This window comes from Berghia stephanieae, chromosome 1, assembly GCF_034508935.2.
Source record: "Berghia stephanieae isolate SIO BIC M18660-M18661 chromosome 1, UCSD_Bste_1.3, whole genome shotgun sequence".
Lineage (NCBI taxonomy): Eukaryota > Metazoa > Mollusca > Gastropoda > Nudibranchia > Aeolidiidae > Berghia > Berghia stephanieae.
The window spans coordinates 39642288-39714376 of NC_088360.1; the positions used below are offsets into that span (position 1 = coordinate 39642288).

A 72089-nucleotide genomic window follows, 5' to 3' on the forward strand; every position below is an offset into this window, starting at 1 on the left:
GAACAACACCTGGTTGACGGACTCCTTATTTAAAAAAAAAAACAAACCTCCAAACAACTCATGGTGTTTGTAAGGTCCATTGATTTGAAATATACCCTGAATATACCAACAAAATAGTAGCCATATTGGTTGGCACAGAGTAGGAATACATTTTCAAACTGAATAGGAAGTCACGAAATTTTACGTCCTTCAGCAACATTGACTGCTGGGTAGGATGTGTTGATTAACCAAACATTACTTTTATCGACACGTCCAATCTATAGATAGTATGAAGTTGACGCCACTCAGGTCTTTGTTATTGCTTTTTGCCATCCGCGTGTATGAGTAATTCTCACTAAACTGTATTAACCAGACTATAAACGTTCAATGTTACAAATAGTTTTGTATGTTGGTCCGTTATACTTCCAGATGACAAAGTTATGAGCTTCTTAGCCAAGCGCATACTATCTATACCGCAGTGTTAAGAAAGTATTATTATTATTACTATGTATCTGAATTGTAACGGTATTGACACTCCTTTAAGGGGCGTCGCGTCAATCCTCTCCTGGCCTGCTGGCACTTGAGGCGATGCAAGGGATCTCCACCTAGTTTGGGTCTAATTCTAATTATGTATTAAGAAAATCCTTTAAAAAAAAATAATTTTGAGATTTTGGTGGAAAAAGATATTTTACTATCTTAGAAATAATATCATTGCAGTTCAACTTCTCAAAATAGACTATAAAGGTACGAAAAACACAGTAGAAAAGGGTACAGGTAGTAAGAAAAGTGTGAGAAACGGAAAGCTATTTTGCTATTTTCTCAGTTTGTCATTTCTCTGGGAGTATGGGATACTGTGTCACATTTCTCAGAATCTATTTAATGAAATTGTCTGAAAATTCCAGTTATCACAGAGATAATGTATTATGTCACCATAAAGATATTTTTGACACGGTTTGTGTATTTTGACTTATAATCCAAATTAAAAATTTTTGACATTGATTTTGCCATAACATTTTGATTCGCAACCGTGTAATGTTCTAAAAAAAATCCCATAAGCTAAAGCTGTAAAATTTCTCTATGAGGAGGGGGGGGGGGGGGCAGGGTTACAGCATTAAATTATGTATGTAACCTCACTAAGCTAAATTTTCCGCCCTCTACGAGGGTTGAGATAGCTGATTGAATAAGACCCGGGTTTAGCTCCGCTTTCGGCATATTGTTTTTTGTTTTTTTTAAATGTTTTATTTGAGCTAGAATCTTGCTCTTACGACTCAAGATGTAACGCTGCACTGCGGCTAAGGTGCGGGTTTTTTGTATTGGTCTTTTCCTAAGATGTTAATTTTCATTTTAAATCATCCCTCCAAACACCGTAACATCTTGAGCTGGAGCTTTGAGATTTTAATATAGAGCAATATCCAATAAATGTGCTCACAGTGCTTTACAAAGGGTCTCTGACCAACAGCAACACGTAACACGTAGAACGAGACATGACGCCTGTTAGGCGATACTACTTTTTTTTCGACAGAAACAACGCTGTTAAAGGCTAGTTACTCATTTTACACTTAAGTACGGTGAGAGAATGTGAGTAAAGAGCCTTTTCCAAGGACTCGACAATGCGCCGAGCGAGGCTCGAACCCAGGACCTTCCGATCCGAAAGCGAGTGTCATACCACAAGACCACATTGCCGCACATCTCGAGTAGAATTCAATCTGGTATAAAATCATGAAATAAATAAGAGAAAACAAAGTCTCCTGGTATATCAATCACATTTATTTTGTATTACAATAATAGTTTGTAGTGGACTAGCGGAAATACATACCTTAATATAAATGAATACATCGTTCTTTTCATAACATACAATAATGAATATTTCGATTATTAACTCAATTCATGACAGTTTATTTTTCTTTCTGGAATCAGTTACACAATGCGTATTGTCTGTGATGAAATCACTTGATCATAATATGTTTTCTTGTTTGTCTTAAATGGCGCTTACGACACTTTAAAGTCATACTAATACCCGAGCCAGTTTCGCTTCTTGACGCAATAGCATTTTTGTATCAGACTTTTTAGTTGTGCTTTTCATTCATTTATCTATTTATAAATTTCTCTCTTCTTCGTGGCATCCAATGTTGACTTAAACAAAACATTCTATAAAAAGTATGGACGATCCATTATTTTAATTTCATTTTTCTCACCAGCTAAATCAAGGAGGCACAATAATACGCTTTAAATCGACAAAAAGATTAGCAATAATGTTATATCAAGCCAATATGTAAATGTTGCTACTCGAAGCTCGAAGAAATAAATAACAATGTGAAATTGAATGTAAGCTTCAATTTAATATACGAAAACATTCATCCTGTTTTGTTGATAAAGGGGAAACCTAAAAAGTCCATTTTATCTGTTTTCGTATATTAAATTGAAGCTTACTTTCAATTTCACATTATTATTTATGTCAAGCCCATATCAAATTATATCAAATAATATGATCAAAGCGATTTTTGTCTTGACGGATATCCCGAAAAGAAAACGATAATTAAATTGTATCAACGACTTGATTTTTATTCAATCGATTTCTCCTTGCCCTCAATGATGTGTTATGCCACGACCATCCCCGAATTCTCTTTAAGGCGAACTGATTCAGAAGTCTATTGATCGGATGATTTGTTAATTCCAGCGCCTTTTCCGATTTTGACTTTGGCTATTATGAAGAAACCACAATTTATTTGGAGACACTTCAAAATGGACCATCTGATTCGTTTTAAAATCGACGAAGGGAAAAATAAGTGTCTGTCTTGTTTTGAAAACGTTATATATTTATACTATTATGTTGTTTTCCTCCCTCATTTAAATATTAGAAAGTAAACTTTATTACCAAGAACTGATCTATTTTGATCAAGAAGTAGACTTGAAAGATACAAGAGATACACCATTGTAAAACATTTTCTAATACGACATGTTTATACAATTTATAATAATATATCACAATCAAAACATAACAAAAATTGGAATTGAGTGAGTTGAAAGTAGAGAAATATCAGTGGAAAGGTGGCCCGGGGGGTTGGGGGGGGGGGTAAAGTCAATAAGTAAATCTCAATACATTTACAATGAAACTTTCAATGATTCCTTACAAAGTATCATTCATTTTATCAAGTTGCGGCATGCAGTTATTATGATTTTTAAAAAAAAGTATTTGATCTTATAAAAGTAACAATGATAATATTATAGAGAAGTAATGATACAGAATAGTTTCGGAGAGATGTGTTGTAAATCAACATTAAAATTATTACTCTAACATCAATAGTAGAACGATAAAGTGTATCTTAATAAAAGAATTCACATGCCTATAGAAATGAGATAGACAAGAACAATAAAGTAAAATGCAATAGAACCTTAAATTTACTTTACAAAGGCAAATGATGACGTTTCTCTCCCATCCCCCCCCCCCCCCCCCTTGTATTAACAAAACATGATTTTAAAAAAGACACTAGACACAAATGGGAGATGAAAGGATGGCGTGACGTTGTTGGACAAAGTGGAAAGGGTAAACCTTCTATAACGTCCACGACATCATTTGTCTTTGTAAATTGACGCTTTATCCAATTGTTCTTAATAATTGTTAATTCCTTTTCCAGCTGTTAAAGCAGCAACATTTATGTTACGGTGACATGAGATAAAAATCTGTAAGATATTGTATTATATTATAGTGTAAAATTTTATATTAATTAATGTTTATCTAATGATTCGATTGAGAGGAAAATGGGAAGAAAAATAAAAAGGGGGGGGGGGGGAGGGAGAGAAATACGAAAAGGCAGAAAACACATACATACAAACAACCTAACACACACACACACACACACACACACAAACACACAAATATACACGTCGACAGGTTAAGTGAAAGAAAGAAAGAACGATGATTATGGTAATAATAATACTAATAATAATAATACTAATAATACTAATGATAATAATAATAATAATAATAATAATAATAATAATAATAGTAGTAGTAGTAGTAGTAGTAGTAGTAGTAGTAGTAGTAGTAGTAGTAGTAGTAGTAATGATAAGAATAATAATGATAATGATGATGATGTTGATAATGATGATGATAATAACAATGATAATAATGATAAAAATAGTAATACATAGCAATAATAATAATAATAATAATAATAATAATAATAATAATAATAATAATAATAATAATAATAATAATGATAATCACTATACGTTGTAACTCGCTTGCTTGCGGTGTAGAGTGGATGGATCTCAGTTATTATTCAATTCTCCCTTTGTCAATTTCACTGGAAAAGATCAGAATCCACTTCCCGAATTAACTTCTTTGATAAATTGCCGTGAAAAATCGAAGGGTAAATCCTCAATAGCTCTGAGTACCATTCTATTGTTTACATCATGATAAATCGACGACAGAAAATGCTTGCTGCATGCTTGAATGGAGAAACGAGAGAACAAGTCAATTGTCCTATTGATAACAATCAAGATGCTCTTTTGTTTTGGAAGTTTTATTTTATTTAATGATTATTTTTCTGATGGTTTTTGCTTATTTTTTAAATATGTTTTTTTAATGCTTTCGTGATCATTAGGATCAAACGATTAATGGGACGACTTGGATTCAGCATGAATCGATTGCAAGAACGAGAACTCGGAATCAAGGGACTTAAACGAATGATTTCCTTCAGACAATATCTCCACACCGGAAGTGGTGATGTGAAAATGCCGTAAATCATAGTTTTTATGCCAATTCAAACTCTTTCGAGTCTGAACAAAGCACTATATTACTCAATATGATTGTTAGAAATTTCTGTAGATCTTCTACGACGCGGAACGATTAATTGTATTGTTAGATCTTGTTGACACGAAGGTGGTAGAGTGACACATAACTTTAGTCATGGGCAATCTAGTATTGTTTTACTCTGTAAATATGCAGTGCAAAGACATGCGTCTGTTTGTGGCCTCCTTTGTGTCTTTTATATAAATGATTTTTCAACAATGTTACATCGGTGAATAACACTTACGAACAATACCTTTAAAAAAAATATTCAGTTATATTAATCGTCGAGATAGTGATATAATAATAATAATAATAATAATAATAATAATATAATAATAATAATAATAATAATAATAATATAAATAATATAATATAATAATAATAATAATAAATAATAATAATAATAATAATAATAATATAATAATAATAATAATAATAATAATAATAATAATAATAATAATAATAATAATATAATAATAATAATAATAATATAATAATAATAATAATAATAATAATAATAATAATAATAATAATAATAATAATAATAAGAAGAAAAGAAGAAGAAGAAGAAGAAGAAGAAGAAGAAGAAGAAGAAGAAGAAGAAGAAGAAGAAGAAGAAAAAGAAGAAAAAGAAGATGAAGACGAAGGTGAATAATAATAATAATAATAATAATAATAATAATAATAATAATAATAATAATAATAATAATATGATGATGATGATGATGATGATGATGATGATGATGATGATGATGATGATGATGATGATGATGATGACGACAACGACGACGATGATGATGATGATGATGATGATGATGATGATGATGATGATGATGATGATGATGATGATGATGATGATGCTCATCATCATCATCATCATCATCATCATAATAATAATAATAATAATAATAATAATAATAATATATAATAATAATAATAATATAATAATAATGATAATAATAATATATAATAATAATAAAAATAATAATAATAATAATAATAATAATAATAATAATAATAATAATAATAACAATAATAACGAACCCCCCGTCCTTCCAGCAATGATTAAATAGCTAGATTGTTTGATATGAAGGAAACTACTCGCAATTGTTAGATTCTGATCCAACGAGAAACAAGCAATGACATCCTGGGTATTGTGGGTCTGAGGGATCATTTTTTCTTTTAAACTTTTCCAAGTCAAAATAAAATGATTTGCTTTTTACACTGTATTGTAAATATTAATCATAATACAATATTATCTATCTTTCAGGGTTTATTCATCCAATTCTATCAGCACAATAATTGTCCAACCTAAAATGTATGAATTCATGGGATAAAATGAAAACAACTTTATGCAATATGATCCATCCAACATACAATAATATAATATTGAAGCCAAGAAATGAATTAGAACTAATAGGATGCACAAATTTCACCTCACAAAAAAACAGTGTGTTTCGTGAAACAATGTTAAAAATTATGACTTCAGGGGAATCTGCATGTAGCATTGCACTAAATTGAAAATGAAATTATACAGTAGTCGCTGGATTCTAGCACGCTCTCCGGAGAAGACACAAAGCGTGCTAGAGTCCGAGCGTTGCCCGTGCGGGAAAACCAATATAATATATAATATTCTCCAGCGTGTCGTATTGCAGAGCGTGCAGGAATTCAACGTGCTAGCGAGTACTGTACAGGAATTGTTTTTCTATGAATGATGACAAGGTGATTCGAAGTGTGAGATATGAATTGATTCAATGTAATCGATTGATTAAGAAGTCAGTACAGAATGAAACATCGATTTAAAAACAAACAAACAAACAAACAAAACAAAAAAGAAGAAATATCCATCTGGTATTTTAGGTAATATTAAGGGAATGCGTTTCTTACAGATTATGTCCCTTAGTTTTATACTAACATAATGAACACGTGGAAATAATATTTCAAAGAGCTCAAGGATTTCTTCGAGTGAACAAAAGACAGAAATCAAACAATACAGAGGAAAATTAGCCCCATAAATGCGATACTTATCCCATGTGAATGAAATCTCGTATTTTATGTTAGTCCCACAGATCAAGGGACTGAATTATAAAATAAGAAACGCGTTCACTCAATAGATGGATAATCACAGCTTTATATTACCAAATATTCAGTTCTCTTCCAACACTAATATTTCTGTTCTAATATCATATACGATAACTAAGGTGAAAAATTGTCGCAAATAATAGTTATAAGATCGGTAATATGAAGACTAAAAGCGTTTGAGTTTTTTTCTTTTTCATTCCCAAGTTTTAGTGTACGAATGCCACTGCGTGTTTTAGTTAATGATATGGCCGTTTGTGGTATGTATATATATATATATATATATATATATATATATATATATATATATATATATATATATATATATATGTACCTTTGACATACTTCACAGTAAAGCAGCCGCAACGCAGTTTTTCGAATAGTTTCTTTTTTCTCTACTCCTCCAAACAATGTTAGAACCTGTTACTGTTTCACGAATCACTCACAAGTATAGAGATTACTTAAAGATATCACGCATAAAAATTACATGTTATGTAAACTGAATCAATACTTTTGTTAAAAGTCGCTGTAAACTACATCAAACAGGATCAAACGATTCGTTGCCATTGACGACATCAAGTCATTAATAAGTAGATGAAAGGGTTTAAGTTTAGAAAAGAGTTATGATTTTTAAAATTAAAGAATATTATGTATTTGTCTCATAGTTGATTGAGTGTCTGGAGTATTCTTGAGTGAGTGGAAAAATCACAAATGATGCACAATGAAGTTTAATGGTTAAAAACGCCAAGACACTTATCGTTTAGATGATGCGTTTCCTCTACCAATCGCGGTAAATGCGCTGGGTCGTTGGTTAATCTTTAAAATGAGATCACCGTTTGCATTCTTTGTAAACTTATTGTCTACTCATTGTTAACCTTTGAGATTATGACAACATGTTTAACCCTGGAGCAAAATGTTGTCGGATGCGTAATATCGTATTGATATGAGTAATTTTGCAAGATTCCGCATTGAGGCTTTCTTTCAATTTCATTGAATTGTTCATTGACGTTCACGGGGAAAGTTCGGCATCAGAAAGGTCATTTTCGTTACTGTGTCGTGAGTCCACCTCTTCTCTCCTGGGGGTAATAATGTGGTTATCATGTAGAGGTGGGCGTGATGACAACATGTTGCTGATAGAGTGACGAGGTGGGATGTGTTTTACATTTGAACTGGACGAGTTTATCAAACCGACTGGGTAAAATGAGGATGAAGCTGATGATGGTTTTAATGGTGATGTCGATGTAATTGGCATGTTGAGTTTGTTGTTGATAACGTTGACTGGGATATTATCATTGTTGTCTATTGAAACTCGACTATTGTTGGGAGAAAGAGGTTCATCTTCGTCGCCCGAAGACCTGTCTTCTCCATCTACGCAAATGGAATCGTCTTCTTTATCGGATTCGTCTCCATCCTCACTGTATTTCCGGCCTCCTTCAGGGGTTGATTTTGGGGTCGAGTTAGCTGAAGAACCTCCGACACCATCCTGCCCAAGAGAACGTTTGTCAGCTGCCTCTAAATCACGCTTTTGCTTTCTCCATTTGGCTCGTCTGTTCTTGAACCACACCTGAAAGGAGGAGAAGAAAATTATTACTTTATTGATTAGATTGTATCAATATGCTGGGTTTTTTTTTTAGCATTATGAATATTTATAGCCATCAATAATGTGCAATGCCTCAATATTCCCCGTACCTCTATTTACGGCAAACGGAATCACAAGTCTATAAAAGATTATACCATTGAATACAACTGAAAGAAAAACTTAAGAGTTTAAAGAAAAACATTCAGGGGTATACAAAATAAAGTCGTTTGTCCAAAAAAAAAAAAAAATAAACCCAGAAAACTAATAATTGAAACAAAAACAAAACGGAAAAAAACAAACAAATAAAACAAATAACCAAAAGCATAACTTAAACAAGAGAACAAAGTACTGTATATGCAAAATTAAGCCAACAAACAAATACACACATACACACAGTTCTTCAGACTCTCAGAGCTCTTCAATGTTTACGATATAGATAGTATGAAGATGACGTCACTCAGGTCTTTGTTATTGTTTTTTGCCATCCGCGTTTATGAGTTATGCTCACTGAACTGTTTTAACCCGACTATAAACGTTCATGGATACACACAGTTTTGTGTGTTGGTCCGTTATACTTCCGGATGGCAATGTTATGAGCTTCTTAGCCAAGCGCATACTATCTATACAGCTCGCTTTGCTGAGTGTGCCATAACGAGGGGCATCCTTATACAATCAAAAACAAACAAACAAACAAACAAAAAATTAAAAGTACAAACAATCAAGCAAATAAATAAAGGGAAAAAAAAAACAACCCAATTAAATGGTGTTGATAAGCGGTGTGCACAATAATTCGAATTGCAATTCAGCGGAGTGAACAATATTATTACATTGTTCTTAAAAAAGGATTTGATGCCATTTAGTTCATAATGTGATCTATCTGGCCAAGTTAATTATTCATCATGACAGATTGCCTCCCTTTTAGTACAAAATCCCACACATATTCCAGGCTTTTTATAAATCGTATAAGCCTTCTCAACATAAAGGTACAAGTTTTCACTGTAAGGGTCGTTGTGTTCTAAATAATAATATGCTCTTTTCGTTGTTTAATTTGAGAAGGAGGGGGATGGGGGTGGCGGTAGTATTGTGGGAAGAAAAAAAAAGGGAAGGGGGGGGGGGGGGTCGGTTGCTTGCTTTGTTGGGGTTGTTTTTTTTTTCTGGGGTTTTTTTGTTGTTGTTGTTGTTGTTGACTTTTTAAACGTTTGTTGGTTGTTTTTGTTTGTTGTTTGTTTGGGTTTTTTTTTGGTGTGGGGAGGGCAGGAGGGGTGGTTGTTTTGTTTGTTTTTTTTTTTCCAAATGGTAGCATCAAAGAAGTGAATAAAATACCAGACACATCTCCTCTACTGGAAACCCATAACCGACTCTTTGATGTCTGTACCCACAAAACCGCAATCAGAGCATGGACTATGATTGGATAGTAATCACTGCATGTCTGTATAATTATGCTGTACGTGTATTTACTCCACATATTATACTCGACCCTGTCATATTATGACCCAACCTAGCCTATTTCATTTCAAAAGCGATAGCATAAATGACAATAAAAATAGGGGTGAAGCCACTGCTGTAATATAAAACTATGAAAGGATTATTTTTTTGGTGTGATTTACTGTTTAACAAAGAGAGAACAAATGTATTTAAAAACCCCGTGGACATAAATAATCATCGAAGTTGACCTTTATTTAAGTTTATGCTTTTTAAAAAAAAAGTTTTATTTCACTTCTTTTAGATAAAGATCAAGTGAATTTTTTCATTTTCTTTATTTTTTTTTTCTTCATGGTCTGGTACTCTGCTGTATTCTCGTTTTCTAATCTTAATGCCACACTTGTACTTGCTTCCCAATGTTTTCACTTTCATATCTGAAACTTCGACATAATAAAGTTTTTAGATTTTTTTTTTGTGTTTTTTTTTTTTTTGTAATGACTGACGCAAAAAGACATTAATATTAAAATATCATATTTCAAAAAGATTTGAGGTCTCATGTATGAGAATTTTTGACAAGATGAGGGTCATATCAATCGATCCATGTTTCAATAACTGTTCTTGACAACAACAAAAAAAAAAAAAGAAAGAAAAATGTATTTCTGTTGTTAATTAGTTTGCTTTTTGGGGAGGGGGGGGGAGGATTGTTTGTTTGTTGCTTTTTTGTGTGTTTTTTTTTAGTGCGACAGAATTGCGGAAATATTTATTTATTCTCTAATCTGAATAAGGAAAAATAATAATAAAAACAAAAACAAAACAACAACAATCTAATATCTCCATACCAAAAAATATACATGAAATAGCTTCTCAACATTGAATTATTTGATATCGATATCTTTCGTGTGGAAAATAACATCATTCCACGGTCTCATGTCCAATCTAATAACTAATGACAATCCTACTGACATAACCACTTCCTTCTTTTAAACAATCCAATGTTAAATAAGTAACAATACTCGTGAATATATGCTATTTCAAGACTAATGATCACATCTGTTAACATTGCCAGCATTGTGGCGGAGAGGGGAAGGTGAACGGGGGTGGAGGATAAAAAAAGCCAAATAAAGACCACCTATATAGAATAATAAGTGATGTAAAATAACCCAGCCACGGCATCGCAAGTCAATATAAAAAAATCAAATGTTAATAGTATAATAAAATGTGCATTTTCACCACACAAAAGATACACAAACACCGTCAAATTTATCGACTGAGCGGCTCCATAACCCAGAGACAGGCCTGCTAATAGCACCAGACACATTGTTCGACTCTCAATATTTACGACTATCTGTCTATTTTCTGATGCTCTATTTTTTTTAGTATTATCAAAAAAAGAACAATATGACTGTTCCGGAATTATTACCGAAATTCGTTTTATGCCATTGATGCTTGATCGGGTGAATAATATTAATTTGGTGGCTTAGAGCGCGATTCCACTAAGCTAAACGAATCCCGCTGCGTGCTTCGTGTCGTCTGGCGTCGCCGACGGAGGGGTAGGAGGTCCATTATACTTTTCCTGGAAGATCCAACGTCGCGTATCAAATCCGCCTTACTATTCATACGGACTTGACGGCGTACTTCATAAACCAATAATGATAATGTTTGATGTTGCATAATTTCAAGGCAATGATTTATGGTTAAGCAGTTCTTTCGGCGATAAAAGGAGCGTTCGTCGTCTCATCTTTGACAAACATTAGCAAGTTAACGATTACGTTTTTAACCTACAGCGATCGACGAACGACGTGGAAGAAACGAAGATCTGTCCCTTATAAGACTAAGGACAGATCCTCGTTTTCTTCCACGTCGTTCGTCGATCGATGTAGTTTGGGAACGCAATCGTTAACTTGCTAATAACAAGTTAACGATTACATTCCCCTACCCTAAACGATCGACCAGCGACGAGGAAGAAAACCAGGATTTGTCCTCAGACGTTGCGACACGACGCCCGGTGCGCGGGTTTAACTCCGGGTTTTCCCCTCGTCATCACGATAGTTTAGGTTCGGGGAATGTAATCGGTAACTTGCTAGTATCATTATCATCACCATCATCATCATCATCATCATCATCATCATCATCATATTATAACCAAAAAGTTATAAACATTTCGTAGCCGCATTGACAATGGTAATCGCATGCTCCCCAATCAACTACAACCACATATCACCACCACCACCACTACCACATAACCAACCAGCAGCAGCATCAGCACCACCACCATCATTATCACCACTTCAGTCATTAATCTTATCAGGAGCATCAGCAGACTCACTCCGAAGCCTGCATGCTACACTCAACAAACCACACATCATATGCATCTCTCTCATTTTCATTACTCTATACCACTCCACCATCAGACCATCACTTAACATTATATCTCTAAATCGTTCCTCATCAAACCAACCACTAATTCTCCAAGCACAGCGATTTCCTAATGCATGTCACCCTAGCAGCCCCGGGGTTAATCACAACAGACTTTCATTAATCCAAACCAGGACGGTATCAATGATAGTGGTCCCATTACAACTGAAGCCATGTCCAATTTCATTCATAACTCTATTGAAACGGACATGACCTCATACAATGAAACGAAGAGGAACAATGTTTGTGTATTGTTTAGACTCTAAATGCTTTGTTCTGATTATGATTATAAAGTGATGCCTGTTACCCCCCCCCCCCCCACCCTACTCCCTTCCAACTTCAAGAGTCAAAATTATTAGGTAAGGATTACTTCTATAATGGTTTTGTAACTCTGATACTTTGACATAAAATCACAACTTCTACAGTACCGTACTCCTCCTGCGTCAACTGCCGCTGATAGTATTACCTCTACTACTACTACTACTACTACTACTACTACTACTACTACTACTACTACTATTACTACTACTACTACTACTACTACTACTACTACTACTACTACTACTACTACTACTACTACTACTACTACTACACTGTTACTTATTTTGCTACAGCAACCACCTCCACAAAACCACACACTATTTACTTTTAACAGAATCCTCTCTTAACAGTATATGGATATCAAATAACAAAACAAAATGATAAAATAAGATATTAAAAAAACAACAACACTTGATCAACGTAACGTCAGTTTCAGCCCTACGATTACACTTATTTTGATCTTAAATTCCGAGCTTTCTTTTTATTTTCTTTCTTTCCATTATTCGTTGTAATTGTTGTGGAACTGCAACTGACTCTTCATTGGTGGAGGATGAAAGAACCAACCGACAATCTTTTTGGTGCGGAGATCAATATCGATAAGTAATTCTTTAATTCTGTTGTTGACTCCTCGCGTCGCTGGCTTCGTCAATTATGAATGGCTGCACATCATTATGGGCCATACCAGTATTCTCTCTACTCCCATCAGACCACACAAGACACAGCAAGACACACTCCAAAAACATGGGAACACACACACACACACACACACAAACACACACACACACACAGAGGACATTACCGTTGTAGTGTTGTTAAGGCTTATCAGATCAAACTTTGAGTACACTCACCTTTTGTGTACATTTTTATAAAGCATCTAACAGCTTATTTTAGAAAATCATTGGAAATCACATTATAAATTATTAAAGCCGAGTGCACCTAGTCACTCGTTTGTAATTGGCAATAACCAGGGAAATGTAGAATAAACAGATGTTGAATTCAATCCAAAGGAATGTTATTATAACGGATAGCTAAAGTTAATGTTTGAACAATGTGTTTGTGTGTGTGTGGGGGGGGGGGGGAGGAGGAAGGGGGGGGGGGAGGCTGGTATATATATGTGTATATTTGTGTGTGGCTGTATTGTGGAGATGCGGACTTAGACTCACTAATTGACCTCTATGGTAAGGCGTTTTGCAGTTTCCTTCCACCCAGCAGGTAACTGGGTCTGTTCGATCTAGCAGAAAGTACATTGGGGTAGACTCGTGACATAGCCGTAGCCAAAGGAAAGTGAGCTAGAACAATGACAAACTCCGGTATTTTGAGCCTTATGACTCTGATGGACAAGGTTGGTTTTTTATTATTTTTTTTGGGGGGGGGGGGGTTGTTGTCTTTTTCAATACAGAAAAGCAACGATAGTTACGCCCTACATATTAAATTTTGCTTATCTAATAAGACCACTTCTAAAACACTTTGATCGCATTGTAGTGTACACTACTCTTTATAAAATTCTCCATATTTAAAAGCTAGATATTTACAATACTGAAAAAAAAGTAAAGAGATGTCCATCTCTATTGAATTCATAAATGGCATTCATATTTTATTCTTCTAAGTTCAATTTTTATTGGCTCACCAGTCCAATCAGCAGTTATATAGCCGGGACTCAATTAAAACTGGCGGATAGTACGAATACACCAGCGTCCTATCCAAGAGATTGTAAGTAATTGTCACTGTCTGATTGACACAAGAGCAACTGGAATAAAATCTGACAAAATGAGACTTGCAATTATATAAGACTGGACTCTCATCTAGATATTTATTTATTTATATATTTATGTATTGATTGATTGATTGATTGATTGATTGATTGATTTAGGTTAGCTAAGGTGGAACGTTGCAAAATGCACGTACTTTTATAAAAACTGTTATTTTTTCAAAAGGCCTATTATTTGTCCCTACTTTATCATCTACGCTACATTAGTGAATTGACAATCAGGCCTTTATAAAAGCCAGACTGACAAATGAACAATGGTTTTTGCTGAAAGTCAAAAAACGTACAGACACTCATTCCAGTTTCCCCATTCACACCGACAACCTGCACGTTCACCGTGATCGATAAGCTGTTGATACGAGATCCCTTGTGTATAATTTTGTTTCAAACGGCTACAGTTTCAACATTGATGTTATTTAGGTAAAAAACCGTTAAGCAGTCGGTGATGCGTCAAAAATCGTGCAGTGATTTGGGCTTTAGATCTGTCAAGCCTACCACCCTGTACAAAAGAATGTTTTACGCATGCGCTGGAACCAATCTAGCAATAGAACATAACCGGAAGAACACGTGACTAAAAGTGGTAAGGACATCAGGTGAGTGAGTAACCGGAAGTGAATAATGATGTCATCACACACCTAGCGTGTTCAGTTGATGGGCAAATTAACACATTTTTGGAGCAAAAACAAATGTGAGGACATAAATCATTCACAGCAAAATTACTCGTACCGTATGTTGGGTAATCAGATATAATTGGAAGAAAATGTGAAGGAATTAATATAGACAAATCAAAATTTGAACGTCTCCCAATTTGCTACATCATCGATCACATATCCATATCAACAACGGTTTTAACTTTTTATTCCAATAAAATACAAGATGTTTAAATGTCATGAATTGCAATGGACGTTTAGTACAATAAATATCAAAAATATTTTTAAAGAAAGCAAACAACAACAACAACAAAAAAAAACAGTGACAAACTGTTGATTTCTCTTTCTTTCTCTGGTTATTTCAGAAACCATTTAACATGAGATCAACTTGGGTGTTCAAGACATGGAACAAGATATCTTTAAATGGTGCGGCTATGTGGTCTTGTGCTATGACACTTGCTCTCGGATCGGAAGATCCTGGATTCGAGCCTCGCTCGGCGCATAGTTGAGTCCTTGAAAAAGATTCTTTACTTTCATTCTCTCACCATACTCATGTGTAAAATGAGTACCTGGCCGTCTACAGCGGAAAAAAATTGTATTATCGCCTCACAGGCGCCATGTCTCGTTCTTCATGTTACGTGTTGCTGTTAGTCAGGGACCCTTTGTAAAACGCTTTGAGCACGTTTAGTGGATATTGCTCTATATAAAAGCTCTATTAAAAAAAAAAAAACAATTCTCAAGTCTAGGATATTTTTATAAATTGGTGACCATCTTAATCTATCGATTTATGAAGTAAAATTATCTGGCATAAATGAGAAATAAAGGCGTTTTGTTACTGCATTGCATTATAAGAGCAGTGTTTTTTAAATCCATGAATATACTGTATAGAATGTGAAGTAAAAGCGTAAATATTTAAAGTAGAATGATGTAGCATAGCACCGTATAGATGCCGTACTAATGTAGGTACACTGCAACTCATACATACAAAGTAGAATAGGTTTTTAAAATAACAAAACAAACCATAAAATATTAGAAAAAAAAAAAAAGAAAAATGATAATAAAACAAATCACGGTCGACCAGAACCATTGCATCCAACACGTTTATAAAGATTATCTTGATTGATTATCGGGAGAAATGTTCTATATTCAGACACAACCATTATCAGTCAAGGTGAGAACACCTGGTTAACAAGTACGCAAACACTTCTCCAAGACATTCTTTTTAAAAACTATCTCTTATCTTCTTCCTTCCACCAGCCCATTCCCCAGCTCCGTTAGTTTTATCGAAATATTTTACGAATGATAATACTCTGTAACAATGTTTCGTGTTGATGGTTAGGGTGACACCTGGGATGTTGATGATGACGACGAAGATGACGGCGATAATCGTGACGATGGTTAGGTATTATTTCACACAAACAATGAGATAAAGAAGATTGTTGATGAAACTAAGATAAAAGGGGCATCATCAAAGTACGAACCAGTACATTCTATACAATGATGGAATGATAATAGGAAGATAGAGAGAGAGAGAGAAGAGAAAAAAAGTCACAAAACTGAAGGGTATTTTGTATTCGTTAGAAAAAAAATCATTTGTGAAGACATTGATCTTATCTACAAAAAATGGGGTTTGAAATTTAGAAGCATACCAATGCTATACAAAAATATTGATTGGACCCCTGCTGCGGGTTAAGGCATTAATAGCTTTTAAACCTTTAATATCACAAGCAAGATCCAAATCAGATAGGCTGTGAAACCAGCAGGTGGCTGTTGGAGCATCACAAAAGGAAATTGATTAGATAGGAAGTAATTTAGCATAGGGGTAGAGTTGCAGCCAACAACGATGTGTAAGCTGAGAGATTTTTGATCTGGCGCATAAGGATGGAGAGGAAGCATTAATATGAAGCTGCATGAAGCCTGTAATGGTATAAATTCTAGGACGAAAAATAAGGTGGAAGTGTCAGGTTGAAGCTTTTGTCTGGAAAACAAACGAGCAACAAGCAGCACAAATGTCTCTACGTTGTTGACAAAATTGTTTTTATCAGAAATGCCTATTGCGCAAATAATGAAAGCAATGTTACAGGTATAAAGATAGATTTCTCCTTTCCTCCTTTCTCTCTCTCTCTCGTCTATCTCTTTTCCCGGCTCTCCCACCATCTCCTCTCTCCCTCCCTTTTCTCTAAAATAATATAGCTGTTGATTTATTATGCATCCTCTAGGCTTGCAATATTCTATTCGAAGACTCCTCTATATTAATCTGTTTTTGTTTTGTTGTATTTTGGGGGATGGGGGTGTCCCTAGTAAAGTACTTTGGCCGTATAAAAAAAAGTTCATATCTTAAGGTCTCTTTGCGACTATGTGGTCTCGTGGTATGACATTCGCCTTCGGTTTGGAAGGTCCTAGCCAAGGAAGGATTTGATTTCAAAATGTATGACACAGAATATGTTTTGATTTTTCTTTACCAAAAAGTATTTTTGACATTTGTTTTCTTTATTTTAAAAAAAATGTCGGCATGCCTGATGTTTAATTTTGGTCTCCGATAAAAAGAAAGCTGAAGTTCGTCATTTAAGAGAATCGTTCTTTTTCTGATCTTCTCATTGCTTTGACGTGTTAATGCATCATCATTTCCAACTCATTAGAGAGAAAGAGACATTTTTGAAGGGATTTTCAACGGTTATGATCACAGAGAATGCTAACAATTTCAATCGGCAATAAAACTGCACGAAGCAACAACATTGTCGTCCTTTGACAGAACACATAGATACGTTTTGTGAAAAAAAAATAGTCAGGAAACTTACTGAAACCTGTTTATCATTTTATGAAAGACTCATAATCTTGTCCCATTAAGTCTCAACTTGAACACATCGTTGAAATTTCATGTTTGAGACTTTTTGGCAAAATGAGAGTCACTTTAATCGATCGATATTTGAAATAAAAGTATTTTTGTCAAAATGGAACAAGATGAATGAAATTGTTTTGTTGTAAAAGCACGACATAACAGTCCCCCAAGGATTGTCTCATTCTAGATAAGCGATACACATTTTAATATGTCTGCCGTACGGAGAAAATAACAGAAAATAAACCGTAGCGAGACAGAGTTTTTAAAACATTTTTTTATTATAATGTCATCAAAGAGTACTTCTCAATAATAAAACATAAAAATCAACAGGAAAATTGAATATCAAGCAAAACGTTTTTTTCTCTCGTCATTGATACTTGATAAAAATAGAATCACGAAGTTTTTATGCAGTAACAGATTATAGACTTTGCATTATATCAAACTCTACTAAATAATTCAAGAGTGTGCTAAATGGCTTAAGAATGAGATAAAAAGATGTTTTTTGTAGAATATAAAATCTTCCAGGCGCCGGTTTCTTGTTTCTTTGTAAGTTACATTATGCTGCATTGTAAATATTAATTCTGGGAACAATTCACTTAATGCTTCCAATAAAAACGCTTAATTATTTAACAAAACACAAAGATTTTCAAAGAAAGAACGAGCTTAAGAAATGTATTTTTCAATGTTTCCCACAGATATGTTTTCCTTGTTCGAGTCTAACTCATTTAAATTCTATTCATAAATTTATAACAAACAATCTAGCAGACAGAAGATCAAACAACAAACCCCAATTAAAATACAATTTACGTGCAATCCATGATCACACACTGTGTTCAGTATCTGCTCTCTAAGTCTACAAGATCGCAGTGGGGATTCTCTCATTTACTTGAAATCCGGATCATTATCCGGTTTTACTTTTAAAAAAATAATTTCATATTCTCTACGTTGATCAGACAATCCAAAAGACAAATCGCGCCATATTGGTTAAGAGAGGGACATTGCATTGTTTCAGAAACTATTAGATGCGCTTGAAGAACCATTTATTGTCTTGTCGGCTAAAACTGACGACTGTCTTTTAATAAAGATAATGAGAATACATATTTTTCATGGACTGCAGTGCTAATCTATGAAGTCTTTCAACCGCGGAGATATTTTTTTTTACTGTAACATGCGATCAGATTGAATCATGCGTTGTGAAGTAAATAGTGATAGGGAAACAGAATATAACTGAAAATTGTCACGACAAGAGACATATTATACTAAAACACACTCAAGCATTTAAATTTAAAGTAAGTGAGCATGTTGGAAGATTAGAAAATAGGAAGGAAAATAGGCAAATGAACAAATACACCAGCTAGCTAGATGAATAGATAGATAGATAGATATAATGATTGATTGATAGATAGATGGATAGACAGGTAGATAGATAGATAGATAGATAGATAGATAGATAGATAGATAGATAGATAGATAGATAGATAGATAGATAGATAGATAGATAGATAGATAGATAAAAAAAGAAATAATCAATTCACGGTTTATTTATGATTAGATTTAAATGCACAGGGTATTCAAATGTATATTGGCCTAAATCATCCTCCACACGATAATATGATATGATATGATAGATAGATATGTAGATAAATATGTAGGTGAATAGATATAGAGACATATAATTAAACAGAAAACAGTGAGACAAATTAGATAATTAGATAGAAAGATAGATAAAATATTTCAAATATAATTATGATTATTTGACTTCTACAACATTGTTTCAATCGTTAGCTCTCATCAGGAAGTGGAAGTGAAAGTAGATTGTTGTGTTTTTCGTATTTTTCTAGATTCGTATTTATGGAGGTTCGTAATTACATAAAAGGTGTTTCTTTCTATGTCTGCATGAGGATGTTAGTTCCTTTCTTCTGTTGAGTGTTACCATGTTCGGTTTTGTGATGATGAAGAATTTTTCTTCTAAGCAGAGGTTGCAAATCTTAGAAGAGGGAGATTACGACCGTGCTCTAGAGATGATTTTTCTATGTAATGCTGTGTTGTATGTTTTTTTCTTTGAGGTTCCAAATGTGTTCGCTTAGTGTAGTAGAATGTCGTTTGTGCATGTTTCTACGTTTCTGAAGGATAGATAGATAGATAGATAGATAGATAGATAGATAGATAAATAGATAGATAGATAGATATATAGATATATAGATAGATAGATAGATAGATAGATAGATAGATAGATAGATAGATAGATAGATAGATAGATAGATAGATAGCGGAGAAAAATCCGTAGTGAGCTGGACGAAGAGAGAGAGAGAGAGAGAGAGAGAGAGAGAGAGAGAGAGAGAGAGAGAGAGAGAGAGAGAGAGAGTGAGAGATGGTTGACCATACACAAATATTGTATCCGATGATTTTTACTTCATTTTTTTCTTCTTTTCTTTTAAAATCTATTATTCCAAATATGTGATATCATGATATTCAACTCTTCAATTTTTTATTTAGTTGTTCAATACAATATGTGTTGTTACGATATTATATTTTACTTCAAATAAAAGAATTATGGGATGTCACGCCATTATAGTAACAGGTTTTTGTTTTATTTTGTTTAAATTATCTTTTTATCTTATAAGCATCTAGATTTTGTGAGCGATTATGAATGAAACCCTACCAACTACACCCTCTGACTCTGCGGGACCATTTAATCTGGACAAAGTAGACAGATCCAGCTGATATACAATGCTTTAATTTCTTTAATTTAGAATTTGAAATGTTCATATCGCTATAAAAAATCAATTGTCATTTACATAACAAACTCGTTGCTATTTTATCTGCTCTTGATATTTTGCAAATTAGTTTATCTCTGTTCAATCATAAAGGGGTGAATTGAAATATAAACAACCGAATTAGATTTGTTAACAACACAGCAATTTGTAATAGGGAACATGTCGATAATGATTATGGAGAGAAAACCACTATGTGGGTCTTGTATTTCTTCATGCATGATGAGCGCGAAGGGGACGAGGTGACCGAGTGGAAAGGGCATTGCACTTCTACCTGAGAAACCCGGGTTCGAACCTCGCCTGGGGCTTCTCAGTTTTTCTTTGACCAAGAAACGTATTTATTTATTTTTGTTGTTGTTATTGTCTTTATTATTATTATATTATTATTATTATTATTATATTTTAAATTATTATTATTATTATTATTATTATTATTATCATATAATATATATATATATTATAATATAATTAATAAATATAATTATATATATAAATATAAAATATATATATTATTATTATTATTATTATTATTATTATTATTATTATTATTATTATTATTATATATCTATTATTATTATTATTATTATTATTGTATTATTATATTATTATATTATTATTATTATTATTATATTTTTTTATTATTTTATTTATATATATTATTATTATCCTCATCATCATAATATGGCTGGCGAACAAATTTCAATTATATTGTTTTTTAAAAGTGGTAATGATCAAGGACTTGCACGCTCACACAAATACATTTTTAAACACTCAGTTTCCTCCCCCGCTCTCTCTCTCTCTCTCTCTCTCTCTCTCTCTCTCTCTCTCTCTCTCTCTCTCTCTCTCTCTCTCTCTCTGTATCTATCTCTTTCTCTTTTTGTCTCTTTCTCTCGTATTTAATTGAAGACATTTGGACAGATTTGCTCAATTTCCTTACATCTCTAGACTATTTGACGCAATAATATTATGAGCATGTCTGTGAAGATGATGAAAAAGATACAAAAACATTCTGATTTTGCTGCCTTTGAAATAGAATCGTTTGGTAATTGCAGTTATCAGAGAAGTTTAATTGCTTAAACTTAAAGTAGAAAGCTCTGTGCTTCGAATTTAACGTTTTAAAAAAGGTGGGGGTATCATAATTTTCAAAGAAATTTCCGGGAAACATATCAGGGTGATATTGTCATAACCTACCACTGCATTTAATTTATTATTTTTTTTCGCTATCAAGACCCACTAAAGTAACCCGCTTGAAAATCGACTCAAGTGGACACCCGCTAGGTCGGAATAAAACCCCAACCAGCTCACGTCTCCCCGTCAATTGAAAGCTTATCAAGCCTAACATCGCCCCTGAATGGGAGTCCAACGATCTCCGAACAATCCACCTCTTTTCACCACTGTTAACTCCAATGGATTGCTGAGGGTCTGAGAATTGGCTGATGTTTTCATTTCCGGCCGATTGCATCCCCTATCAGTGGCATTCAGGGTTATTTAGTGGTATTAGATGCGAATGGTAAACAATTCGGCATTGGACCTTTTTTATTTCTTCTACTACCCCGTCGACAAGAGAGCCCCAAAAACCTCCAGGCCAGGCCGTTTGCAGAGCATTTTGTATTGCCGTGTGATAAGAGTTCGGTGTAGGGTTTGAGGTGTGAAGTATAGCGGAAAAACCCCACCATCTTACAATAGGACACGAGGTTAAATCGCCCCTTGCTCGGCATGATGCCTTCTCGGGGGGAAAAAGAAGATGAACAATTTTCAGCGAATGGATCCAAGCCAGAATGAGAGGGACATCCCGCGCCTTTTGATGATGGAATCAAGCCTGTCATCGACACACCGGGAGTGGCCAACCCCCTCCTTTGTGTGTAATTCGTGGATCAATTTCAGCCCATTTCGGGATAGTTGTTACAATCAGAATGGAGAAAGTTAGAGACTTTATCAATTAAACGCAATTTTTAACAGGAACAGGGTGACTGTCTTTGGGTTAGCCTGCCCTTACAAAAATCATAAAAGTTTCATTGTTCAATTTTTTTTTAATTTTTGAAAAAAAAACCCACGCAAGCGGTAGATGTAGTATCTAATTTGAATGAGAAAATAATAATAATAATAATAATAATAATAATAATAATAATAATAATAATAATAATAATAATAATAATAATAATAATAATAATAATCGAGTTGTTGAATTTCAACTTTTCCTCCACTCCACAATCGCGAGGAATCCTCTATTTCAAATTATAAATAACATTTTAAAGAATGAGCCATATTCGCGGCCATACTCCTTCCCACCACATCCTCTTCCATTCTAATTCCATTACTTTTTAAACCCACATCTTCCGCTAATGATCTTTCCCACCGCTGACACATCTCAATCGTCAATTTATCCAATCAGTTAACACTCGTAAACATTAATGATTACTATTATCTACTCTCTCTCTCTCTCTCTCTCTCTCTCTCTCTCTCTCTTTAACTTTCCCTCTCTCTTCTTCTTTATTTCTCTCCCCCCCCCCTCTCTCTCTCTGTCTGCCTCTCCCTCCTTTCTCTCTCTCTCTCTCTCTCTCTCTCTCTCTCTCTCTCTCTCTCCTTTCTCGCTGTCTTCACCAACCCCCTCTTCCCCCCCCCTCTCTCTCTCTCTCGTAGTCTCTCACTTTCTCCGAGTCTCTCTATTAATCTCTCCTCTCCATGTCCGCCTGACTTCCCATCCATACAACCAGCCAACCGAAGCCACTCCATCGCACTTTCACTCTGCCCTTTTCTCATTTTCTTCTTTTAATTTTACCACTTTATTTCATTTTTTATCATGGGAGATGATCTGCGGCCCTAATTCCGCGCTCACAGGGTCTTCAAAGGCGAGTTTATGGGGGATTTCAATTCCATCCAGCACGCTCATCCCCTAGACTATGGGAGGTTCATCATTTCGTCACGAAGCTCACACGCGTTTTGCAGGCCATTCTGGCTCACCTTGTCAAAGATTCATGAGCCACGAAACTTTTGTTGAAAAAAAAAAGAATATCAATGAAATAAAGGACTCGCTGTCTGACGACTAGCAGTCTGCTTCAACTAAATAATAATAAAAAAAGAAATCATTATGTTAAAAATAATGGAAAAGAAAAGAAAAGGAAATGATAATTGCAGTGGTAAAATGATTATGTCATGGATTTCGATAGGTAATCCACATAGAGGTAATGAGTGAGTGAACAGTATTTAAATTTTGGGAGAAGAAAAAGATGAATGAGAAGAGTCGGCCGTGAGAAAGACGGATAGAGGGTACAGCTTATTTAGATTAGATAATATCTGGACTGCTTGATTGATTCAAATTGTAATATTAAATCTTACATTCATAAACAAACAACAGAGAGAGAGAGAGAGATAGGGAGGGAGAGAGAGAGAGAAGGAGGGAGAGAGAGAGAGAGAGAGAGAGAGAGAGAGAGAGAGAGAGAGAGAGAAAGGGAGATAACTGGATATATATATATATATATATATATATATATATAAGAGAGAGAGAGAGAGAGAGAGAGAGAGAGAGAGAGAGAAAGAGAGAGAGAGAGAGAGAGAGAGAGAGAGAGAACAATAAAAGAAATAAAAAGTAAAAAGTATTGGGTGAAAAAAAAACTTCCTGTCGATTTCGACGTTTTATTTTTTAATGTCATTTCATCGATTTTATTGTTTCACTTTACGTGTCAAAGACATATCTACGTTAAATATTAAAAATTAAAAAACAAACAAACAAAAAAAAAAAAACAAAAAAAAAACAACAACTTAGAAACTTGCAGAAACCAAATTTGTCGTTTGATTTTAAAATGCAACTGAACCAAAAATACGTAACAATAATCATAATTTCAAAGGGGAAAATAAATCAAACGTTTTGATACTGTTAAGTTTTAATAAAATACATTGACGCGCATCAAAAAATACATTTGTATAATTAAGATTTTGTTTCTAGGTGTCAAATTCTTGTCGATAATGAGAACGAGTTACGTTTTATTAGCACCCTTATTTATATTAATTTTATTTCATAAAACTTTGGAACAAAAATTGTGCAGTCCAATTAGTTCTGATCCCATATATCTCGTGATTACTATGAGTTAGTCACATGCCTATCTCGTAGCAAGATGTTTTTCGCCATAGTTATAGTTTCAAAAACAAAACAAACAAAAAAAAAAAACAAACAAAAAACAATCATTTAAAAAAGTAATTTTTATCAGCCCCCCCCCCCCCAATATATATACCAATTCCATAAGTGTGATGAATAGGCCTGTATCCTCATGTTTTCTGATTGTTCGTCTTTATCAAATCAATTCAGAATCGGCTGTAAACTGACTGACATATCACCTTTTGTAATTTAGGCCAGAAAGAAAAAAAAATGCTTTTTATTATGTAAGTGGCAGAAAGTGGGTCTGGAAGAACTTAAAATTGAATAAGACATTATCAATAATAATATAATACAAGACAGAACTCGTAACTATCATTTCTATTGTGGCAGTGAAATTAGAATAGAAAATAATGCCCCTCTTAAAAGATCATTCGTGAAATGAATAATATTGAAAATTTTGTAGATGTGAAAGAAGAAGACAAAAACTAATGTAAGTTCACGAAGAACGATTTGCTTGGTTTATCTCCCCTACATGTCAATTACTCAATGGGGATAATTATTATTGGAGATTCTTAAAATCGACGTTAAAATGTCTTGCTGTCTTCATTGTGTACTTCTTGTGCTTGGGAGAGCTATCATTTGCCGCAATGTCCTCTCAATCTTTTAATTGAGTAACATAATTATGTTGGCTTTTGTGACAACAATATTGTTGGCGCATGTCAATCACAAGTTGTCTGTCTAGATGTCGCAGACAGACAATGGAACTCTGGGTTGTAAAGTGTAAGTGTCGGGGAGAGAGAGAGAGAGAGAGAGAGAGAGAGAGAGAGAGAGAGAGAGAGAGAGAGAGAGAGAGAGAGAGAGAGAGGGGAGAGAAAAAAATATGGCGACAAAAAACATACCTGAATGAGACAAGAAAGAGCAGAGAGAGAGAGAGAGAGAGAGACAGAGAGAGAAACAGAGAAGAAAGGGGGCGAGCACAACACACAACACACAACTAATCACACACAAAGAAAAATAGAAAGAAAGAGAGAAAGAAAGATGTGTACACATACTTAACGATTCAACTTACACGAAACGGAATATTATATCCCGTCTCCATAAAACCAAATGGTTCTAACGTGATATTTTGTTTTGATTTTTCCCCTCTATTCCTTTGTATATTAATCTAATTATTTTTTGTAGTCATTTGTATCCTACATTGTTCAATGTTTAAAGCGATATTTCAAGTGATGATCATGTTTTTTACTGCTATTTATGGTAGATTTGCATGGAATTATTCCAAGTTGCAACAAATACATTTACACACAAATTTGAGTGGCGGCCTATTTGAATTATCGAAAACAGAGTCATCAATCGGATTAAATTATAACAATTATTCTGGATAATCTTAACGTTACTTGATATCCAGTATAATTTAATTTACTTTCACAACAAATATTGTGTTCTAATATTGATATTCTGTCATTTCCGGCGATTTTCAGTATGGCGTCTGTTGAAATATGATCATGATCTTCTCTCAAAATACAGATTAAGATTTGTTGAAAATCGAAACTTGAAAAAAAAATGACGAATGAAAGAAAAGATTGAAACATTTTGAAACAACGTCTCTCCACGTGAAAAATTATCTCGTAAACCTTACAGAATCGGATTAAGTCTTTTACGTTAAGGATTTTGCTTTGCGAAAAACAACGTCCATGATATTATTGATGTTATTCATCCTATGAGAAACTTAACACGAATGAAAAGCGCGCGTTGAACCAGAATCAATGAATATTAATCTGTCAAGGTATAATCTATTAGAAAGTATTCGATAGACCACGAAAAGGTGTTGGTATCTTTTTCTTCCTTGACAACACTTTGTTATGTCATTGACATAAAAATAAAGAAGTGAAAAGATTGAAATAAAACAGTTGATATATTATGACGTTGAGCTATTCTCATTGTCATTTAAGGAGAAAGGAGAAAGGGGATGGAGAAAGTGAGTTTGAGGCAAGTGGGTGGGAAAAGAGCTAGAGAGATTAAGGGAAGGAGAGGAAAGAGAAAGAGAGAAAGAAAGAGAGAGAGAGAGAGAGAGAGAGAGAGAGAGAGAGGATAAAGAAGAGAACGAGTGTGTTTGAGAGAGAGAGAGAGAGAGATGATGATGATGATGATGATGATGATGATGATGATGATGATGATGATGATGATGATGATGATGATTTTAAATATTTCCTCACCTCAACCCTTTCTTCTTTGAGGTCCACCTTATTGGCCAAATCCTCCCGCATCATGACGTCAGGATAGTGAGTTTTCTGGAAAGTTTCCTCCAGCTTCTCCAGCTGTTCCTCCGTGAAGATGGTACGATGGCGGCGCTTCCTCTTCTGGTTGCCCCTAGCTAGATCCACGTGGTTCATGAGATTGCTGAACGGATGGTGGTAAGCGCTGGCTGGAAGTACAAGTGTAACAGAACGATTGTTATTATTGTATTATCGTTAGGATCAATTTTCCATTACCATCAAATTATAAGACAGATCTGTTTTGGATATAAACCAGAGATGAAAATCTGATTTAGAAAGGCATGGATGTATTCTTTGATTCTATTCAGATATTGCTCGTTAATACAACCTTTGTATTGCTAAAATGTTTTAAACATTATTTTCTAGTCTATGTATTTTTCTATTTAGTTCAAAGTTGACGTCTCTGTCTTAAACTTAAGGGCCCGGTTTCCATTGCCACCAAAGAAAAGGGGGGAAAACCCGTACAGATCAGTCTCTTAAAATTGAATGAATTCAGAAGTCGAGAAAGAAGTAAAAGTTTTCCACATAGCCGTTGTAAAAGGGGAAAAAATGAAAGGAAAATTAGTATAGCGAGCTCTTCCACCCCCCCCCCCCCCCCCCCGGCCGCAACCCCGAATAGGTTAAAAAGTTTTTTAAAACAGCGTCCTATGCTAAATGCAGATTTAAATCTCTCGAATGTACGTATCATAGACATCTCTGTCCTTCCGGGAGATAATAAATAGAGAGCGCACTTTCTTTTTAAGACTTTTATTTTAGTGACTCAAGAATTTCAAACTTTACTATTTATAGATAGCAGCATCTTGAAGTCCTAGGCTGCATCGCATTCTGATAAGCTATAAAACCGTCAATGAGACCAAGCGCACCACAGACGACACCGATTTTGGTACAAAGGGAATAGAATGACGTCATGGACCTTGTCAGCGGTGCCATGCCAAGGGCTGTTTGTATAGCTTGAGAATGGCCGAATGCATCAACACATTAGTCTAAATCCCTGGGTCATTTGTCCAGTAGAAGAGTGGACGGATTAGGTGTATGGAGGGACTAGTCAATCCCTCAATCACTGTTTTCATAACACTCGCACGCGACCCAGCACAAATCCAATACAAAAACTGATTGACGGATTGTACACGGTAGATTTGAACTAAAATTACTTAATCTGAATGACGTAGTATGAAGTAGTAATGATTTGTGTTTGCGAGTTCATTCAGTAAAGCCACGATACTTCCAGAATTTACTCTCAGGTGCTTGGGGAAAAATAAATAAAAGGATTTAAAGATTCTTTATGAATGTAGCCATTTTTGCTCTCTTCTTTTTCCACGTTAAAAAAAAAACAAGAATTATTGATAATGATGATGACGATAATGAAGATAATAATAATAATAATAATAATAATAATAATAATAATAATAATAATAATAATAATATAATAATAATAATAATAATAATAATAATAATAATATAATAATAATAATAATAATAATAATAATATTAATAATTAATAATTAATAATAATAATAATAATAATAATATAATAATAATAATAATAATAATAATAATAATAATATAATAATAATAAATAATAATAATAATAATAATAATAATAATAAATATAAGAAAAGAAAATGAAGAAGAAAAGAATAAGAATAATAATAATAATAATAATAAAAATATTATTATTATATTATTATTATTATTATTATTATTATTATTATTATTATTATTATTATTATTATTATTATTATTATTATTTAAAAATACTACTTTTTTAAAGGTTTTTACAATGTAAGACATTAATTGATGTATTTTTGGGCATATTTATGTATATCGTTCAATATCCACTAAACATGCTCAAAGCGCTTTATATGGGGTCCATAACCAACAGCAACATTAACAATTATGACGAAACATAAGCCTAAGTTTCCCCAATTTGTGAGGCTATGTAGTATTGTGGTATGACACTCGCTTTCGGATCGGAAGGTCCTGGGTTTAAGCCTCGCTCGGCGCATAGTTGAGTCCTTGGAAAAGGCTCTTTACTCACATTCTTTCACCGTACTCTGGTGTAAAATGAGTTAACAGCGTTGCCTCTGTCGGAAAAATGGTAATATCGTCTAACAGGCGTCATGTTTCGTTCTAAATGTTACGTGTTGCTGTTGATCAGGGACCCTTTGCAAAGCGCTTTGAGCACGTTTCAAATTGAGGCCATAAATTCACTTTCCAGCGCCTGGTTCACCACAATATGAGGCGATAGCTTACAAATTATGTGGGTATTGTTTGGGCGCAGTGGTATTGCCTGTGGAACGTCTCAGGATTGTACCCATGTAACCAATATCAGACGTTATCCTGAAGACACGTAATCCCGATTATCTGCTAACAAATCCAGATAGTGTTTACTCAGCTTGACTGACGAAGGACTTAGATGACAAAACCCCTAGCAAGCTCCATTACCCTTCAATAACTGTAGTATGTAGTCCCAATGCTAAACTGTGGAAACATTGGCCTGAACCTAAATACAGTGTTTGTTATCAAAGCGGTGTTAAAAGACAGCTTCGGAGATTTGGTCTGGCTTGTGTTAATAGTAAAAGCCATAAATTCCTTGGAGTGCAACTTGACTAATGGGTGTTAAGACTGTTGAAAAGAATATTACACGAAGGCAGAGAATTAGTTGGGGTTATTTTATATATTGAGGCCGAACTCGATAAATGAAAAAAGAATTGAAGTCTGAAGTACTGTCGTGTTCGGAAAAAAGAAACACACACAATAAAATAATTTTGGCTAGAAAACTCGTCTTTTAAATATCTATCGAGTGACCCTCGGCTTGTTGAAAACTCTCAAACCGGAGACTTCTTTGAACAGTTCCTAGAAGTCAAAGGTTTGAGAGTTTTTGACAATAAATGAGGGCCATTTTAATCGATCGCTTTTTGAAGGACGAGTTTTCTTGTCAAAGTTAAAAAAATGTGTTGTTTTTTATTTTTATTTATTTTTTTTTTTTAGAGCATGCGTTATAATAAACACTATATTTTTCTTCAATAGCTATTTGTAAAAGTAACAATGGCTATTCTTAAAATTGAACGCAACTGTTTATTTATTTTTTACTTTTAAAAAGTCGAGTTATTTTCATTACGGTGTCTCGCAAGAATATTATCAATTATTTTGAGATAAAAATGTCGTTAACCCTTACACGATCGGTGCTTCTTCCTTCTCAAAAAATAAGAATAAGAATCCTCATCCCCACTCCATCTTTCCCTCTTTTTATCCTCCCATCCTTTTAAAATTAATCTTTAGTACTTTTTTTTCTTCTGTGTCTTGTTTACTGAATTAAACCATCATTTTCTTAATTCTCTGTAAGCCAAAACGCATTATTATGGTCTCAGTTTAAAAAAATTTTTTATTTCAATGTTGACATCAAGTCACCACTATGATAAAGATCCAAAGACAATCTGTATTTAGAGATATAGATGGATGGACATTTATAGTAAGTTTGTTTAAATTATAAAAGTAAATAGAATAAATAAAAGGGGAAAACCGTAATGAAAAAGGCCGAACCGTTTTGTGTTATCTAACTCAAGTTTAAGCACCATCACAGCTTTTACTACAATTTTAGGCTCCTAGTATAGATAGAATGCGCTTGGCCAAGGAGTTCACAACATTGCCATCCGGAAGTATAACGGACCAACACACAAACTCTGTGTAACCATGAACTTTTATAGTCTGGTTAATACAGTTTAGTGAGAACAACTCACAAACGCGGATGGCAAAAACAATAACAAAGGCCTGAGTGACGTCATCTTCGAACTATCTATAATTTTTCTCTACTCTAGTGCATCCTTTTATTTTTTTGAGGAGTAAAAAGTCAAAACCAGGTCTGGGTTGGATACTTGATTAATTTACGTGACGATTTTTGTAGGAGATCTCATGGTCATGAGTGTGATCCGAAAAAAAGAAATGTAATGCATGAAGTGGCAACAACAAAAACAACAACGACGACGACAACAACAACAGCAACAAAACAAACAAAAAACGACAATAGTAATAGCAGCAAGAACAAACAGCGACGGAGGAAAAAAAAATATGAATAAAAAGATAATAAAACAAAAAATAACAACAACAAAAAAAAAATAGATAAATAAAACGTTGAGTACAACATCATATTTGGAGCTTGTCAAGCATAGTACAATTTCGTACCGTTCTGCTCTTCCTTTGTCAATGGGTATAAACGATATTATCATATATATGGACTGTGATACACATCGCGTATTAGACATCATAATACCCCACTAGTTAATGACGATGTTCATCAAACCGGAATATCCCCTCTATTTTAATGCCAATGGGCGCGCTGGAACATCAAAAGGATGAAAAGCGACGGGACAAAATAAATGTGTTTACCTAAGGTAGTTAGAATGCTGATCCACTAGACTGTGGTATGAATCGATTACAATCGCTAGGTGACCTCTCTCACCAGTCAGCCAACCAAAAACTGACATACTACGACGATGACGATAGTGATGATAATGGTGATCATGATGGTGGTGATGATGATGATGTTTATGATGATAATGATGAAAAATATGACAATAATATGAGCGATGCCAACTCGCGGTGTTTTGTAAATGAAGGAATTTTGATGAGTGACTAACAGCTAACTCTACTTTTAATTTGTAAAAAATAAACACACTCACCAATCAATCACCTGAAAACACACACTACGATAACGATAATGATGATATGATGATAATGCTGACGACGACGACGACGATGATGATGATGATGATGACAATGCCAATGGTGCCAACTCTTGGCAGAAAAAAACCTAATACTTTATAATAAGTAAGATTTGGATCCTTGGATTAGGCACTAAATAATATGATTAAATATTAAGATTCTTGTGTTCGTTTGATTATTGATACTAGATAGTACACAATAGGCGTTGCACCGCATGAAATGAAGTCTAAGCGACCTGCTGAGAGACTGCATTTAATCATCGATTTTTCGAAGAAGAAAAAAAAAAAGGAATTATGCGTAATAGATGTGAAAAAATCCTAGAATATTGGCAACCCCGATAATGTTTGGGTGGATTCAGTGTATTTATTTATCGTAGACATCAATCAGGATTGTGCAGGGACTGTAGGACTGGTTGTATTAATAGGTTAGGGGTTTAGGGATGGTCTGAGCAAATACAAAATACACTGGTTACTTGGCACTAGGATGACATCTCATAATGTTTGGGGCTATTATTATTTAGTTTATCCCCATTCTCTCTCTCTCTCTCTCTCTCTCTCTCTCTCTCTCTCTCTCTCTCTCTCTCTCTCTCTCTCTTCATCCACTCACTGTTCCATCAATCTATCAATTCATCAATCCATTCATCCATCAATCCGCCCATCCATACTTCCATCTATCTATCTATCAATCTATCTACCTATTTATCCATCTATTCATCTCTATCCAGGAGCCTATCTATCTATCTATCTATCTATCTATCTATATATATATATATATATATATATATATATATATATATATATATATATATTAGCCATATCAACTTCTCTCATCCAATAAATTTCAATCAATCCCAATCAACTAATCAAAACAGTCAGAAGAGAATGACCAAACACTGAGTTAGTAAACAGGTGTAAAAATCAATAGATAAATGAATCAATCAAGCTATCAACTACTCGCACAAAGACAATCCTTTAATCAATAAATATATAAAAATAAAGAATTAATTATCTCTTTTTCCCCCTTAATTTATATGGTAATCACGCATTACGAGAACTACAACGTATTTACTCGATTAACAATAATTTATCCTCGCTAATACTGATCAGTCCCCAATTGTGTTATAACTTTGCATCTATTAATGCTTGCATTTGTCGTTTTTCGTCATTCGTCTATTTAAAAAAAATATATTTGCGCAGTGACTGAATGGGTGGAAGAATAAAAGCCATCACATATGATTGTCACAGCATGAGACTTATGGTGTATTCTAAAGAAGAGCATAGGGGGCAAACGTCATGATTATGAATATTAGGCGTGTAATGACTTCAATATGTCGGGCCTTATTATAACATTCCATAACTGATGGATCCTCATACCATTTTCAACGTCCTCGTATGTCACAATCAGTGGGATCAACATGTGTCAGAGGACCTGGTTAGCGTTCTGTCAGGCAGCATGGCCCTAAATGGCCCGCAGGCCCCCCTGCAAAGGGCCCCAAGGGAGGATAAACTGCTTATCCACAAGAGACACGAACAGATCACTTGACGCAATAACAAGGATGTTTTAACCAGATCAAAAGATATAACGCCGGCGCCATACGCTTTTAACATCCTGTTAGCAGTTAGTTGCCTCATCTGGTGAGTCCCAGAGCCTAAAAAAAGAATTGATTGATTAACTATGTTCGCCCTGTCATTTTAGGGATGTTTAGTATTCATGGCATTGTTTTAATGGAATTACACATCCGAAGTGCACATCCGACATGAGATTTCAAGAGATATCGCAAAATTCTACGAGATTCAACGAGATGATACCGAGTACCTTGTCACATCGCTGCATGATGCTCACCATTGTTTTCTCGCCGAAAAAAAAAGAGTTTGAAAACATTGTGTCAGATATGAGCGGATGATACAATCTCTTGTATTCCCTCGTGTTTTAAATTAGGTAACACAGGCGCATGGATAATACTTATCGCTGTGTTTTACAAGCAAGTTATCAGAAAAAGACATGGACACTTGCTGTTTTGTAATCCACTTGGGATCGATCGCACATGAAAAAAAAAAACTCCCACTTATTCCATTTTTGTGAAGAGTAATTTTTCTGGTAAAATGACACAATATTGTATTATGAGAATGTAGCTCAAATTCGCTCACATTCGCTTTGATAATCACAGGAGTGTTAATCATAATGCAGCCAAACTAAGTTTCCGCGTCCATGCGATTGTATAACAATGGCGATAATCATTTTTCATCGCAGATAAGCCTAAATTTGATTCATTGTCGATAATTAGTTGTTACAAAATTATGAAGTTTATCTCAAAGACATGTGAATTATAATCTCCCATGCAGATCTTTAGCAGATGCCGCTAAGTTGATGGTTATTCTATTATGGGGAAAACATTTTGCAAAACAGCTTGTTTTGTTCTCATTAGAATGATTCACCACGCGATAAAATTGTCCTTAGAAAATACATAAAATAAAAGTTGATAAAGACAAAACACTTAATGTTGAAAAGTCGTGGTGAGGAAGGTCAATGTTGAACTGTAAAAGGAACTGAAATAAAGAGGGTGTCTTCATTTTTATCAACAATCAAATAAATTAGAACCTTTTAAAAATACAACCATCACGCTGCGTTATTGGTTAAATCATTTTGAAAATGTTTGAAGATATTAAAGTTGAAAAGAGCGGAACTGTGAAATTTTGTTCGTTTTTTTTTTTTGTTGTCAATTCAAAAATGTATGTTTATATTTCTTATCTTCTGTAGGTATTGGTGGTATTACGATTGTATATTTTTTTTATTTTCTTGTTCGTGGTTATAAATGGTATCAGTTTATTTTTTGGTTCCATTTACCATTTTTTTCCACTTTCATGTATGTTGTCATCAAATTGTGTGATTTATTGGCGAAAGCCTAAGATTGCATAAACTTTGAAACTTAAAAAAAAAACTTTGAAACTTATCCATCAAGCACAGAAACTTAATCAAAATCTCATATTTTTTAAAAATATATATAAATTCAAGTTTAGCATCCAACCCACCTGGACTTAATACCGTTTTGAGACGATTGCTTACAAATGAATATCCTCGTTGTTAAAACTTATAGAAGCAACGGTGTCTCGAAGTATTTAGCAATATGCTGCATATGTGATATGGGCCGATAAATATGACTTTCTAGATGTCTAGAAACCCATGGCAACAGATGATCTGGATCCTTACGCTGTTGCAAAAGTAATGAAATGACTTGCTGAAATACTTTATATACTTTATACTACTCGTACCTTCCCCTAGCTAGGTCGTCCCACTTTGCAGCTTCGATTGTTTTCGTGATTTATGCGTGAAAAGGACAATAAATAGATAGCTTGTTTTTCTGTAACGAGGTTCTTTGTGAGTGTTTTTTTTTTCGTTGTTGTTGTTTTGTTATTTTTTGTTGTTGTTTTTCTTTTGTAAACCAAACTAAATTGTAGATTGTCTGTGCAACGCTTTATCAGCATCATAATACCATTTATCAAGCGCAAATAATACGTGGATACAGGTGGTGATAAATATTGTAAGACTATTTATTGTACAATTAGATGTACCAACAGACCAGAACTGAATATTTTACAGAATCGCAAGCTGTGAATAACAATAGATTTACCATAACTATAAAAAATCACAATGGTAGGTGATGAGTATATAACGCTAATCGGCATCACAATTTGCTCAGTTACGCTTCAGAGCGTGGATACTTAAAAATACAATTAAAAACTTGAGCTTTTATAGAGTGCAATATCCACTAAACGTGCTCAAAGCAATTTACAAGTGTCCCTGACCCACAACAACACGTAACACGTAGAACGAGACATGACGCCTGTTAGGCGATGTTACAATTTTTCCGACAGAGACAACGCTGTTAACGGCCAGGTACTCATTATACACCTGAGTAGGGTGAAAGAATGTGAGTAAAGAGCCTTTTCCAAGGGCAGAGCTATGCGTCGAGTGAGGCTCGAAACCAGGACCTTCCAATTCGAAAGATAGTGTCATACCACAAGACCACATAACCGCACAATGAACACTACAAACCCACATTATAACTCTCATTGCACAAAAAACTAGATACCTTGCTATCCCCATTTACCCCTATTCTTCTCTATTTTATTTTTTTTTAATTCTCGCTCACTCTTCCCTTAGTATCCGTTCGCACAGATGCAAGCGTTCAGCTGTTTTCTTTTGTTTGTTTGTTTATCTGTTTTCTAAATTTTAGGAGCGAAAAGACACCGTATAACTAAATCAAGGGAGTTATTGTGTGGTCTAGTAGTATGACACTCGCTTTCGGACCGGAATGTCCAGGGTTCGAGTCCCGCTCTGAGCAACGCAAAGTTGAGTCCTTGGAAAATATTATTTACTCTCAATGTATTCATGTGTAAAATGAGTACCTGACCGTTAATAGCGTTGTCTTTGTCATGAGAAAAAGTAATATCGTTTAACTATTGCTGTTGGCTAAGGACCTTGCAAAGCGCTTTGAGCACATTTAGTGGATATTGCTCTGTATAGATTCTCTGTTTTTATTACTCCCTGATTAACCAATTCCCGAAAGAGACATTTTGAATTTTTAAATTATTTTTTTTGCCTCCTTATGCATTACACTTTTTGGGGATCAAACTCATAACCAAATCTTAGTATAATTGCTAAAATCGTCACGTAAATCAACCAAAAATCCAACCCAGGCCTACTATAAACTTTTCCCAACCTCAAAAATTAATAAGAATAACTAGAAAAGAGAAAAATGATACTATACACTATAGTTTCAAATTTTAAAAAAAGCTAAGAAACGTATACGAGTTTGATAATACAAACAATTGTGGACTTTTTCATTGCATTTTAATACACACACACACACACACACACACACACACACACACATATATATATATATATATATATATATGTATATATATATATATACATTGAAGAGTTAACAAACCAACAATAGATGTTTATATATTATCTAAGAAATATTTTCTTTGGATCTTTATCACGTGCAGTCTCTCTCTCTCTCTCTCTCTCTCTCTCTCTCTCTCTCTCTCTCTCTCTCTCTCTTCAATATCAATCTTGTGTCTCACTCTCATCGTTACATCATATTGCATTTTGTATCATCTTGTCTCTCAGCGTTACATCGTATTGCATTTTGTATTTGCTGTGTAGAAACTCAAATCGACCTAGACTATATCCATTACAATGATTAACAATTGTATGATCTAACAGAGATAACGTGTATGACGTGAGTAGTACCTAATATGTGGAGTGGGTAAGATTATGTAAATTATATGCTGACGTCTTTACAGAGACTCTTTAAAATTAAATAATACTTCAAATACCTTAAAACTTTAATTCAATTGTTTTGCAGTTTATACTTACCGCTGTAAATATACGACTGTTGGTAGATATAGTTAATCGATGTTCTTTTGAATTTTGTAAGTCAGTGTACAGATATATGGTTTGTTTATTTATAGGTGTTTTACAGTGTTTGCATCTTTGTCGGCCAAGGATAATTGCTGCGTCAGAAAATACATGTATGAAGACAATGGGGAAACGTCGAAGAGATCTTGATTGATCTTTTGGCCAAATTTGATCATAAATGGCCAATATAATGTAAGATAATGACAAAAATTGGATTTTTCAATTTGACCCTTTTAAGAATAGATAATATACTAGAAACCAACTGTATGTCGCCGGTTTGTACTCAAAAGCTTATAGACATTGGTTTACAGAAAATTGAACATCACGCAGTATTAGCTGATTAAAAATTTAATGCTCTGATAAAAGGCAAATGAATCGACAAAAAAAAAACAAAAAAAAAAAAGAAAAGAAAAATACAGACAAGAGAGGTAAAATAGTATCATAATATACATTCTACATACAGGATTAAACAGTGAATTGCCGTACTCTGGAAAAACTCGTATTTTAACATTTTTGCCAGAAAACCTGTCCGAAAAATATCGATCGATTTAAATGATCCCCGTCTTGGAAAAAAATACCTCTCAAACCTGGGACTGTAAGAAAGACTTTGCGAACTCACAGATTTGAGAGTTTTTGCCAAGATAAGACATTTTGATACGTCCGAGTCATTTTCATGACACCCAATGAAGAACTATGATGCTGTAATCTGAAACGATGGGCGTGTGCTGTCTCGTTTTAACATTGTATTATTGTATTTTCGTGTTCTCTTTTTTATTTATTTAAACATAGATCTTTAAAATAAATTAATTTTCTATTGCTATTTAACTGATTCACGCTTCATCTGTAAATAAACACAATTTACACAAATCAATTGTAACAAATCGACTCAAAAACGGTATTATGTCAGTTTGAGCCAGATGCTAAAAATAAAGTCAAATTAAGTCAAACTGTTCAAAAATATGAAAGTTTGGTGTTTATTGCTCTAAAATATGAAATTCATTCCCCTTAATTCAATACATAAATTCAACTCAAGTCTGATATATATATATATACAGTTGTAACCCATGGCATCAAAACTCTATATCGAGACGGTTAAGATGCTGGAAATAGGATCTATATATCCGATAATATATATATATATATATATATATATATATATATATATATATATATATATATATATATATCGGATATATAGATCCTATTTCCAGCATCTTAACCGTCTCGATATAGAGTTTTGATGCCATGGGTTACAACTGTAAGGAACAAAGTTATGTCATTCATCTCCGATTTAACATCACTCTCTGAAGGTTTGACAAATAACGCAAAATAATTCATGCTAAAATCAGCTAAGTTAATGTAGAGTATTCTTTTCCTCCTTAAATAAATGCATCAACCACTTCGTTTCGTTTCGATAATTATAATTAAAAGGCTTAATCAAATCGATAGAGGGAGTTAATGGGATAAAGTGATAGAATTAACCCCACGAAAACAACAACAGTAACCATTAACCTGCCGATTACACAGATTTGGGTTCTCAATGCCCGGCCACTGTTGGGCCATAACCGAGCGTATTAAACGTGTTAGAGGCTTTATCGCCATAGATAATCAAAATCGTTAATTCGTTATAACGACAACAGCTGCTGCTGCTCGCTGTTTATAACGAATGAAACAATGAATGAATGAATAAAAGCTTATTATTTTAATCGATGCATTGGTTCTTCATATATATATATATATATATATATATATATATATATATATATATATAAATTCATTACATTTTTATTATGCTCGGATCGTGTACTGCGCTAAGCATGATTTTATGTACGTATTGTATAATTAAATATATTGTCTTTTATTTTCTATCAAACTCCGATTAATATTCCCAGCGCATAAGCTCACAATAGCACGCATGTGTCATGTGCTTATGTTTTAGTACGTATAGCATCGTTGTACGCGATGACATGATAAAATCTGAATAAAATAATCTACTTATCATACTGAACATTGTTGGTAATTTTTTTAAAAGTAGAACTTTTTGGACTTCAGTACAACTTTAGTAACTGAGATACGATTTTTCTCAAAGTCAGACTTGGGTCAAAGGAGAACTGACACATTTACAAAAATCTTGAACATAATTCTCATTTTTTTTATTAATGGATAAATTTAGATTTTAAATTTAGATTTTTAAATAGATTTTAAATTTTGTTGTTTTTTTTTACACTGAAAAAAAGACTTCGGTTCCCCCCCCCCCCCCCCCCACCTCCGTATTATATATTTCAACTGGGGAAAGTGTCTTAGACGAAAAGCATAGCTTATTGATGGTTTTGGAGGAAAAGATAAACCTCGAAAAGAGATAAGACACTCAACAAAATCAATTATATAATTGTGACTTACCTAACAATTCCGGTGCTGGAACAGGAAGACTCGGGTATGGAAAATAGGGGCTAGGTCTATGAGTGGTTGCCGCTGCTGCTGCCGCTACGAAGCTGGGAGGAGGGGCCGTCGGGCGACTGAGGATATTGTCGATGCTGAATGCATTTCCGGTTACTGCCGAAGCTGCCGAGGACATTGCACTGGTGAAACTATTGTGACAAGATTTGAGATGTTCAGCTGTGAGAGCTGCAGAAAGACCGCCAATGCCTCCGTAGAAGTGCGCGGCTAGAGCGGGATGAAAATAGGGCGCCAGCGGCCAATTGTCCAACACAGCCCTGGTAGCAGCTGGGTGGAATGGGGAAGTAGGAATGGGACTGGGGTCTGTGTCCAGTTTGAGTTTGAGGTCTTCTTGGAGTCTGTCGGATGAGGGAAAGACGTGGGGAGGAACCCGAGGTGGGAGATCTTTGTCGACGGATCGAAGCATGTTGATTGGATATTTTCCTGAAGGGTTTGATTGGTGTAAGACTTCTTTGCAGGTCCTTAATGTTGCAATTTGTGCAGAACAACGCCGTCACTCTTTGATGACGATTATTTTTGAATAATTTTAAATTGTCAGCGTTATGAGTTAGTTGTTTATAATGATCTTAGAGTCAATATTAAAAACTTTTGGTGCAGACAATACATCCCTCATTTTTAAAAACCTTTTTCAATTTCAGAATCGACAGTATATTCAACAATGTATGCTCTAAATTGATGGACATGGAAGTGAATTCTCAATCTTGTTCTCATCGATTTAGCTGAGAAAAGAATCTGAAAAGAGAAACAAAACAATACTTTGTGATAATCGTAATTGAATCCAAGGTAACATATTGTGTGCAAGTAGAGTCTAGACGGTCTATGTGCTTTAAAAAATAAGAAGAAAAAAAGAGGCATTTTTATGTGTGGTTTATTATCGATCTACATGGAATAATAATATACTAATCGTTTTTACTTCTTTCTAATCGTATTAGCCTCCTTTCTACTTCCACATTGTAGGAACTTCTATGACACGGGTTGTTTTTAGATAACTAATGAAAGAACATAATATAAAGTATTAAATTTCAACTAAAACAAACAATCAAACAAGCAAAGAAACAAACAAATAATCCCTCTCCTCCATACTAATATCTAAAAAAGAGAATTTGCTATAGTTATGATTCCGAAAAAATGTGTCTTCACCGGGGATGGTTACTCGAGATCAATCGAGTCTTCTAATGCGAATGGTATTTATATTAAAAGGGCTTTACTTGGCGGCTTATACTTAAATGTTTAAAAATCTCATTCCGTAGGGGTTTTTTTGGGGAGATTTTTTTTGGGGGAAAGGGGGGGGGGTGTTCAGAATAAGTTAATGAAACATATTGAACTGCATTGAGCATAGTGAAACGTTTGCATAATAACAGACTATATGTGTGTGTGTGTGTGTGAGAGAGAGAGAGAGAGAGAGAGAGAGAGAGAGAGAGAGAGAGAGAGAGGTGGGGAGGGGTAAAGGGGTGGGGGTAATGGTGGGGGCGGGGGAGGAAAAGCAAATGATTAGTAGACGTCACGATGATATTGTTTGTTGTCAGGTTTAGTTAGCCCTGTAAGTGTGTAAATCAAAGACGATACCAACAAAACCATCTTTAAAAAGAAATGAAGTAAAAGAATGAAAGACTTGACATGAATGCAATAGAATTCCAGTAAAAAGTCTGATAAGAAAATGGACCATGTCAGTATTCAAACTTTTGTCTTCGTAGTAATAACCTTGGAATCTTGACCATTGAATTTTAGTCTTCAATCTCGACCATTGAATCTTTGTTCTCCAACTGTAACTCTAAAATATTAACAACAGAACGAACCCTTGTCTTCGAGATATAACTCTGAAACTTGACCACTGAACCTTTGTCTCTGAACTATAACTCTGAAACTTTGACCATAGAATTTTTTGTCTTCAACTTCAATCTTGACCATTAGGATTACTTAGTTTCACTAACAAAAAGGAAATATGAAAATTAAGTATGTTTGAGATTGATTGTTTGGGTGTGGGTGCCTCTGTGTGTGTGTGTGTGTGCGTGTGTGTGTGTATGTATGTGTATTTGTGTGTGTGTGTGTGTGTGGGTGTTTATTCTTCATTCCTTGTGGTACTTAATCTTTGATTTTATTTCACCATTGTATTGAACCAAGCAGAACCCATTGACTCACTTTTGATAATTTTTCGTATCGATAATGCTGTCACATAAAATCGATATAAAACCTTAATGACTGCGGCCTTACCCTCATGAAAAACAATACAGTGCACCTTGGATTTTAGTAGCTTAATTCGTAGCGCATATCAGATTATTTAGCCTTTGTAACGAGACCAAAGCAGACTTTTAATTATTCTTTTTTCTCGATACGATCGTACTTAGCTACCTTGCAATAGAGAACATGCTAAACAGAGCAAAACATTTTTCATCACTGTGGGTATTGATTTGTGAGGCTGTGTTCGCTTTCCTTTTATTTGATAGTTTGTTCTTTATTACAATCATTCACTTTTTAAAAGATTACGATTCTCTAATAGGGGATCAAGTGCGTTGATAGTTGTGATACGACATCATGAATTTCAGAGAGAAGAATATGGAACAAGAGCGGGCTACATGATACACGTAATATTAACTAATTTATTCTCACTTATCATTTATTTTATTACGCGTTCATTTGAGATTATTTTGTTTGTGAGCAAATGTGTGTATATGTGTAGGTCTATGTGTATTTTTAGTTAGTTGTTTGTTTACTTCTTGAAATGTTTGCATGCTCTCCCTCCCTCCCTCCCTCCCTCTCTCTCTCTCTCTCTCTCTCTCTCTCTCTCTCTCTCTCTCTCTCTCTCTCTCTTTTAATTTTTTTTTATATTGAAAATTAAAAGTTGGTTCCATAAGACAATAATCATCCTGTAAAATATAATACGTTTGGTGTGAGTTTATGGAGCGCCCTTAAACATAGAATAGGGAATGTGGAATTGTCTGCTTTCTGTTTTGTCCTGGGTTCGAGCCTCGCTCGGCGCATAGTTGAATCCTTGGAAAAGACTCTTTATCCACATTCTCTCACCGTACTCATGTGTAAAATGGGTAACTGGCCGTTAACAGCGTTGTCCCTGTCGGAAAAAAAATGTAACATCGCCTAACAGTCGTCCTGTCTCGTTCTACATGTTACGTGTTGCTGTTGGTCAGGGACCCTTTGTAAAGCGCTTTGAGAACGTTTAGTGGATATTGCGCTGTATAAAATGCTCAAAAAAGCTCAAAGTTTAATTATAAAGACTCAATATATTGATAAGAAAGGCTATGGCGGAAATTAGAAATTAGCTGTAGCATTTGTTCAATTTATAGATATCCCCAAAAAGGAAAGAAAATTCTTAATATATATTCTTATGATATAAATCGATAATAAAAAATAACTCGATTTACTATGATAAAGATACGGAGAAACAACGAAAATAATTAAATTAATTGAAAGAAAGATATAAAGATATTTAAATATTGAAGTATTTAATTAAATTATTTTGATTATGATTTAACTATATTATATACAAGATTAAACTAGTATATAATAGATGGATGGATAAATAACAAAGCAATGAAAACAATACAGATTGATTAAGTCTGTCAATAAACAGACAATTGGATAAATATAAATAGATTTTTTAAAAATAATTGATGAATGAACAAATAATAACCGCAATAAAATAGGAAATAAATAAAAATCAATATATATATATATATATATATATATATATATATATATATATATATATATATATGTGTGTGTGTGTGTGTGTGTGTGTGTGTGTGTGTAGATAAATGATTAAATAAATAAATAAATAAAGAGATAAATATTTTTTTTAATTAATGACTAAATGAATAATATAATTTTCTTAAAAATAGGATAGCTTGAATATTGTGTTAAGAAGATGAAAAAATAAATAAATAAATAAACAAATAAATAATTAAATAAATAAATAGATAGATAAATACATAAATAGCTAAATAAATAAAATGAATGAAAGACAAACAATTGTTTACTGTTCATATTTGTTAACTATATTTTTTTTTCAAATCTAGATCACTTTATCTTTATTGACATTAGACAGCCTATTAATTAATTATGCAACAAATAGATTCTTTTTATTTATTTATCAATCTAAATATATTAGCTCTTTTGGTGATTGATTGATTGATTGATTGAATAATTAATGTATATATTTATCTATTTATTTATTTATTTATTTAATTATTGTTATTTGTTTATATATATATATATATATATATATATATATATATTATATATATATATATATTTATTTATTTATCGGTTTATCATTTGTTTATTTACTTTTTTGATTTAGTGGCTTGGCTTAATTGATTTATTAATCTTTATTTGTTTCAAGCAAATTCTCTTATTTCAATTTCATAATCTTCTTTTCCTTTTGATCCAATTTTTTCCCCACGAAGACTTGTGATAAGATTCATTATGTAACATTTTAGATTCATTTACCATTTGTATAATAATATATTCTTCTATATATATCCCCCCCCAAAAAAAAAAAAAAAACAAAAAAAAAAAAACAAAAAAAAACAAACAAACAAACAAAAAAAACAACACCCCCCCCCCCCCACCCAAAAAAAAAAAAAAAGAAGGAAAACAAGAAAATAAACGCAAATTAAAAAAAAAAAATTAAACAAAACAAAACAAAACAAAAAACAAATACACCAACCCCCCTCCAAAAAATCAAAAGTTCAAAAACAAAACAAATATAAGACAAAAAAAAATAAAGCAAACATTTGAGCAGTATCGTTCTATCTATTAAGCGGAAATTGGGTGTCATGGTATACCATAAACCTTTTGGAAAATACTCGAACTTATGTATGAAACTCGGATAAATCCTTGTTTGTTGGGTTCAAATGACAACTAATTAATTCAAAATAACAAAACCCTGGATATTGGTACATTTTGTCTTTCTTTCTTTGTTTATAAACTTTTCACCCAATCATCAACATAGATTAACCAGTAACAAGGCAAGGGCAACGAACGAAGTTGACGTCACTCAGGTCTGTGTTATTGTTTTTTGCCATTCATGGTTATGAGTTATTCTCACTAAACCGAATTAACTAGACTATAAAAACGTTCAAGGTTACACATAGTTTTGTGTGTTGGTCCGATATATTTCCGGATGGCAATGTTGTGAGTTTCGTAGCCAAGCGAACAGCATCTATATTTTAGAATTGCAGTGAAGAAATTTGTTTGTGAACACTATTCGCTTCAAATCAAATGTTCCAATCCTATGGATAGAACGAAGATAGAGTCATTCAGGCCTTTTTGTTATTGTTTTTTGCCATCCATGTTTGTGAGTAATTCTCACTAAACTGTATTAACAAGACTATAAAAGTTCATGGTTACACAGAGTTTTGTGGATTGGTCCGTTATACTTCCGGATGGCTTCTGAGCCAAGCGCATCCTATCAAAAGATGTTGTGCGCTTGGCTAAGAAACTCACAACATTGCCATCAGGAAATATAAAGGCCCAACATACAAAATTAAAGTGTTACCTTGAACGTTTATAGTCTCGTTAATGCAGCTGAGTGAGAATTATTCCTTAAGATAATAACAAATACCTCAGTGACGTCAACTTGTTCTATCTATTAAGCGGAAATAATGCAGTAAAAAGATTTGGTTGTGAGCATCATGTCAACGTTACTCATCAAGTTACAATATTATTGCAGTAAAGAGATTTGGTTGTTAGCATCATGTTAACTTTACTCATCAAGTTACAATATTATTGCAGTAAAAAGATTTGGTTGTGAGCATCATGTTAACTTTACTCATCAAGTTACAATATTATTGCAGTAAAGAGATTTGGTTGTTAGCATCATGTTAACTTTACTCATCAAGTTACAATATTATTGCAGTAAAGAGATTTGGTTCTGAAGACTAATTTTGCTTTAAATCAACTGTTCCAGGGCTGTCTTGAAAAAAAGCTTCGACGCTGGCCTTGATGATTTTGTTGCATTGTTTTTCGTCGTTGTTGTAAATATGCATAAATGTCTTAAGACAAATTGTATCGTATTTTCCAACTTGGATGAATATTGGAGAAGAAAGTAGATGTCTATTTAAATAGGCTAATACAATTGGCATTCGAGAACGATATGTAAAAATAAACAAACAAACAAACAAACAAAATACATAATGAAAATAATAAACTTGTACCTATCAGGTCCCTAAAATATAAGGCAGAAGGAGCGAGTCTTATACCGGTTTCTGTAGCGTTAAGTAAATTTCTTCCCCCTTTGGATATGACGCTATTTAAAGATGGAACGTGATTTCCACCATACATAATACTCAACAGCTACCCGATCATTGCAGGGTGGAGAGAGTGGTTTCAAAAACATCGAACAATTTTGGCTTGAAAACAAGAATGTGTGTTCTCTAATAGCGTTAATGTTTGGATTTCATGTTAGTTTCTTATCTGACACCAGATACGATTACAAAATAATTGATGGCTGAACAGAATGTTATAAAATTTAAACAACTTTAATATATGATTTAATACAACGTAATGTATCATATTATAATATTATAATAGGACATAATGTAATTTTGCATTAAATATACTATATAAAAATGATGGTATAATATGCTCTAATATATAAAAATATATAAGACGAAATTAGGTAATTATAAACAATAGGGTACTCACGGTAACAAATATACAAGTAGCTTGTAAATGGACCTGTATCCAGAGATGCGGTCACCATAGAGTATTTCTAATCCACTTCAGTGATATCCAATAACATTTATATTATCCAGTCAATACCCATATTATATTATAATAAATTCGACAAGTTTTCTTATATATGAACTGTTAATATATCAATACCAATGTATCCATAATACAGAGCATCTACACAATAATCATCAAATCCCGACGATTTGTCAAAAGAAATATCTTGAGTGTAATTGAATGATTCGTCCGTGTCTTATGTCTATATCATTCCAACAACTCCGGGATATGATTACATACGCAGTTAGATTGTCTTTTGGCGGTCCGATTCCAAATGCCGCAACAATGGGATACGATAATGGTTCACTTCATATACCTAGCAGCCGCTATCATTGAACAAACAGTTTATAAAATGGCGTGTAATAGCCATTGAGAGCTTTCTGTATTATGATATACCTGTGGGAAGCAGGCGCCGAGCTGTTATTTCCCTCTTTTCATCGCATCAGAGGCCGTTCACTCCGTTCTTTTTGACAATTCTCGGGTCAGTCGAGCGTGGAGAAGTTTTCCATTGGTTGACAAAAGATTTTAGCTTGTGTTAGCCCAACCCCCCGTGGTTATTGGGGACGAAAATGAGGAAAATCGACCCGTGGAACAAGAGCGCATTGTGTGAAAAGATTAGATTGACACCGCCAGGGGGAGGAGTGACAAGCCCTTCGACCAATCAGCACGAGCCATTTGTATACACAACCGATACGGGCGGCTTCTCGGTTGACGAGTGGTAATCGAATTATCGACGTTTTAGATAGCTTGAATAGAGAGGCTGAGTCCGTTTTACTTTTACTTTTATGAAATGAGCCGGTTATCCTTGATTGTTGATGTAGTGTATCATGGGTTTTATTATCTATGTCTGAACTTTTTTTGTTTAGATTATAGAAATATTTCGACGTCCTTCCAATTGAGTGAAATTCTCCAAACTGGACACTGAAGACCCACGATTTGTAATGGATCCCATCAAAAGTAAAAGAAAATATTTTATGGATAGGGACCATGTTGTAACCTTCGAAAAAAAATTAATGTGTAAAAATACATTAAAATAACGGTATCGACTCATTTACTATCCTACCTAAAAAATCTTGAAAGTTTGGATAGTCGGCGTGTGAGAATGATTTATAATCTTTATATGCCCCCAGTGTTACAAGACACAAAGTAGACAGAAGAATAAAGTAAAAAGTAATCATTGTACTGTTGTATCATATAAACAAAACGAAGTTGACGTCACTCAGGTCTTTGTTATTGCTTTTTGCCATCCACGTTTATGAGTAATTCTCACTAATAAACTCTATTAACCAGACTATAAACGTTTATGGTTACACATACTTTGTGTGTGGGTCCGTTATACTTCCGGATGGCAATGTTGTGACCTTCTAAGCCAAGCGCACACTACCTATATTTTTCGTATTCAAGAATCATGTTAACCCAAGACCGCATGTCCCAATCCGAGTCTCAAGGCCCATGCTGTTGGAGATTACAAAAGTGTACAATGGTACCTATTGGAAAGTTTCGGTTCCGGACCCCGCACTAAATGGTGTTTTTAGGCTTCCAGATTATTTTTGAAGCAAATTTGATATAGTTTTATTATTTTAAAAATCTAATTTGGTTTTCCCATCTCGTTACCAACAATTTTCACACATAATTTTTGTTCACATTGACAATGGACTTGTGCACCAATATTATATAATATAATGACCACGTCTAAAATATAATATGTCGGGCTTGGCGAGGGTATTGGAAAATGAATTAAAAGCTACAAATACAAAATTTAGGCTTTATTTGACCGTGTTGTGGTGGAGAATAATACTGTTTCTTGTTTATTTTGCAATTCAAAAACAAAAACAAAACAAAACAAACAAAACAACAACAACAAAAAACACCAAAAAACAAACAACAACAAAAACTGGAAGTTCGTTCCTCTCATCATTCTATTGTCAAATTTACTTTTTGGAGTAGAATTCATCACATTATACCACTTAGAGACGATGAGTCCAAGTTATTGTAGCGTTTCTACGAAGAATAAACAAAGGTATTGCAGTCAAGAGAGTCCTGCGCTAATTAACGTCATTGGTCACCAACATCAATGTAATGTAAACATACTGTTAGATTTGCTTGTACTGTATTCTAAATTGAATAAATAAAATCACTTTGACCCACGGTGTTACAAACAAAAGCTGATGACGAAGAAGTACACCAAATTGAACCAGATCGGTACCTTAAGGAATCCAGCAGCTCAGTTGGTAGAGTACTCGGTTCAGAAAGGGATATAGATCGATCCCGGTTGATGACGATAGTTTTTTCCTAATCTGAACGCCCTCCCTCTCCCTCTCCCTTTCCCCCCCCCTTCCTCTCCCTGCCCCCCCCCCCCCATCCCCATGACCACCTATCAGTGGTAGGGTAGCTGGGTCTCTTAGGTCTGGCGGAAAGTACTTTGCGGTAGACTAGCGTCCTATTAAAAGGAAGCAAGCAATTCAATTGTCCGTTTTACGTTATAGAAACCGGGATAAACTCCGGCTCCATAGACTGTGAAGGACTGAAGAAAGACTTAAAGGTTGACTAGATGACTAGTCGACAAAAGAAGGAAAGACACTTATTGCCATTTTAATTTTTCCTACCTTTATGGTTTTAATAGAGGTGCTCAATCTGCTTTCATCGTATCAGCAAACCACGGTGAGAAAATCGGAGGCAGGGCGCATTCATTAAGCTCATTGTGTTTGTTTTGACTGAGGACCATAATTCACTGTTTTTCTTTGGTTGGGCTGCTAAATAAGATTTACCGTTTCTGTTTTATTTCTTTTGAAGTTCTCATTCCCTTTTTTTCTTACAGCTGAGTTCCTAATTCAACTTATTTTAGTTGAAGTCCTAATTCAATTTGTTTTATTTGAGGTCCTAATTATATTCGTTTTAGTTGAGGTCCTTCTTCAATCTGTTTTAGTTGAGGTCCTAATTCAATCTATTTTAGGTGAGATTCTAATTCAACTTGTTTAAGTTGAGGTCTAATTCAAAAAGTTTTAGTTGAGGTCCTGCTTCATCCTTTTTCTAATTCAACCTGTTTTAGCTGTGGTTTAGATCCAACGTTTTAGTTGAGGTTCTTATTCAGTTTTAATTTAAGTGTGGTTACAATTATTTGTTTTTGTGCGGTTTTATGATTGATATTGTGATATGACACTCGCCTTCAGACCGGTAGGTCCTGGGTTCGAGTCTCACTCTGAGCGGCGCAAAGTTGAGTCCTTGGAAAAGGCTCTTTATTCACATTCTTTCACCGTACTCTGGTGTAAAATGACCTGGCCGTTAACAGTGTTGTCTCACAAGATCCCGATTTATTGCTTTGATATCAGCTTATTGTTTCTGATTTACTTCAGGCTCCATTACCTGTTGTTTTTTGTTTTTTTGTTGAGTTTGATTGGTCCAATGAATTGTCTCCTATTTTTTTTTAAATTTCAAATTTTAATTTTCATGCTTTTCTCTCTCTCTCTCTCTTTCTCTCTCTCTCTCTCTCTCTCTCTCTCTCTCTCTCTCTCTATCTCTCTCTCTCTTTCTATCTATCTCTTTCTCTCTCTCTCTATCTATCTTTCTTTCTTTTTTTTTTCTCTCTCTCTCACTCTCTCTTTCTCTCTCTCTCTCTCTCTCTCTCTCTCTCTCTCTCTCTCTCTCTCCCTCTCTCTCCATTCGGACCAACATTTCAGCTAGAAAATATTTTTCTTCACCCACTCAAATTGTTTATTAAAATTTAATCTTATTCTCATTTTGACAGTTTAAAAAAAAAGTGCCCTATGTGTTCATATCCCCTATTTATTACTCCACGACAGACCAGAAAGATGTATCAGATTATTTCAAGTACAGCAACTTCCCGATGACAAACGAAACATAACACGACATTATTAATTCTACGTTACCTATCTCAGATTTCGCCCTCAGTAAATGGGTTATAATTTTCTTGTTCAAATTGAACTAAACGGTTTCTTGACAGTAACATTGAAATACGTCGAGTATCAAACCATTTAAATAACAAGCGAATTTCAATATCCTAACATTATCGCATTAACACCCCCAGGGCAAAGATTCGTTTTCACACTTTCAAGTACATAAATAATATTTGACATGTCAATTTTCATTCAAAAAGCGACATATGGAGAGGTATTAAATTTGGCGACAGAAAACCTGCGCACAGTTTACAATAACCAAAAAAAAAAAACTATCTTTTTTTCTTTTTATTTCTGTTTTTTTTTTTTAATATAAAGTTGAATTATGATTTAGCTATTAATGACCCTCAATCACTCTACCACTCATTTCATCATTCACGACTCGATGATAAACTGCCAAAATGCTATTTTGTCATTTAGGCCAGACAAAAAGTACCTCACACATCGATCCACAAAACTTACCCTCAACATGCCAAACACTTTTAACAAGATATTTCTTTCAAATCTCGGATTTTAGAATGCTTGTCAAGTTGGCGGCCATTTTGATAGATTGATGTAATGCGGTAAATTTTTTCTGACCGAAATCAAACAAGGCATTTTGTTATTTTAAGCCAAGTTTCGTCTGAATTATTTCATATGTAGCAGCAGCTGAATGAGCAATGGTGAAGTGCTTGCGATGGATTTCAATGGAGAATTAAAGTTTTAACAAATTCTAACACAGAGTCGCAAACAGAACGCAACAATACACTCGAATGATCAGCCACCCTTCTGAAAACACTTCAAATTGGCGAGACAGACATTCGGCGATTTATCTTAAAGTTGTATGTCAAAATTCAAAAATAATTTCTTGTTCATTTCCTTTATATAAAAAAAAAGAGTACGAGTATCTAATCATTTTGCATGACACACACATTAAAAAAGATAATTATGTGTAAAAATATAAACAAAGAAAAGGGCAAATAAGTAATTATAAGAATACACGTGTTTTACTCAATAGATGAGATTATGATCGTAAACAAATAAATGAACAAATGAATAAACAAGTCGAGAGAAGTGTAATAGTGTGGTTTAGTCCTGATATTATTATATATATTATTATGTGTGTATATATATATATATAAATATATATATATATATATATATACACCTTTGTTATCTAACATCATCATCATCATCATCATCATCATCATCATCATCATCATCATCATCATCATCATCGCCATCATCATCATAATCACCATTATCATTATCGTCATCATCATCATGCTTCTTCTTCTTCTTCTTCTTCTTCGTCTTCGTCGTCTTCTTCTTCTTCTTCTTCTTCTTCTTCTCCTCCTCCTACTCCTCCTCGTCTTTATATTATTATATTATTATTATTATTATTATTATTATTATTATTATTATTATTATATTATTATTATTATTATTATTATTATTGTTGTTGTTGTTGTTGTTGTTGTTATTATTATTATTATTATTATTATTATTATTATTATTATTATTATTATTATTATTAATTATTATTATTATTATTATTATTATTTTATAATATTATTATTATCATTATAATTATTTAAATATATAAGTATTATATAATTTTATAAAAATAAATTTTATTAATTATGCATTATATATCAATTAATAGTTTTCTATATTATTATTATATTATTATTATATATATATTATTATATATTATATATTATTATATATTATTATTATTATATATTATATATTATTATTATTATTATATATTATATATTATATATATATTATTATTATATATTATTATTTTTTTTTCTTCTTCTCTACTCTCTCTCTTCTTCTCCTCATCTTCTATCCTTCTTATCGTCTCTCTCTTCTTCTTCTTCTTCTTCTTCTTCTTCTTCTTCTTCTCTCTCTTCTTCTTCTTCTCCTCTCTTCCTCCTCTTCTCTCTTCTTCTTCTTCTTCTTCTTCTTCATTCTTCTTTTTTCTTCTTCTTATTATTATTCATTCTTTTATTTTATTATTATTATTATTATTATTATTATTATTATTATTATTATTATTATTATTATTATTATTATTATTATTATTATTATTATTATTATTATTATTATTATTATTATTATTATATTATTATTATTATTATTATTATTGTTATTATTAATAATTATTAATAAGATAAGATATACTTTATTCATCCAAAAAATAAAATGGAAATTCGTTTACAGACGTGGCATGCATGAAAATGTATAAACACAAAGTTGAAATCTATGGCGACATTAATATATATAATATATATATATATATATATATATATATATATATATTATATATTATATATATTATATATATATTATATATTTTATATTATAAATATATATTATATATATTATTATTATTATTATTATTATTATTATTATTATTATTATTATTATTATTATTATTATTATTATTATTACTTATATTATTATTATTATCATTATCATATATTATTATTATTATTATTATTATTATTATTATTATTATTATCATCATCATCATTGTTATTATCATTATCATCATTATTGTCATCGTTATAATTTTTATTCTTAATATCATCATCATTAATGAATTTTGCGTAAAACACCTTTCTATTGACACAGGGAGTTCCATTTGGCTCTTTTCTGACATTATATCGTGGATTTCGTTTTAACGCAAAATTTTATAACGCGCAATAATCACAATATGTGCTCAAAGCATTCATCAATGAGTGCAAACAGCAACACAAAACATGTAAGACGTGATAGGACGTCTGATGCGCTAGGACATTTTTTTTTCTTCGATAGAGACATCGCTGTTACCGACCAAGTACGCATTCAACAATCAGGTATGGTGAGAATAATGTGAATGATGTTCGTTTACCTAGGAATCAACTTTGAATTGTTTACAGCGGGGTTCGAACCCAATGGACTTACAGGTCATAAGCTGAATGTCATGTTACTAGACCACAAAGCCTCACGTCATTATTGTTATCAGCAAGAAAGCAGGAACGGCGATGTGAGTTGGCTTCGTGAACCATAGAATAGGATTCAACAGTTGTGACGTCACTTCCCTCGTAATGACGCATAGTAACTTAGTAACTGGTTCTAAATTATCGGAACAATGGCGGAAGTCCTTATGAAATACTTCTCCGACGAGCATAAAAGTGTATCCAAAGGAGAAAAACTTTATAAATCTGATCCCGTTTTGACATTTATACATTCTGATTACATACATGACATGTGAAAAAATTCTAGCCAGCATGAAGAATAAAAAGTACCGATTTTCTTTGTTTAGAACCAAGCTGCTAGTTGCTAGATGGACGTGACATCGGACTATTGAATCCTATTGACAAAAATAAGTCCGTTTCGTGAAGCCCAAAGTTCCAGGGTCAGGAAAATATGGGTGTACACATAGCCTGCTAAGAGTACTCTATTGAGTGAATGTATTATCTATCAAATTCAGTCCCTTGATTTGTGGACAAAGAATAATTCCAAAGACCCATCACACGTGACTGGTATCTCATGTGTTGTGGCTAGTTGTTTTTATGAATTGTGTGTTTTTGTAAAACCATCGAGCCCCAAAGAATTAGTGTTTACATGTGTGCTGTTCTCTTAATAGTAATAGTGTTCACTCTGTTGGACACAACCAAGGGACAGAATCTGTGATAACCGCATTCACCTTGTGGACGTTTCTGGTGTCACCCCCTTTTGTCAATGGCAATGTTCAATTGACGTCAAATCGAAACAAACAAGATTTGTAACAACGTTGCAATTGGCGCCACCTGAATCGGATTTTGTAAATTGACAACGAATAATATAGTCAAAATCCGATTTTTTAAATTAGGATATTATCTAATAAAAAAGATCATAACCCGGAAGTTATTCAATGTACATTTATAACCGCTTGATGCAATTCCGGTTATCTTTGGACGCCCGATTGCAATGATGAATAAAATTGTCACTTTTAAGATTAAGCTAATAAATATATTTATTTTAAAAAAAATTCAAACAAACAAAAAACCACCCTGAAGAACGCAACAAACAGTAGGTCCGTCGAAAGCGGTCGCCAAAGGAATGTTTACACGTTTATACTTTCCGTCTGTATCTGTACATGCTATTTCAGCCGATCTCAATAATGAGCATTATGCTGGAGGTGTCCAGTATTCCCCACAAACAAAGCTTTAAATACACTGCCTAAGACTCAAAAGAGAAGAGATTCTATTTTTTTCGTTTTTAATTTTCTTTCTCTTCTTTTTTTTTTTTTTCTTACGTATCCAATCAATATACAATAATTTTCAAAACATTACAAAATCAAGAGTAATCTCATTAGTGAATTGAATTAAAGTAATAAGAATCAACCCGCGGGCAACAGAAAAGCGACACTGGTGCTGAGGTTCCGCGTGACATGAACCCAAATTAAATTATCTTCGTTTATTTTCTGCCATTATTCACAATATGGTTAATGCTGCCCTTAAAAAAAACAACAACAAAAAAAAACAAAAAACAAAACAAATAAACAAAAAACAACAACAACAACGAAAAATGAAATAAAAACCAAAACAAACCCATTAAACATTAAATAGCAACATTCTTCCTTCACTTTATAGGTAGGCTACTTGTATTTTCATTTTTTTCTTCATATGAGACCATTTTTTCTGGAAGCGCTTGCGACCATAATATATATTTTCGCCCCCATTTTGTATCGTCTAAACTGTTTCATTCACCATCCCAAAGAACGGAAAATGATAACAATAACAATAAAATAATAACAATAAAATGTCAATTCATATCTCAAGAGAATTAAGTGTGTAATTAGAGTCGGCATTACAAGTCTATTACAAGCTACCTGTCAAGCGGGCTGTTCAGTCATCTATCACCGAGAGAGCCGGGGCACAATAACAAATGTTCTGAAAGGCCTCCCATGAACTACCCCCAAAAAAGTAATTCCATTTAAATATTATCTCAAAGTTGACACCCATTATATTGTATTCAATCATTTTGTTTAGCCAAAATACGATCGCTGTCGTTGTGATAATTAGAATTAGTGAATTAGGCGAACTATCTACCCACTTCACGCGATAAGAGTAGAATGAATTCATTGCTGTAATATTGAAAAACAAGTATTTAAAATTTTGGCCAGAAAACTCGTCCTTCATATATCGATCGATCAAAATGACCATCATCTTGCAAAAAAACTCTCAAAGCTGGGACTTTACCGAAGTCCCGGGTTTGAGGGTTTTTGGCAAGATGGGGGCCGTTTTAATCCATCAATATTTGAAGAACGAGTTTTCTGGCCAAAATTTTAGATGCGTGTTTTTTTTTTCCCCAGAGTACATCAGTTTCGACGGCTGAATGTTGTCCACTTTACACCTTTGAATTAGAATCAACCGCAAAAGAATATCGGCTTATTAAAATCATTATTATTATGATTACCATTGTTGATTTAGGAGAGTTCTTGCTTAAATCATGTCGCCACAAGAATGAAATATATTTTGAATGCAAGAATTATGTAGCCTACATTACAAAGAAATGGCTGTTTTTCGTGTGATGATTGCTTTTTACATCTGATTTTGTTATTAATCGGTATTGTCATTTTCACAGGAAAATAAAATGACGTGAATACGTATAAATTTGTCGTGTCATTAAAATCAATTATACGGATAGAAATATACAATTTCAAATAATTACTAAATAGGTCGGTCAACTTGAAATAAGAGATTGAATAAATTAGAGGAAAGCAGGAATATGAGTATCTCGAGGAGAGTGGAGGAAACTGAGAAAGAATATTAATAATAAGTATAATGCTTTTGTAAACAAATGTAGAGACATGGTGTCTCGTTTTTGAACGAACTTACCCTTAAGCTGTGGTGAGCGTTGTCAATATCCAATGGTTTGCATAGATAAAAGATAACCGGTGTTGTGTCTTGGGTAAGACATCTAATGTTCATTACCCTAATTAAGTCAGTGTAGGTGAGTAGTTGTCTACAAGCCGTGACAACAATGAATGAATGAGTAAATGAATGAATCGTATTAATGTCATGAAGTTGGTTGCAAGGAGTGTTCTAGACTTTTAGAAATCGCATAGAACTGAGAGCAGATTTGTAGTTCAACCAAAGAGTCATAAGGTCCCTTGGAGCCGTGTTTTCCCCCCGGTTTCTATAGCACAAATCGGACACTATCAATTGCTTGCTACCCTTTTGATCGGATTCTAGCCTATTGCAAAAATACTTTCGGCCAAATCCAACAGTCCCAACTACTCAATTACTGCTGAGTGGACAGGGTGGTCAGAAAAACATTTCGACTTCACTGGGGTTCAATCAGTCCCTTTGCACGTGAAGCGAGTGCTCTACCAACTGAGTATCGGGGATTTCCCCCCTCCCCCCCCCCCTCCCCCTTCTCCCATTTCTGGCTATTTTTACTTTTAAAATCACTTTTTTTGGCATCTGGTTCATCCCGGCGACATACTACCGTTTTAAAACGATAGGTCACATAATACATCTTGCACTCACTAATTCCCCACAGCCATTCATCCGCCCAGCTTTCATTAATTTGTATCGCTAGAATGAGGTGCTAATTCAAAGTGGACCTCCTTTTAAACCTTAACTTATAGCAATACGGCCGCTACCCGGAATTCCTTGCCATGATTTCCCCTCTATTGTTGTCGTGAAATGTGAAATACCGGATATAACGACATATGGCGCGTATCCCAGGCTGACTGACCCAAGTCCAGCTCACACTCACACGCCTCTGACTACTTACGTGTGCTTCAGAGAGTTAATTAGTGTCATAATGCCTCATGTTTTGGACGCTGTCTTGTTTGAATACTACACGCAATCCAGATACAGTTCTGCTAAAGACCCGATCCCGTATTATATCCGAAATTAATCTGTATCCAGGTTTTCGTCGCTTATAACTGGTACATAATTGTAACTCTGGAAAGAGAAGAAAAAAATTTTTTTTTTTTAAATTCGAGCTTTCATATAGCGCAATATCCGCTTAATGTGCTCAAAGCGTATTACAAGGGATCCCAAGCCAATAACGCAACTGTAGTATGTAGGTCGTGATGGCCTAACTGCATTTTTAAAATTTCGACAGAGACAACGATATTACCGACCAGGTACTCATTTTACACCTGACTGCTGTGAGAGAATGTGAATCAAGAGCCTTTTCCAATGACTTGATTTTGCGCCATCCAGCCGGGACTCGAACCAGGAACCCATCGGTCCGAAGGCGAGTATCCTACCACTAAAAGTTGAGGAGGGAGTTAGGGAAACGCACCTCTTAAACTAAGAAGCGTTACAAATTGTTCACAGTTATATACAGTTCTGTTGTTTCATCAGATTCAAGCGTTTCTGAAAATTTTGAATTTTGTTAGAGCAAATCGCTTGTTAAGTGTATTTCATGTAACGCGTTAGCGCTCATCCATTGTGTATTTTTGGAGGTCCCTATAACTCAGTTGATAGAACATACGCATCACACGCAAAAGGACCGAATCCCAAGTAAATAATCGGTCCTTCGGGCCATGTGTCGGATTTAGTGCCGGTTTTAAAAAAAAATAATAATTGCTTTCTATCTTCTGATAGGAAGATGGTCTATCACAAAGTACTTTCCGTCAAGTATTACAGACCCAGCTACCCATTCACTGATTGGCGGAACGAGAGGGCAGAAAAACTTCGACTGCATTAGGAACCACAGACTACTGTCCTGTATTCTCTATGTTAAGAACAGAGATAACGATCATTTGCCTGTGCCTTACGAGGCGACTGCTCTTTTTGGGACGTTAACCCACTCATCCAAGAATGCCATGAAATATGAAGCAATAATGTATTATTTATGTTTTATCCACCCTTTCAGATGCAAGTGAAAGCTCTTATTTTTTTTTTTTTTTTTTTTTGGTTTTGGTTTGTTTTGTTTTGTTTTATATAATAGAGTTTAACGATGATGACGACAATTGCAGGTCATACAAATTGCTTATCTAAAAGAATTGTTTTTAATATGACGTCATATGGTGATATTTGACACGATAAAGGAAATATCTTCTTATCAAAGAATTCCTAAACTTGTTACCAATATAATTGCTTATAAAAGTGAATTCAACATCTTAAAACCGTGACAGGTGTGCTTAAGTCCACTTGTTTACATTTTCACGCGACATGCTATGAAAACTTTGAGATGTTGCTTTCCTCTAAGAGGTCACCTTTATCCGGGTATGGATGCCCTGTACAAGAAGTGACAATGATCTCACACAATTTCTTTCTCACTTCTTCAATGCTCGGTGTTTACCCATTGACCTTACGGATCAGTACATTAGTCGGTCGAAGGTCGAGGGTTAGTGACACGTGAATAATAATAGCTGAAATCAAATTGATACGCTGCTTGTATTATGTCAACTTTCACGGTTGCTTTTTCATGGTACTATTACTTGACTGGGACTGTTGAATGATTAAAGATTTTAATTAGTCTTAAATTGATTCTTTCTTTATCCACATCATCTGACCTTTGGCGCCGAGTACTTTCATTTTTGCTTCCTAGATGGCAAACTCTTATCACAGGCGTCTCTTTTGACGATCTGAGAAGTTTTAAAAAATACTAAAGGTAAAAATTAGAATTTTGAAGTTTTCTGTTTGTCGTTCACCGCGAAAAGATTGTATGAAGCCTACAATTATACATTTTAAAACTTTTTCATCGAGATATGATTTCCATTCTCTCTCTCTCTCTCTCTCTCTCTCTCTCTCTCTCTCTATCTCTCTCTCTCTCTCTCTCTCCCTCTCTCTCCCTCTGTGTGTCTCTCTCCCTTTCTCTTATTTTCCTCCTTCTTATTATTCGTCTTCTTCATCTCTCTTTCTCCCTCTCCCGTTTCCCCTCCCTACCTCCCACCTTCTCTCTCTCTCCCTCTCTGTCTCTATCTATCTAGCTATTTATATATCTATATATCTATCTAACTATATATATATATATATATATATATATATATATATATATATATATATATACATATATATACGATGACATAATTAAAGAATCAAGAAATTCTAGATAAGGTATTTGGTCCTCATATTCGTCCTTATAATTCCAACAGTATATATGCTCAACGTACACTGTCTTTTAATAAATTGGAAGTGAACAAACTAAGCATTGCCTCATCTTACAATCTTGACAATTTAAGTCGAAAAATCACACGCCAAGATCATTACTCCGTGGTTTACTTATTTCATTACCTTCGTTTCCCTCTTGAGATGTCACACTTAGTATCCATGACAACAAACGAGAAACCTCCCGCACAGGAAGTGATGTCATAGCATAATACGCCATTGATGCCTATACCACAATGCCTCCCTTCGGAGTAGATAAACAAAAAGGTCACAGCGTGTTCTTCGACTTTATTTATTTTCCAAGTTGTTTTGTATGTTAATTTCGAGTCCGACGACTTGAAGTGTTGCCCTGTGTGTAAGTTTCATTTGTTGGTGTGAATTTCGGGTTTGGCATTAATTCATTAACGGGACGAATAGGCCCAAGCAAGTAGAAAAAGAACTGAACCCCAAATGTTTATTCAGTGCTTGGAAACGATTAACGAGGGGAATGATCAAGAATGCAAATACTTGATATACCATTTAAAACTTGGCATGGGTGCCGAATGAACATTCACTGACCCGTGGTGGTCAACATAGGGGCGGTGGTGGGGTTAGGAGAGAAGAGATGTAAATAAGAAAATACTCTGCACTGTTCCGGGTAATCAGGAGGTCTGAGGTTCAATCACCATTAAATGTGCTCAAAGCGCTTTACAGGGATCTCTGACCAACAGCAACAAGTAACATATAGAACGAGACATGACGCCTGTTAGGCGACATTACAATTTTTTTCCGACATAAACCTTGTGGCTGTTTACGACCAGGTACTCATTTTACACCTGAGTACGATTAGAGAATGCGAGTAAAGAGCCTTTTCCAAGGATTCAACAATGGACCAAGCGAGACTCGAACCCAGGACCTTCGGATCCGAAAGCGAGTGTCATGCCACAAAACCACATAGCCGTTTAGTGGATATAACGCTATATAAAAGCTCAATTTAAAAGCTCAATTTCAATCACCATTCCATAGAGGCATTTTTTAAAGGAATTAACTTTCCTTGTGTTTTATTTTCTCTCTGATGTGTCTGGCATTGTTTTGTACAAACCGTTTAAGGTATGTATCTAACACTAGCATAGCTGCCTACTGTTTCGAAATATCCGTGGAATTGCGAAATTTTAGCCCCAAATTCAGAACTGCATGAGCATCTCAAAACATATTGAAAATGAAAGTAGATGCCAGACTACATAATTCTTAGAATGTTGATAGGGTAAATTGTTGGCTTTTAAAGTTAACAATAGCGACTACAATTTCTATCTCCTAAACACTACGACTTTCTAAATGTTAAAGTAGGCAGGTCCTCACTAGTGTCTACTTCAGACAAATTTAATCATGTTTTACACAGTCACGAAATAATTGCACCTTGGACCCCTTTTGCCCGTGAAGCCGAAGTCTATCTTGGTATATGATATTTATGAAAGATAAAGTGGACAATAGCCACTTGCTACTCTCTGGATATGATTCTAATTAGGATACTTTCTGTCAGGGTTAGCAGATCCACACATTTAAGCGTTGCTTGTTCGACATGGTTATTAGAAAAAAATAAAACCCACCCAACTTTACCCGGGTTAGAAACCATTTCCAATTGTTGGTATGCATTTACGTCATCAGCATCATCATGATTATCATGATCATAATAATGATCATCATGATCATCATCATCATCATCATCATCATCATCACCATCATCATTATCATCATCACAACCACTACCACCACCACCACCACCACCATAACAACCACCACCACCAACACTACCCTTGCCACTGAGAATCTGACAGTTGTTTCACATTAGTTTGTGTGTATCCATGAGCTGGATCCACTGAACGCATACAATAGTTAAGTACCATTTTCTGCCAATAATGACGTCCCGGTGTGGGGTATTCATCGTCTCAACTCTCCAATTACTGCAAGACTTACGGGCTGATCTCCGGACTTGACGAATTTGCTTAAGTGATTGGGGGAGTTAATAAGGGACGGAACTCTAAGCAATCGTGTAGAGTGTGAGACTACACTACGGATAAGGTGTCAAAAGTAATACACTGACGTTTTCATTGAAAGAATAACAAAGAACCAATCCATTCGGAAGTGAACATTAAACTCCGGTGATATTACGTGTAAGCTGGTACTTTTAGATTAACTATTTCGATTCTTTAAATTGAATAAAAAGAAATGATGTGTTTAAATTGCGTTACCCATGGGCACAACGCCGAGATCCGAATTCTTTGCCACACTGACCGCGCTCAACTTCGCTTGACCTTTGTCAGAAGACACAAGAACATACTGCTCGGCCACCAACACCAATAAATATAGTTTGATATGAATAAAGATTAGAAAAGGGTCTTTGGTCAGTTATTGTATACAATCGAGGGTGCCAATAACTCAGGCGGTAAAGCAGTCACCTTGAAAGCAAAGGGATTGGTTTCCAACCCAGAGGGGCAGTCGAGATTATTTTGACTTCCCCCCCCCCCCCCCCAAAAAAAAACAAAAAAAAAAAAACAAACAAACAAACAAAACTCTACACACCCAGCATAATTGGGCAGCTGGATCTGCTAGATCTTTCGGAAAGTAGGCTTTGCGATAGACTACTGTCATAAAATGTGGTAACCCCCGGATCAATGCCCTCTAGGTTGCTATGCCCCTGATTCTTTAGCCCAATGACTCTGAAGAACTCATTATGTCTAATGGTGATTGCGCACAATCATGTAATACCTAAGCTCTGCTCTAAATTAACTAAACGTCTTATTTATTTTTTTAGTTTGGAGAGAAGACTTCTGCTTTCTATAATATTTTATCGATATGTTAAGATGATCCAAAACTTGTCAATAAATCTTTAACTTGACACTCTTTATTTTTCGTCTATACGATATTTTGACAAGTCGGGGAGGGGGGGGGGGGTCATCTTAATCTATCGTTATAATACATATTATGGAACGAGAGTCTTTTGGCGGAAATATATATATATAAATTACAGAACATATTATATGAATAACTGATAATCATAGAATAGTAAATTTTAGTCCGAAGCATGTGCTAATATATATTTTTCTTTTGTATGCATTAAGAAGCATTAATAATAGACACTTAGATAGCCACGCCTCTCGGACAGTCGTATAATGTAAACAATAGCAGTGATTGGTAAACATAGCAAACTACACGCGTTTTACTATCGATGACATGCGTTTAAGTAAAATACGCACTGTTCTTCCGCTTGATCAATAGAATAATCAACACAGTAAACCTTTGTGTAAATCTAAACATTTATAATTTGATCGAGAAAATTGTGTGAGAACAAGTCACCCATTTGGGGGTATAAAAACAATAACAATGATCAGAGAGGGGTCGATACAAATCACGTTATTGTTTATAAACAACCCTCTATGTTTGTCCGAGCACGTGTGAAGGTGTTTCTCAAATACCATGTTTTGATTAGTCAAAAATCTACTGGTTAATAGGCTTCAACAGTCATGTCGTCACTTCCCTCGTAATGACGCATAGTAACTTAGTAACTGGCTCTAGACTATCGGAACAATGGCGGACGCCCTTATGAAATATTTCTCCGACTAGCCTAAAAGTGTATCCAGAGGAGAAAAACATTATGAATATGATCATGTTTTGACTTTATACATTCTGATCACATGACATATGGAAAGTTCTAGCCAGCATGAAGAATAAAAAGTACCAATATTCTTTGTTTAGGACCAAGCTGCTCGCCGTTGCTGGGCGACGTGACATCAGACTATTGAATTCAATTAGTAGAGTTCAACTTTAACTCTCTACTTTGACACCAAGTGGTTTTACATGTACCACTAGATCTCCAGACACAAATTAATGCGAATGATCCAGATTCAAATTCGAATTTAATAGGCTTTGGTGGCGCGTGCCAAGTTAAAAAGTTAAAAGTAGTCCTTCAGAGTCATTGGGCCCATGGAGTTTATCCCGGTTTCTATAGCGTGAAACGGACAATAACAAGTGCTTGATACCCTTTGGATAGGACGCTAGTCTATCGCAAAGTACTTTCCGTCAAATCTAACAGACTCAGCTACCCATTCACTGATGGGTGGACAGGGGGGGGGGTCAGAAAAAATATCGACAGCACTCAGGATCTATATTAGTCCCTTTGCGTGTGAAGCGAGTGCTCTACCAACTGAGTTATTGGGACCCCCTTTGGTGGGACATCCGGTGTTGTAATAAGACATCTGACTCTCTTGACCTCAAGATGAAGGTTTTGAGTTTTTTCCCTCAATACGTCCCCTAAATATTAAATATGAGTTTAAATGAAACTGATTTCCCCATGGTCAAATGGAGAAATTATTTAGATTTCGGATCCCTTCCCACATCTATCTGTCAAGTAAAAAAAAAAAAATATGACTGCCTTTGTCCAATGATCTTGTACAAGTTTATAGAAACAAAAGAATTTAATACTACACATTATTATAGCTTAGAGAATGGGAATAAAGATGTGGCTTGATAACCAAGTATTTGAAAAGTACTTTGTAATTATTGATCAATCTTCCAGCCCAATGACAACAATCATTAATCAGAGAAAAAATATGAAGTTGGCAAAATGTGAATGATACTCCTCTCCATTTACCACCTCCCCTCCTCTCTCTCTCTCTCTCTCTCTCTCTCTCTCTCTCTCTCTCTCTCTCTCTTTCTCTCTCTCTCTCTCTCTGTGTGTCTCTCTCTCTCTGTGAGTCTCTCTCTCTCTCTCTCTCTCTCTCTCTCTCTCTCTCTCTCTCTCCCACTGAACGCCAATAAATATTAGATAAATAATACAACATTTAAGCTGGTATTCGAACTTCAAATTTCTAGCTTATCCAAGTTAAGAGCTAATCATTCCATAACACCCAAACTTCTGTGACATTTAAGTATTTTTTGAACGATATAAATTCCCCATTTTCTGTAAATAAAAGGCCTTCATTTTACTTCCTTTTCTAAAGGTGAGAAAGTTATTTTAATTGGATAAAGAACCCCAGGCGCTTTTTAAAAAAGAAATTATCGTTTGATTATTTTAAATATGGCAACCACTTAATTAATCGCAGTTCAGAATTTTGCATTGTCTTTTTTTTTCCAATCCATTCTATAAAATCAACTTAAATTATATTTCACAATATCTGATTGTTTCAACATTCTCTGGTAACTTTATAACAAGCGTGGCATAAATCACAGCCACAAACAATGGCAATAATTTATGATTAAAAAAAAAAACAACAACAATACAATAAAAACAACGGGAGTTCACACTATGTCCCAAGGGAACTCAAATCAAGAGCACGAAAACAGAGACTTGACAAAAGTAAAAGCTGAAAAAAAAGAAAAAAAGAAAAAGGAAATAGGAAATATCAACAATAAACAACAATAATAAGAATATTAAACAATAGCAATCTTTTGGAGTCAATTATTTTATAATTTGAATTATGTTTCTTTATTATTTCAAATTCAAAGGTTTCGTAAACGCTGTGGATACATAAGTACATAACCGTTTAAGGCTTACAAACATGACTGTTTAAAGCAGCACCAAGCGTTCTTCAAAGTCACATCGGAAGTCGTGAATGGCCGATGGGCCAAACATTGAATCATTAGTTGCCCCGAACCAAAAGAGGGAAACAAACCGTGGCATTGAACGGCGGATGCAATTCAGCTTTCTAATTAATCACATAATTGACTACGCACACGTCGACGCTGTCACATTTTTGGCGAAACTTCAACTTCCGATTTCGCCACAGTCGTCACATGACCCCTGGGCGCGTGACTCGTACGAAAATCAATCGCTTCTATCATCCTAGTGATACCCATAGACCGGAAATCCGGCATACGCCATACTAGATCTGTAAAGATCAGCTAACTGTACATTCTTTTGATTCAAAATTGACCTCGTTACCCTATTGCTAATGCCAGTTAATTAAATTCACACTTAAAACAACGTGTATTTTAAAATAGATTTTATTTAAATTGTTTCAAAGAAAAGACTAACAAGTGATCTTACTGTAGCAACTTAAGGTAATTGTTCATTGAGCGCAATCAAAGAAGGAAAACACAATCTTTAATGCAACCTTTTATCACGGATCATTACACATCCACTTTTCGACTTCAGTAGATGAGTCTGCTGCAAAAGACGCTAAAGAATTGACACAGTAAAATTGTCAATTATAACTAGAGAACGAGATTGAATAAAACTTTTATTCTTCTCCTTTTTAATTCATTAACCGACATTACAACAAAAATTAATTACAAGTCATCAAATTGTTGCTAAGCAACCCCCACCCCCCCCCCCAAAAAAAAAAACAAAAAAACACAACCCCACACCCAAAAAAAAAACAACAACAACAAAAAAACGTGAGCTTTCAAATAGTGCAGTATTCACTAAACGTGCTCAAAGCGCTTTATTGGGGGTCCCTGGCCAACAGCAACACGTAACATGTAGAACGAGACATGACGCCTGCTGTTAGGCGATATTACAATTTTTTTTCGACCGACAACGTTGTTAACGGCCAGCTACTCGTTTTATACCTGAATACGGCGAGAGAATGTGAGTAAAGAGCCTTTTCTAGGGATTCAACTATGCGCCATGCGAGGCTCGAATCCAGGATTTTCAGATCCGAAAGCGAGTGCCATACCACAAGACCACATAGGACACATCTCTTAGTTGTTATTTTATTTCTGACATTTTAAAACTAAAACTGATCATGAAGACCTGTCGAATGCTATTCTACACAGTTCAGCTCACAACGGGATGCTTATCATAATAATTAACTGGGAAAAATAATTGAATGGTTCTCTACCTCAAAACAGTTTTCCTCTTTAAAAATCACCAAAATAAAAGCGTTTGCAACATTAATAAAAAAAAAAATGAAGCAGGCTTGAACTCCACCTTCATATTATTAGACATACGGTAGTTTGAGCACCTATTAAAAATCTAAAAACAGTGCCAGACTAAGCAGAAAGAAGAATACAAGAAACACCCCCCCCCATTACAAAAAAAAAACAACCAAAAAAAAAAAACATCCTGAGCACCTAACATCTATCGCCATTTCAGTGAAGTTTAGTCTATATAATCGTATGACGATCAATGTATTGCTTTGCGATCTTGATCAGAACAAATAATTGATCAACATGATGAGTAAGATTTTAAAAATTATTTTTAATACATTATGATCATACATTTCTTTATTTCTTTATGGTTTCTCTGTCGTTGAAATCCCTGACTTAATTTGGGACATTAAGGGTTTGTTACAGATTAGCTCTTAGTCACCTACAAAAGGGTTATTTTTTAATATGTCTATTGGAAGGCCGGGGGATTGGGGTGGGGGGAGGGGTGGATGCTAAATTTATAGATCGATGCACATAACAGTATAAACTATTATGGACTATTCCCGATACAAACGCTTTTAATGGTGGAATTCTATCCAATTAGACCGCAATCTGATTTCTCTTTCTCACTTTATTTCGATGTAACATTCTAAATAGGGAGCTGAACAAGAGAAGACTATCACTGAGTGACCGTGGCATGGCATGTTGATTATTTCCCTTTGTTATCGCTAAACTATAACAAGTGTGTGAAAGACCTCCCCGAACCTTCAATGCTCCGTGTATAAAAATCTCCCTTCCGCCGTTTAAACTAATTATTATTCTATTTTCATTAAAGTGTTTGTAAAAAAAAAATTTAAAAGCAGTGATTGTCAACGGAAAGCAATATTAATTTTCCGACTTTGCAACATGATTCAAGTCGGATGTGAGGTGGTTGTATGAATTTGAATGAGGATAATTTCATTTGTCGCCGATCCCTAAAGGGTCGTTGGAGGTTTTGTATTTTTGTGTTTCTATTGTCCTCTCAGGAACGTGGGGCACCTTTAATGGACTTGTACTGTCAAATAACGATATGATTATGCCGATACTACCCGTTCTGCAGAGGGAAAAAAGGTTGTACATTAGTAACTAAGGCTACATAACCAAATATCGCATTTCTTCGAGAGGGACTATTGGAGAAACATGTCTGTATTTATGATTGGACTTTAAGACTTAAATGCTGCCCATCTTTTTAGAGTAAGAGCTGTTCTCTGTCGATAGAGCTTGGAAATGAAAAGATTGGGCATGATAAAACAATAACATGGATGAAAATAAAATAGATAATGACATGAAGCCTGGGAATATTATGGCTAGACGATAGGGCATTCTGAAATATTCTACAGGACATTATTGGAAATTAAAGATGTTTTAGATACGGATTGTTTTGGGATCATTCACTTTCCGCTTTTAAGAGATGATTTAATATAACTTTAAAGAGAATAGTGGAATAAGATACAATCACTCTCAGACAAACACACACACAATCATACATTTACACACATAGATGACGTGCGCATTTAAGTGCATGTGCGTGTGTTCGGATGGATCGATGGATAAAGAGAGAGGAATAAGAAAGAAAGAAAGAGAGTGAGAGAGAGAGAGAGAGAGAGAGAGAGAGAGAGAGAGAGAGATAGTTGATCAACTTTACAGTGTATATTATAAATTACGAAGTGATTATTTGGGCAATACTGTATTGCCAAACTAATTTTAAGACGCTGTTTTTGGCTATTTTGGTAATGTGAAAGTTTCAACCAATGGATGAGCGGCTTGGTCAGTTCAGTTTCCGACCCAGTCATCACTAAAGACTCACAAAATAATGTCACAAGTTAAAACCACAGAGCCAGGCCTATTTATGATGGTTCTGAAAATAAAATACATTAAATATGAAATACTTGAAACCAACGTTTATAACCACGAAACAAAAAGAAAAAAAATAATGTCATTATTAAGTTGTAAAAAACACGACATGATTAAAAATAGTCACAATTTTGGGTGTTATTCATCATTGTAAAGAGAAAAAGAAGGATTATTCTGTTTATATCTCATAACAGGATTGTCATGAGCCAAAAAAGGGGAGGTAATTCACTTTTGTCAAATGTCCCAGATAAGTCTCAATTTATTTACTAATGTACCTCATTGTTTTGCAATGTCAAGTGCATTTCACATTTAAATCAATGAGGCAAAATTCTCCCATTTTTTCTCTCTTTTGGTCCTCCCTGTATTGTATTTTAAAGTTAAGTTAGTATCATATCATCTTCGCAACCAAATGTGTTGAAATATCACTAAAAGTTGTTAAAGATTTACTTTCTTCCAGCGAATCAGAGAGAAATGAGGGATTTGGGGGGGGGGGGGGGGGAGGTGGATGAAAGAAACGGGTGATTTCTTGTTTACTGCTCGTAGAAGATCTGATAATTATCGCAATCAATTGATCTAAAATTGGACTGACCTTCGCGTGTCAACAATGATAATATTATTCATCTTTTAACATGTTTTTATTTGCTTCATTTATTCTCCTTGAACATTTTACTTTCTAATTAAAAGTCTTTTGATCGTTGAAGGATTATTTTATATTAATGATAATTAATGTTCTGTCCCATTTAGTTTACTTGGGAAGAAATGTACTATACTGAATGACTGATGAACTTGGTAAACACTAAATTATGCTAATACCACATTTCCATTGCTATCCACCTAATTAAACTATGGAAAAAATGAATTCTTGGTGTTGCATGAGAGTGATGCATGGTGAGAAAATAAAGTCAACAAGTTCATTGGGTTTGGGAGGGGGGGGGGGGGGGGGAGGAAGAGGGGAGTCCTGAAAAGTTAAGATACGAAATTCGAAAATTCAAAAGCTACTGAGATAAAGAACAAAATATAAATACCGTCCTGAGCAGGTCATTTAGTTTGATCTCTTGAGGCTAAACCTTCTTACAATACAATACAATACAGAAGAAGAAGAAGAAGAAGAAGAAGAAGAAGAAGAAGAAGAAGAAGAAGAAGAAGAAGAAGAAGAAGAAGAAGAAGAAGAAGAAGAAGAAGAAGAAGAAGAGAAGAAGAAGAAAAAAGAGAAGAAGAAGAAGAAGAAAAGAGAAGAAGAAGAAGAAGAAGAAGAGAAGAAGAAGAAGAAGAAGAAGAAGAAGAAGAAGAAGAAGAAGAAGAAGAAGAAGAAGAAGAAGAAGAAGAAGAGGAGGAGGAGGAGAAGAATGTGGTATTGTGGTATTATTTCTTTACACAAATTATGTATCCAGTCGTTAACAGCATTGTATCTGTCGGAAAAGTTGTAATGTCGCCATATATCATAACACCAACATGTTAAGTGTGGTTGTTGGCCAGGGACCCCTTGTAAATCGCTTTGAGCACGTTTTGTAGATATTGATCTATATAATTGCTCAAGAGAGAGAGAGAGAGAGAGAGAGAGAGAGAGAGAGAGAGAGAGAGAGAGAGAGAGAGAATGCTCCTAGTTTTGTAACAAAGTGAAAAGACATTGAAGCTATGAATTACTTTTTATAAGACCGTAATAATTAACAGAAATGACGGCAAACTAACTTTTGGTGGTGGCAATGGTAAAACATGATCGATAAAGTGTATGTTCGAATCCGGTTGAATAGTCTTTAATTTTATATCATAACCCTGGATTTAAAAACTCTGTGACCCGCAACAGGATTTATGATCTTTTACTTGATTTTACCACCAATGCTGCCGTACTCTGGACAACACATATTAAAAAATATGACCTGAAAACTAGTCCTTCAAATATCGATCGATTTAAATGACCCCCATCTTGGCAAAAACTCTCAAACCAGGGACTTCGCGAATATTGTATCTTCGCAAAGTCCCTGATTTCAGAGTTTTTGCCAAGATGAAGGTCATATAAATCGATCGATATTTGAAGGACGAGTTTTCTGGTCATATTTTTTAATATGGTGTTTACGGCAGAATAGTCATTGGTGTGGAGATGTAGCCTTTTGAATAAATTGAATGACATCGCTTTAGGTCACCATATTTTTTTTTCACAAGACAATACAAGGGCACAAGTGCGATAAACAAATGCTAAAAAAAATTTTAAACACCAAAACCGCAAAAAGAAAAAGAATTCGTATAATTTAAGTTTTTGTTCCGCTTTGAAATAATACACTGAAACACGCGCAATGCTTAGAGCATTGCTTAATAGGAAATAAATATTGTATCATGGCGGGAAAAGCAATTAAGAGTTAATAACAATTGAGAATGCATGTGAGAACATTTACGACAGAGGTTGCCATAACCCCTTAAAGGAAAACACATGAATAAACAACAAACACGTTATTATATTTGTTTATTATTTGACAGAACAAATGATGAGAACTAAGTAAAGGTCGAGCTCTGTGACAAATTTCAAGCGCCTCTGCTTTTAACAATGTTACCGAGGCAGGAAAATAAAGTACACAATGAATTGACCTTATCATAGCTTTATCAAATCGCAATAATTACCAATTTACAATGCAAACTGTTTTCCCTCAAACGGAAGATCGCAATGATTTTTCAAGTGCGGCAACCGCTTACAATATGATTGTACAAGTCCTTAGATTGATTTACAAAAGATCTGCATGTTGCCGACTATAAACAGCGATTGAAATTAATGCTGCTTTATTTATTAATACAATTGCTTACAAAGCAACAACACAATGGAAAGCAACAACAAACAAATCATCGGAATAAGGGAGTCTGCTCATAGCAATGCATGCAATGCAATGTACATCCGTCGGAGAGTGAGTGCCGCTCGTGCTCTCACAATGCTCACGATAAACACCGCAACAACCGATAAAATAGAATAAACGTACGAAAAAAAAAAAAAATAGTGAGAATCGCTGGTGAGCGCCCTCGCATGATAAAATGCTTGCTGATTTTTCATGAGAATTATTTGACGCGTGGGAAAAGAAGTTAACTTTGTGGTCCTTGCGATCGTATCGGAGACAAATGGGTGGTGATATTTCGAATTGGGGTGAATGGTATTGGAAATTCTTAGGTCTAATCTTGTGCCCGGATCTTATTGGTGGGTCGTTAGCACCCCGTGCAGGGCGTAGAATGAAATTTGACACGTAGAATATGACATGTTGTCGATGTTGCTGTTAGCGTTCCTTACTACTAACGATGTCAATAAATATGATGGTAGTTGAGGTGGGTATCATGGGAGCGTCTTAAGACGACAAGGTTATCAACATTGTTTCGATTTAATTAATTAATTGGGAAAGGATAATGCATGGGAATCAGGAACTCTAATATTTGCATAAGTTGATAATCTGAACTGGGTTCTGTGAAAATTTTCTAAGAGAAATAGAAAAAATAAATATACTAAGGTAAAATAAAACAGATAAAATTATCTTTATTCAGCCCAGGGAGCAGTTTGTCTTTACGGTCTATTCCAAGGGAAGATTGGAATTGCCCAAGTATAAACCACAGTCCAGAACAGATAATGAAAACAAAATAGTTGTTAATGAATGAATTTCACAAAAGTGACTGTAAATACACCGTCTGCTTGGTATCTAGAACTGTGTGTAGAGTAATCATCTATTCCGACACTATCAAATTTTCCTATTTTTTTCTGGCACTGCATTGTGCAACAACATGTTACCAAGTACAACGTCACTTCGAGTAAAATCCTGAAATTTGACTGTAGCTTGGGTGTGAAGACGTGTATAAAAATGTAAACATGAAAAAAACAACAACAACAACAACAACAAAAAAAAACAATCAACAACCAACCAAGTCAATCGATCAACCAACCAACCACTCAATCAAAGACAAAAATGTAAATTAACCAAATAAACCAAAAAAAAACAACAAAAAACCTTAAATAAATTGAAGTGTGTATATAT

At 34.3% G+C, this 72089-nt stretch overlaps 1 protein-coding gene across 1 annotated transcript; it reads right to left on the reverse strand.

The window, feature by feature from the left end:
• Positions 1–7717: 7717 nt before the first annotated feature.
• LOC144974223 (uncharacterized) lies at positions 7718–46615 on the reverse strand. Its single transcript, XM_078917143.1, has 4 exons — positions 46260–46615; positions 39540–40328; positions 26928–27136; positions 7718–8417 (listed from the first exon to the last, which is right to left on the reverse strand). The coding sequence occupies exons 2-4, from the start codon at positions 40000–40002 to the stop codon at positions 7863–7865; spliced, it is 1227 nt and encodes a 408-aa protein (XP_078773269.1). The 5' UTR covers positions 40003–40328; positions 46260–46615; the 3' UTR covers positions 7718–7862.
• Between the last annotated feature and the right edge of the window lie 25474 nt (positions 46616–72089).

What these genes read in the sequence shown, in the direction of transcription:
- LOC144974223 (XM_078917143.1), bottom strand. Translation starts at nt 40,002, where the DNA reads ATGCTTCGATCCGTCGACAAAGATCTCCCACCTCGGGTTCCTCCCCAC. An exon ending in TCCAGCACCGGAATTGTTAG is followed by an intron (nt 27,137 to 39,539) that starts GTAAGTCACAAT and finishes TTGTACTTCCAG; the next exon opens with CCAGCGCTTACCACCATCCG. An exon ending in TCAAAGAAGAAAGGGTTGAG is followed by an intron (nt 8,418 to 26,927) that starts GTGAGGAAATAT and finishes TCCTCCTTTCAG; the next exon opens with GTGTGGTTCAAGAACAGACG.